The following is a 72,089-nucleotide window of genomic DNA, read 5'->3' on the forward strand; positions in this document are numbered from 1 at the left end:
TCCAGCTGATAGAGATCAGTTCACCTGGAGAAAATGGCCGCCTTTGGCAACTGGACTCTATGGCATTGGAGTCTCTCCCCTCCCCAAACCCTACCCTCCTCAGGCTCCACTCCAAAAACCTCCCGCCGGTTGTGAAGAAAGACATGGCAACCCTATATCAGATACAAGGCCAGCGTCAGCATACTGCAATGTAGGGCAGCTGATGGGGCCCAGAGCTTCTGGTGGATCCCACTGACCTCACCTGAGCCCCCCTGCCACCCACCCAAATAAGAAGCCATTTTCTCCAGGTAGGAATGCCAGGTCCCTCCTTGCTAGGGTTGCCAACCTCCAGGTGGTGGCTGGAGATCTCCCACTATTACAAATGATCTCCAGGCGACAGAGATCAGTTCCCCTAAAGAAAATGGCCGCTTTGGCCATTGGACTCTATGCCATTGAAGTCCCTCTGCTCCCCAAACCCCGCCCTCCTCCGACTCAGCCCCCCAAATCCCCAGGTATTTCCCAACCCGGAGCTAGCAACCCTAGGCAAGACTGATCTTGATTCAGGGTCTGATTCAGTAGAAGGCAACTTCATTTAAGAATGACTTTTATTAGGGTCAGTTAAGTATGGTAATAGGGACAGTATTCTTGAACAGCTACCCTGTGCCAAGGAGAACATTGGCTAGGTTTTGTTGAAGCTAAGGTTACCAACTTCCAGGTGGGGCCTGGAGATCTGGAATTACGTCCGATCTCCAGAGGACAGAGATCATTCCCCCGGAGAAAATGGCTGTTTTGCAGGGTGGGTTCCATGGCTGAGAGGTCCCTCGCCTGCTGAGAGGTCCCTCCCCTCCCCAAGCCACACCCTCCCCAGGCTCCATCCCTAGGGTTGCCGACCTCCAGGTGGTGGCTCGAGATCTCCTGCTATTACAACTGATCTCCAGCCGATAGAGATCAGTTCCCCTGGAGAAAATGGCTGCTTTGGCAACTGGACTCTATGGCATTGAAGTCCCTCCCCTCCCCAAAACCCGCCCTCCTCAGGCTCCGACCCTAAAACCTCCCACCGGTGGCGAAGAGGGACCTGGCAACCCTATCCACTCCCCAAACCTCCAGGAATTTCCCAATCCAGAGCTGGCAACCCAAATTGTAGCTAGTTGAAAAGCGGTATGCAGCGGACCTTCCAAATGAACCAAAATGTTTACGATAATATTTTTCTCCTCCGGAGCTTTGCAACTGAGTGGAATTTTTGACCGCGTGCCAATGAGATACTGAGACGGCTGGTAAAAAGCTGCCTATTAAAACACACACAGAGAGATCCACTACCAGGCTATTTCTAGCTCCTCGGTTGATTTACAGTTGCCGCAGGCCTTGGGCTCCCGTCCAAGTCCAAATAAACAAAACGAGGGGGAAAAAAATTCATTTTCCTCCAAGACGTCCCATTGGGAATGTTGCCACTGAGTTAACAGGTTTGGGGTCCAGAGGGTTTGTTCGCCCGCTGGTTATTTCTAAGTGTGATTTCACAAATCCGTCTGTTATCTATCAAACACCCGCAAGACGGGCATCTGTCAGTTCAATTAGGGCACTTTGGACCATTGCTATTAGCTGCCGGGGGGCAAGAGGAAAGGGTATTTTGACAAACTCCAGAATGGCTCTCTCTGTTATTAATCATCCATTGTAGCAGTGAGAGATAACGGGAACAGAAAGATCTTTCTTTATTCCCAAACTTTTCCGTTTGGCGAGGTCATAATAACTAGACCGGGGAAGTGTCAAAAGACGTGCACCCTGACAAAATTTGCAAATAGTTTATTCCATGTATCCGGTAGTTCTCATGTTAATTGGATTTATGGTGTCAGGTACCACCTTCAACTTCCTCAGAAACTTTGCTGTTATTTTTTTTTTTAAATCTTAGATACTAGTCCATTTGGTAGTATGGAGGAAATTGTGGAACTCCCTGCCCCAGGATGTAGCGATAGCTGCTAACTTGGAAGGCTTTAAGAGGGGAGTGGGCATGTTCATGGAGGAGAGGGCTATCCATGGCTACTAGTCAAAATGAATACTAGTCATGATGCATGCATGCCTATTCTCTCCAGGATCAGAGGAGAATACCTATTATATTAGGTGCTTTGGAACACGGGCAGGATGGTGCTGCTGCAGCCATCCTGCTTGTGGGCTTCCTGGAGGCACCTAGTTGGCCACAGTGGGAACAGTTTGCTGGACTTGATGGGCCTCGGTCTGATCCAGCAGGGCTTTTCTTATGTTCTTAAATACTGTGTTTGTGGAAACAGGCCTGGTAAAAGTAGCCTCAGGGGTGGCTGAAGAAAATATCCAGGGCTCACAGAGATTTAGTCCCCTGAACAGCTTGAGGCCCATTCAAACAAGACTAACAAACTGTGCCAAAGATGAAAACATAATACCAAATTTGCCTCATTGATATATATCTCAAATAGGGTTGAGATTTTTTTAAGGAGAAGTCTCAGGAGAGCGAAATTTGGGGAGGGGAAGGACCTCGGTAGGGTATAATGCCATACAATCCACCCTCCAAGGAAGCCTTTTTCTCCAGTAGTATCTGGAGATCGGTAGTCATTCCGGGAGATCTCCAGGCCCCACCTGGAAGCTGGCAACCCCAGTTCAGCTTTTCTTGGCCCTCATCTTTGCTCTCTTGAGAGGACGCGCAGAGGACACACAGCTCTGTCCTTGTGCACTTTCTGTCTTTTTGGCTTCCAGTCCTGTCCCGTTCCTGCTTGTCATGCTGGCCCCTGAGGCGGAGCAAGGGGAACGAGGAGATCACTTGGAGCTCCAGTCTGACATTTTTGTAATTCCCATCGACAAAGCAAGAAAAAACTAGGAAAGTGGCTTATCTCTTCAGCAGCAAATGAGCCAAGTGACGTTCTTGTTGTGCACGTGGTTTTCTCCTTAGGGTTGCTAGGAAGTGCCAGGGAACTGGTGTGATGGTTTGGGCAAGGGGCAGTGTCCCAGGAGAAGAACTACGAAGAAAAATAAAGTCTCATCAGGGGAACCGATCTCTGTCATCTGGAGATCTAGGCTTGCCAGGTGCGTGCTGGGGATGGGGGTAGGGTTGCCAGGCCCCTCTTTGCCACCGGCGGGAGGTTTTTGGGGTGGAGCCTGAGGAGGGTGGGGTTTGGGAAGGCGAGGGACTTCAGTGCCATACAGTCCAGTTGCCAAAGTGGCCATTTTCTCCAGGGGAACTGGAGTTGTAATAGCAGGAGATCTCCAGCTAGCACCTGGAGGTTGGCAACCCTAGCTGGAGATCAGTTGTAGTAGCAGGAGATCTCCAGCTATTACCTGGAGGTTGGCAACCCTAGGTAGGGGATACCCTGCTTTGGGGCCCTTCCGCTCGGCCCCCTCCCCTTGGCCTGGTCGCCATCAACACAACAATGTCACTTCTGGAAGTGATGTCATCACATGGCCAACGTCGTGGGAGACACTCTGGTACTGGGGCAAAATTCTATGGTAAAACAGCTTCTACGCAGAGTTTTCACCCAAATAACAGAGCACCTCCCACGATCTCCTGGAGGTTGGCAACCCCGTGATGGCACCCACCAGGGCAACATGTGAAATCATTGAATTAGGCCCTCCACCCCAAATAATCCTTGGTAGCATCTGTAGCATCTTTATCTGAAACCAAGAGTCCAGGGATGGGGTGGAGATGGAATCACGGAATTACTCATTGTTCTGACCTGAGATTGGAGGTTTGGAGAAAGTATTAAAAATAGCAGATTCTTGATTTTATTTTACTGTCTCTGCACAAGGCAAGCAGGTGGATTTTCTGTTTCAGGCACCAACACGTTTGGGGAAAACCAATCTTGAATCACTGGAGTGAAATATCAATTCAAACGTTTTCCTGAACGTTTGAAACCGTCAAATGCAGGCTTAAGAATCTGAACCCTGATATCTAAACATGAAGGTTTTAGAACATAAAATGTGAACTTTAAAGATATATCTTGAATCCAGAGAGTTTAATCTTTAGCCAGAGAATAGTTCTGAAGCCTGTTTTCTACACCAGGGTCCCAGGTCTGGAACTTCATATTAAAAAGGGGACCTGCCTCTGAGCATGTGCAGAATCCTTTCCTCCACCCCATCACTTAGTAAATATAACCAACCAATATGCATCTGAGAAGAGGGGATAGCATAGGATTTCTAGGTGGGTGAAGATGAGCCCACACACATGCAATGCACAGTCATGTATAAAGCATCAATAGTCACTAAAGCAAAGTGACTTTTACCACATTCCTGTAACCAACCAGAAATATAAAGTTGCTTAGAAATTATACGTTAAGAAAATGTAGAGTGGTGGAGCACATGGGGAAACTAGGGTTGGGGGGGTGGGTTTTAGGTTGTCACCTCCAGTTTCGGACACTTCTGGAGATTTGGGGGGTGGAGCCTGGGGAGGGCAGGGTTTGGGGAAGAGAGGGACCTCAGTGGGGTATAAAGCCATAGAGCCCCACCCTCCAAAGCATCAGTTTTCTCCAGGGGAACTGGTCTTTGTAGTCTGGAGATGAGCTGAAATTCTGGAAGATCCCCAGGCCCCATTTGGAGGCTGGCATCTTTAGGTGAACTCCCACCCCTCATGTGAACATGTGCTACCGTTCACTGTCTCCCCCAGGGGTGATGTGTCCCTCGGAGCATTTGAAGGACACTTGCATCCTCTAGATGCCTGTGCGATTGGGCCTGCCTTTGTGTCTTCTGCTGTTTCAGGATTTGAAAAACTGCTCTCGGCCGCAGAATCTGAATTCTTAAGACTCGTGGACCTTGCATTTTAAAAGCAAGTTTCTAGACCTCATTGTTTCGGCAAATTTTGTTTGAAAGTGGGAACCAGTAAAAAAAAGAGAGATACTGCCTCTTTCCTGGTTGTTTCCCTGTAATGCGTCAAAAGAGATCATTTAGGCCAATCTCTTTTTCTTGTCAACCCACACACAGATAGCAGCTCGATCAGGGGTGTGGTGGATCTTCTGTGCTCTGATTTGCTACCTGTTCCTGTCTCTTTCATCCCGTTCCTCTCTAATCACACTCATAAACCATTTGTTCCTTCCTTCTGTTCTTGCATATTCTCCAAATTCAGCATTCTGCCATGAACAGAATAAAACGTACCTGTTGGGCAAGTTTAAGCAAGATCCCTGTTCATTTGCATAATTTATTCCTGAACCTCAACATATGATTGGGGATCTCATGGTAACATGTGTGAAAGGGTTTGGGCGCATATTATGAGGAATGTTGCCTTTCACGTTAAGGTATCATCTCGACCTACCAGGAGAAACAGATATTGCTCACTGCCTTCACACCAATCAAATTCTGTACCCTGTCTCAAAGTCTGTATGGATTGATTGTCCACATGGCTAGTGGTATTTCCTCTCCGCTAGGTGCTCATCCATGTTCATGATGCTGTGATTGTACAATCCCATACACATTCTTCAGTCTTCCACTCCGGATCTGGCATCCAGCTATGTCAGCTAACCGCACGCAAGACAGAGACCAAGCAAAGTGGAACCCCAAAAGTTTATCCCTGTAGGCATTAAATATCTGTTTCACTGAGACCGTGGGACTCTGAGTCTGTTAGTTCGTCATACAATGGATAGTCAATTGACTCCATGAATTCGTTGGGAATCCCTATGGAGACAGATTCCACCTCCGTTCTGTACGAGGCCGTCATGCCCCCTTTGACGGAGCCACCCCGTATCTTGTTCGAGAGGCTGTTCATTTTTTCTTTCAGTTGCGTCGTCGGTTTTTGGAAAGGGGAGAACATCCTCCACCTCTTGAAGTTCAGAGTTCTCCTCTTACCGGATCGCTCCAGGCTGCCAGAGTTCAATATGAAGGAGCCGTTGAGGGTAGAGATCCTGGACCTCGATTCCCCATCCGAATCCTGTCCGGCGCCGTTCACAGAGGCTCCTCGCCAATGGTTGCCATACACCCTCCAGATGGGCCTTCTTCTCCGGCGGCACTGGCATTTCAGAAGCCGAATGAAAGCTCTCTTGAACTCTTTGCTCGAGCACGGGTAGATTATGGGATTCACGCAGCTGTTGAAGTAGCCCAGCCAGAAGATGATCTTGAAAACGATCTCTGAGGGCTTCAGAGAAGGGAAATAGGCACCTGAAAAGAAGATGCAGACAGACTTAAAGCACGTTAGAATGGCTTTGTTGGATCAGATCATGATTTATCTAGACTCACATTCAATATGAGTGCCTTGGCTCCATAGTGGCATTCTAGGGTTTTACTCTAGCCTCTATGGTCTTTACCACAGAGATCAAGGGAAAGTGGCTGTGGCTCAGTAGTGGAGCATGCAGGCGGCCCTGGGTTCAATTCCTCCAGCTAAAAGGTTTAGGTGGAAGCTGATGTGAAAGACCTCTGCCTTCAATGCTGGAAAGCTGCTGCCCGTCTGAGTGGACAATACTGACCTTGATGGACCGAGGGTCTAATTCAGAGCTTTTTTTTGTACATTAAAAGGTGTCAGTACTCATATATAAGGTTGCTCCAATTCCCACCAATTCCCACCAGAGTACTTGGGAGAACTCTGAAAAGAGGCGCCAGTGTCGATGAGTACTATCACAGGAAAAGCTCTAAGGCATCTTCATGTGTGTTCATGTTTTCAGGATGCTTTTCCAAGGACACCAAAGTGAGTTTCAAGGTTGAGAGGGGATTTGGATTCCCAGGGTCATTTATGCATGGGTACTTTCACTCACATTCGCCCCTGGTCTGTCTCGGTTGTTCCTTGGAGTTATGCATGAGTTTTCCCTCCATTAGAGATGACCTCGCTGCCAGCCCTCACAAACCCTGGGTCTTCCTGTTCCTCTGTTAACCTGACTTTTCCCTCTCCCCTGAGCTCAGCCTGAGTGAAATCCCCGTGCATAAGGCAAAGTGCGGGGCATGCAAGCCTGGTTTCTCTCACAGCCAATTTCAAAGCAGTGTGTAAAGAAGCGGGGATTCAAATACTTCCTGCTTCCTTGGAGCTCTTTCTGGGCAGAAGAATGGACTTTTAAAATGAGGCTTGGGTCCCCCACCCATTCCTTTTAGGGTGCTCCATTTTATTTTTGTCTTTTAAAATGCATTTTGGCTAGGCACTTGCATTTCCGTGGGTGGGGGGACTTCTCTCTCAAAGAAAGAACTACAGCCAATCACAAAGCGGCATTTCAAGGGGCGGGCTTCCTGTTTTGAGCTTGGAGACTGCTAGTGCATAGCTTCTAAAGAAGAAAGTGTGGGTCCAGCGAGCAATAAACCTCAGGTGAAACTCCCAGGCATAAATGACCTAGGTCTCCCTAGCCTCCCACTGGCACTCTGATCCACACAGAGGTGCAGCCTATAGTTTCTTCTGCTGGGAAATGCCATTGAAATTAGAGCAGATGGGGAACAGTGCTTTGGGGAGCCCCCTTCTGGTAGGTATATTCTAGGATGGAGCTCAGAACATCAGGACCATGTCTGAAATTGATCTGGAAGTCATCTTTGAAGTCACTGGATTGTGGTGTGATGGGGACACCATAAACAGCCACAGCCAGCGTGGTGTAGTGGTTAAGAGCGGTGGTTTGGAGAGGTGGACTGTGATCTGGAGAACCGGGGTTGATTCCCCACTCCTCCACACGAGAGGCGGAGGCTAATCTGGGGAACTGGGTTGGTTTCCCCACTCCTCCACACGAAGCCAGCTGGGTGACCTTGGGCTAGTCACAGCTCCCTTAGAGCTCTCTCAGTCCCACCTACCTCACAGGGTGTCTGTTGTGGGGAGGGGAAGGGAAAGTAGCTGTAAGCAGGTTTGATTCTTCCTTAAGTGGTAGAGAAAGTTGGCATATAAAAACCAACTCTTCTTCTTCTTCCTCTTCAGTAAGGAACTGTACAGCATTTCCATTCATTTCTTATTAGTAATCCAAAGTCAGGAAGATCCTGTGTGCTGGTATGAAGGCCAAAACAGGGATTCAGGTATCCTGACTAGGGTTGCCAGCCAACAGTCAATGGTTGGCAATGGGTGGGAGCCTGCGGAGGTAGGGACATAGGGGGCGCTCTTGGTGGACAGAGCCACTCCCAGGGAAAACCTGGAAGTGACACCACTCCGCTCTAGGAATTGCTGGAAACTCTATGGTGAAAATCATAGTTTTTAGCAATTCCTAGAACAAAGTGATGTCACTGCCAGGTTTTCGCAGAAACAACCTAAAGCCTTTACACTGGCAGCAAAATTATATTCTTTTTCTCCCACCAACTTCAGGAGGTGCTGTGGGAAAGGAGACCTGGGGGAGGGACCTCTCCCATCCCCAGTGGGTGTACGGCATCCCTAATTCTGATGGATGCCAATGATGTAATCATTGTATGTCAAGGCCTTGGGGTATGTCCTTAGGCTTCCCAATGGGCAGGAATTCCCTGCCCCCAGTCCCAGTCTCTTGCTGTCAACAAACTGAGGAGTGAGAGAAAAGAAATTGCCTCCAGAGCGACACTCTAGGATTTTACTCTAGCCTCTAGACCACTGGTTCCCAACCAGGGGTCCGTGGACCCCCAGGGGTCTGCGAGAACTAAATTAAGGTCCGCGAAACAAAGTTATAAACCCATAATAAATTAATATTTTCAATTAAAAGTTCTCTATTATAAATATATATATTCAAATATTATTCTAAGCTTAATGTTTAACTAACATTAAGCTTAGAAAGCTCATACCCTACCAGAAAATATTTTTGTTAGTCTTTAAGGTGCTACTGGACTCTTGCCCTTTTTGACTACTGCAAACAGACTAACAGGGCTACCCACTGTGTTTAACTAACAGTTATGATTAAAGTTTATTTTCAAATTCTCAGAATTTTTATTTTGAACCGTGGGGTCCCTGCACTGAACAAAAAAGTCCTAGTGGTCCCTGGTCATAAAAAGGTTGGGAACCACTGCTCTAGAGTGATCAGAAGTACAGTGTCCAGATCACGCAAAGTGATGGTATCACTTTACTCTGCTCTGGTTAGACCTCACCTAGAGTACTGTGTTCAGTTTTGGACACTGCTTTTTAAGAAAGAAGTAGACAAGCTGGGACGTGTCCAGAGGAGGGCAGCGAAGATAGTGAGTCCTATGAGGAAAGGCTGAAGGAGCTGGGTATGTTTAGCCTGAAGAAGAGAAGACTGAGAGGTGATATGATAACCATCTTCAAGTACTGTCATATAGAGGATGGTACTTGAAGGGCTGTCATATAGAGGATGAGTTGTTTTCTGTTGCCCCAGAAGGTCGGACCAGAACCAACGGGTTGAAATTAAAAGAGTTTCCATCTAGACATTAGGAAGAATTTACTAACAGGGCGGTTCCTCAGTGGAACAGGCTTCCTTGGGAGGTGGTGAGCTCTCCTTCCATGGAGGTTTTTAAGCAGAGGTTAGATGGCCGTCTGTCAGCAATGCTGATTCTATGACCTTAAGCAGATGATGAGAGGGAGGGCATCTTGGGCATCTTCTGGGCATGGAGTAGGGGTCACTGGGTGTGTGTGTGTGTGGGAGGTAGTTATGAATTTCCTGCATTGTGCAGGGGGTTGGACTAGATGACCCTGGTGGCCCCTTCCAACTCTATGACTCTATGGTATTGACCACAGTGATTAGGGGAAATTCCTCGTGCATTGCCCAGAAGTGACATCAAATCCTTCCCAAACTCTACTCTCTCCAGGCTCTGCCCCCCAAACGTGGTGGCAATTTCCCAAAGAAGTGTTCGGAAACCTATGTGACTTGGACATGATTTGGCACCTGGAAAATTAAGTCACTCGTTCGTTGCAGATTATTTCTGGAAGCAAACGGTATGTGCGAGAGTCTGTGTGACCCGCCGTCATCAAGAGAAAACTCACAGGGAGATCGCTCTGCAAAAATGCTTACGTAAACTAACTCTTAACACTATAATCCTTCCAGAGCCATCTCTTTGGTTAAAAAAGAAAATGAAAAATGTGAGTAGAACACAAGGCTGATCTTTTGGCTGAGGCATAATATTTATGGGTACGCGATAATGAGTTTCTTTGCAGATATGATAATCTGTTATTCTGGGAGCTCGTCTAGGTCCAGAATGCAACAAAACCCCCACGGTGGCCAGCAGGTGGCCCCAGCGCGTCCCTTTACATCCTCCATGGCTCTCGCCCAGGGAAAGCTAAGAATAACTTTCTGACTCAGTCTGGGTGTCTTTTAATTTTAGATGAATCATGACGCTGCGTGACTGTGGTGTTAATTTGTATTATGGGTAAATAACATTAGCTTCCAAGGTATTGGCGCTAAACTCTGGTGTCAAAACAGCTCGGAGGGAAGCATTTGCCACCGATACATTCGATGCCTGAAAAGAGGGGTAAAAAAAGAAAGCAACTGCTCAATAAACAGCAAGTTTCCGAAACCTGTTAAGAGTATCATTGCTCGGGGGATCCCAGACCACCAGCGGTTGTAATTCTGTGCTTCATTCTGCCCCCAAAAATCATTGTTCAACCTTATACCGAGTCACATCCTTGCTTTATCATGGTTAGGGTTGCTAGGTCCCTCTTCGCCACCAGCAGGAGGTTTTTGGGGTGGAACCTGAGGAGGGTGGGGTTTGGGGAGGGGAAAGACTTCAATGCCATAGAGTCCAATTGCCAAGGCGGCTATTTTCTCAGGGGAACTGATCTCTATTGGCTGGAGATAAGTTGTAATATCTGGAGATCTCCAGCTAGTACCGGTACCTGGAGGTTGGCAACTCTAATCATGGTCAGCGTTCTTAATTTCTGACTGGCGGTGGCTCTCCAGGGTCTCAAACCAAGGGTTTTCACATCACAGTCCTTTTAACTGGAGATGCCGGGAATTGAACCTGGGAGCTTCAGCATGCAAAGTAGATTCTCTGCCACTGAGCCACAGGCCCTCCTTGCAAACATCTGGTGTCAGGGCTGGGCCCAGTTGTCAGGCTAGTGTGTCCTTAGCATTGCCAGCTCCAGGTTGGGAAACACCTGCAGATTTTGGGGGTGGAGCTTGAAGAAGGCGGGGTTTGGGGAGGGGTGGGACTTCAATGCCATAGAGTCCAATTGCCAAAGCAGCCATTTTCTCCAGGGGAACTGATTTCTATCACCTGGAGATCAGTTGCAATAGTGGGAGATCTCCAGCTATAGGATTGCCAGCTCTGGGTTGGGAAATACCTGGATATTTTTGGAGTGGAGCCTGAGGAGGTGTGGGGAGGGACTTCAGTGCCACAGAGTCCAATTGCCAAAGCTGCCACTTTCTCCAGGTGAACTGATCTCTGTTGAGTGGAGATCAGTTTTAATAGCAGGAGATCTCCAGTTACTACCTGAAGACTTGCTCATGAACCCCTCAAAATCTGGGAGATTGTCACTGCGGCTTCCCATGCTTTAAAAGGGTCCCTTTCCAATTGGGTGCTCTCAAAGAGGCTGGCTATTACATCTCTGTATGAGTCACTGGAACGGCCTCCTTCCAATCAACAGTCCTAACCACTGCATCTAGGCCATGGGCTCTACTGAAAATGGGCAATTTGTATGCCTTTAAATTAAACCTTTCCAGGTATAAAAAATGAACGATGCCTCTGAATTTAATTCAGGGGAAAAATGAGTCAGCTATCAGAAGTTTAGGAAACACACTTTGCAATGCCTTAGGGACTTGTCAGGATCATGTCCCTAATAATAATGAAAGAGAGATGCCCTCACCCAAAATCTTCGGACTTTAATTTTGGAATCTGATGCAGGGACGCAGACAGAATCTTTGAGCATCTTCTGCTGCTGCATTTGGCATGAAGCAAATCCTTTTGGAAGGGCACTCTGGATCGGCTGTCCTGAATTCCAGATTGGCCAGGAGCTCTCTCTCTCAGCATAATCAATCTCTTGACCATGTTCCATCAAACTCCATCGCAAAATCCACTTTTTCTGCAAAGAGCAGAATCTCGCACGCCGGGGCCGGTGTTACCAGATTTTGGCCCACCTTCCCAAGTGACGCTAAGTTCTTGTGATGGAAATGAATGCCAATTCTTGCCCTGGTTTCTGCCCCTCTCCCTATTGCCTTCCCTGATCAAATTTGGGATTGTAAACTGCCCTGGGTAGGATCTGTATTTTTATTTGGTAAAGAGCATGCACCTCGCTTGTTTCCACACCGATTATTTACAAGGTCAATCCACACATTACAAAGTTTTCTTGGTTCCTGTGGGTTACATGTGTACTGGGAATTTAGGGTTGCCAACCTCCAGGGCCTTCTCTGCCCTGGCCCCTTGCCTGGTGGAATAGCCTCTCCAGTGACACCAGGGCCCTGCAGGACCTTAGAGAGGCTTATGGTTGAGGCCAGCTACGGTTCCTTTCTTTGGAAATGCTGGCCTCCTTAACCCTCCACTACTGATTCCCCCTTTTACCACCTATGAGGGTCTATCCATCTGTTCACCCCACCGTAGCTCTACGTTACAATGTGTGGGGTGCCGTTGGATATTTTTAATGCTATTTTGGATTTTATAGGGCTGTTTTAATTGTGTTTCAAATGTTTTATGCTATTTTAATATATGTTGGAATGTTATGTGAGCTGCTCTGAGCCCAGCCTTTGGCTGGGGAGGGCGGGATATAAATTAAATAAATAAATGAAGAAGAAGAATAGTTAGTTTTTATATGCTGACTTTCTCTACCACTTAAGGAAGAATCAAACCGGCTTACAATCACCTTCCCTTCCCCTCCCCACAACAGACATCCTGCGAGGTAGGTGGGGCTGAGAGAGTGTGACTAGCCCAAGGTCACCCAGTTGGCTTCATGTGGAGGAGTGGGGAAACAAATCCAGTTCACCATATTAGCCTCCGCCGCTCATGTGGAGGAGTGGGGAATCAAACCCGGTTCTCCAGATCAGACTCCACCGCTCCAAACCACCGCTCTTAACCACTACGCCTAATGTCTCCTGCTGGGCTTATATTATTTGAACTGGGATTTCTGGATTTCCACAGGAACATGCATGAAGCTGCCTTATATTGAATCAGACCATCAGTCCACCAAGCTCAGTATTGCCAACTCAGACCAGCAGTGGCTGTCCAGGTTCTCAGGTGGAGGTCTTCCATATCATCTACTGCCTGGTCTTTTTAACTGGAGATGCCAGGGATTGAACCTGGGACCTTCTGTGTGCAAAGCAGAGCCTGCGTCACCGAGCCAGGGCCTCTCTCCCAGAACTAAACTAGCTCTCCCTTATGCTGCCTCCTGCCAGCTTTGTCTTCTTGCCAGAACTGTAGGACATATGGATCACTTCACACAACAGCAGAGAGCAAAGATCAACTCTGGACACGCTTTCCGCAGGAGTATAACAGCTGGCATTCCCCAGGCCTTTGACAATGGCCATTTGGTTTGCCTGCCCAAAATTTCCCATCTCCCATAGCTGGAAACAGGCCAGGAGAGAGAGAGTCACGCTCACACACGTATGTAAGACCAGAAGGGGACCATCATCTTTTAATTATATTTTGGATTTTTATACCACCAATCCACATATTCAAGGCAAGACCTAAAATGCAGAATACCATCATTTTTTTTAAAAAAGCCATAAAAGTGTCACATTAAAAAGAAAAAAAAAACATCACAACCAGAATACAATTAACCAAAAGTAGATGTATCCATCACTGACTACTCAAAGCCAGGCTGAACAAAACGAAGGGGCGTATAAGGTCAAGCATTTCGTGGCTAAGGAGTAGAAAAGAGCAAGAGTCCAGTAGCACCTTAAGGACTAACAAAATTTCCAGCAGGATTATGAGCTTTTGTGAGCCATAGCTCACTTCTTCAGATACAGCTAGAATGTGAGTCCATCTATCCTTAAGTAGAGAAGAGTGAATTGAGACACACAATGGCAATGTAAATGTCAAAAGCAAGGCATGACTGGATTAGGTGTGATATGCAGAGGGGTAGTAAGCGTGGAGAAATTAGCATTGGTGATGAGACAGGAATCCCATGTCTTTATTAAATCCAGGAGAATGCAGTGTCTTGATCTTCATTACTAGTTGTAAGTCAGTGGTTTAGGAGGTCTCACTGAAAATGGCCCCGCCTATGAGCTCCAGTAATATGGTTCTTCCGGGGAATTTTAAATCGGAAAATTTTCTGATCCAAACAAATAATCTAAATAATATGGTCCAGCTGTTCCGGCAGGGCCTGCAGGGTCCACGCAGCTTGGGCCAGCCCGTAGCAATGGGGGTGGGCTGGAGATTTCATGGGATTACAGCTGATCTCCAGGTGACAGAGATCAGTTCCCCTGGGAAAAATGGCCGCTTTGGAAGATGGCCTCTATGGAATTATACCCAACTGAAGTCCCTCCTCTCCCCAAACCCTGCCCACTCCACGCTCCACCCCCAAAATCTTCAGGCATTCCCCACCCCAGAGCTGGCAACCCTACCATAGCAATGTTGACGGGTGGAGGATTGTCCAATGGCCAGCCAGTACCCAATGCCAGGGTTGCCAATAGGTTGCCAATCCAAAATTGGGAAATTCCTGGAGATATGGAGGTGGACCCTGAGGAGGGCAGGGAGTCCACCCCCCAAAGCAGCTGTTTTCTCCAGGGGAACTGATCTCTGTAGTCTGGAGATCAGTTGTAATTCTGGATGCTCTCCAGGCTCCACCTAAAGCACTGGTTCCCAACCAGGGGTCCGTGGACCCCCAGGGGTCCGTGAGAACTAAATTAAGGTTTGCGAAACAAAGTTATAAACCCATAATAAATTAATATTTTCAATTAAAAGTTCTCTATTATAAAAACATATATTCAAATATTATTCTAAGTTTAATGTTTAACAGTTATGATTAAAGTTTATTTTCAAATTCCTGGAATTTTTATTTTGAACCTTGGGGTCCCTGCATCGAACAAAAAAGTCCTAGTGGTCCCTGGTCAAAAAAAGGTTGGGAACCACTGACCTAAAGGCTGACAGCTTTACTACGCATTCCTGAGCCGCGCTGGCGGCCAGGACAAAAGTCTTCAGGAGGCCGGCAAAGGCCTCCACCGGCGCAAGGGCCCACAGCACCAGTGTCCAGGTGGTGCACCCCGGCGTTTGTGGCCCCAGTGCCGGTATGCAGGGCCGGCCGCCGGAAAAAGCTGCATCGTTGTCCCAGGAGGTGTTCCTGCGGCGTCCTGGCATCCTGGGAGGCGTTCCCGGGGCGTCACGGTGCTGGCCGGGAGGTGGGGCCGCCGTTATAGCTTGGGAATGCCCCCTTTTATTTTTGCAGAGATACGCCACCTTTGAGGTGGCATATCTTCTGTGCAACCCTATGCGGGTTGCATGGATTTTTAGCGCCGGGCGGAGGTTTCGGCCAGGCCAAAACCTCCTTAGGAGGCAGCGCCGCTGCATTGCCTCCTAAGCCCGGCGCAGGCATTCTGCTCAGGAATGCACTGTTAGTTGCCAACCTTCAGGGTTAGGAAATTCCTAGAGATCTGGGGGGATGGAGCCTGGGAAAGATGGCGTTTGAGGGGAGGAGGGACCTCAGTGGGCTATAATATCATCAAGTACACCCTCTGAATCAACCATTTTCTCCCACGGGAACTGATCTCTGTCGTCCGGAGATCAGTTGTAATTCTTGGAGATCTCCCGGCCCCACCTGGAGGTTGGCAGCCCTACATTGACTAATGAATCCCAGTTCAGCAGTCGGCTGGAATAATCAAGAAGAAGACTGGTTGGCCGCTGTGTGAGACAGGATGTTGAACTGGATGGTCTGATCCAGCAGGGCTCTTCTTATATTTTTATGGGTCCCTTATAGGGTTGCTAGACAACTGGCAAGAGGGCTGAGGGCAGGGATACTGGCAGGGGGGGGCATGACACTGTCTGCTGTGTAACGTCACTTCCAGTAAGAAAAACTGAAAGTGACACATGTAGCTCTAGGAATCACCAAACACTTCATTGTTTTATCATAGAGTTTCCAGTCATTCCTAGAGCTAGCCTATGTCACTTTCGTTTTTTTTTACTAGAAGTGACATGATGCCACTGCAAGGTAGAAGGGAGGGCATTTTTCTCCTGTCATTGCTCTGAGCCCTAGTCCCTTGTGAGGGCGATTGACCCTTTAGGCACCAAGCGGGACTTCTATGATCTTGCCGTTACTCGGCTGATTTAATGGATGACGAATATCACAGGGTCCATTTCGCTGCTTGAAGTTTCAATCTGTGGCTGTGTGGTGTAGTGGTTAAGAGTGGTGGTTTGGAGCGGTGCACTCCGATCTGGAGAACCGGGTTTGATTCCCCACTCCTCCACGTGAGCGACGGACTCTAATCTGGTGAATCGGATTTGTTATCCCACTCCTACACACCAAGCCATCTGGGTGACCCTGGGCTAGTCACGGTTCTCTTAAAGCTCTCTCAACCCCACCTACCTCACAAGGTGTCTGTTGTGGGGTGGGAAAGGGAAGGAGATTGGAAGCTGGTTTGATTTTTCCTTAAGTGGTAGAGAAAGTCGGCATATAAAAACCAACTCTTCTTCTTCTTCTCCTCCTCCTCCTCCTCCTCCTCCTCCTCCACCACTCTCAGGCCCATGTGGGACAAGGGCTGTGGCTCAGTGGCAGAGCCTCTGCTTGGGATGCAGAAGGTCCCAGGTTCAGTCCCCGGCATCTCCAGTTAAAGAGACCAGGCGAGAAGGTAATGTAAAAGACCCCTGCCTGAGACCCTGGAGAGCCGCTGCCTGTCTGAGTAGACAAGTCTGACTTTGGTGGACCAAGGGTCTAATTCAGTATAAGGCAGCTTCATGAGTTCAAGGGCCAAAGCTCTCCTCTGGTGCAAATCCATTTACAGAAAAGGGCTGCTTTCAGGACAAATGCGGCCCCGGGGGAAGAAGAGGGTGCCGAGAATAGCAGCTCTGGTGTGCCGCTGGTGAGGTTCGATCGTTGCCTTCCGAAATGCGCAAGCCGTTCATCAGCCAGTGGTTTGATTCACAAGCGACACACGCAAGTGCCAGCACCGTCTTTCCTCTCCGGCGCCGGGAGGCCAGGTCACAATAAATCTCACTTTGGTTGTGTAACAGGACGTTTAGTGGCAGGCTGAGAGGTAGCCTCGTACATTTTTCCAGCAGCTCAACGCAAAGGCACAAGGGAAGGACACCCTGTCTTGAATGCAGCGGCTTCTTAACAAATACGGTTGGGCCACCCGCTTTGCACAAATGAGCAGAATTCGGACGCCCCGGGCATTCTGATTGGGATTAATCAATTTATGCTGATTTGATGTCTTTTCGAGGGCAGCGTCGGGGGTGGTACGGACACACCTTCCATGACAGCAGTTCATTAATTAATTAATTATTATTAATATTTATTTATTAATTATATCTGTCTTATAACCCACTCTAGCCCAGCAAGCCTGGTAAAATATACAGTAAAAGCCATAAAATCACATACAACGGTGAATTAAGACTGCCCTAATCAATTAAAATCATACTTTTTGATGGCGCGTAATATTGCAATACAAGGCCACAGCATGGTTGCCAAACTCCAGGTGGGGCCTGGAGATCTCCTGGGATTACAACTGATCTCCAGCCAACAGAGATCAGTTCCCCTAAAGAAAAATGGCTGCTTTGAAAGATGGACTCTGTGCCAATATACTCAGCTGAGGTCACTCCAATCCCCACTCTCCCCAGGCTCTACTTCCTAGAAGTTGGCAACCCTAGTTGTTTCCCATCCTTTTAGGCATGGCTGTTTCCCACGTGGTCACCCCTCCAAGGACTTCGGGTCTTTTTTTGATTACGCATGCCCGTTTCCGACTATCAGAGGTCACCTCGCTCTCCCCGCTTGTTTCTGCACATTTTGCCTGCGTTTTCAGGAACCTGTTTTATCACGAATTTGAAGTAAATAAATAAAATGTGGAAGGGGAGCTTAAACCTGCCTTCCCAACTTGTAACAGCCCAAGGGAGCCACTGTTTGCCCCATTTGGGAACTTATATTTAGCTCATTGGTAGATGGATGTCCCCCAGTGGGGAAAACAGCATCTTCCCAAGGTTGTTTCTGGTTGGAAAGTGGGAACTGAGGGAGAAAAAGCTTAATTCCCCCTCTCCCTGTGCACTATAGACCCAAGTCGGCCTATGTGCACCTGGGAATTCAGTTCATAGAATGATAGAGTTGGAAGGGGCCATACAGGCCATCTAGTCCAACCCCCAGCTCAATGCAGGATCAGCCTAGAGCATCCCTGTAGTTCTGTCTCTTGGGACTTTTTTTTTAATTTACTGCTCAATGAAGTCGGGAACTGCTTAATATCAAAATTGCTTTGACCACCACTTTGGTTTCAATGCGTCACCCTCCTTCTCCTCCCTTCTCCCCCCAAACGTCACCGACTCCTTGTCCAAACTTAAAGGCCTGCCAGATGAAACTTCACTTGGAATAGGAGTATTTTCTTTGAAACGGAGAGAAAACACTGGGAAACGCTTCCTGTGAAGGACGAAAATGTGACCTGGGAAATCATTAGGGTTGCCAACCTCCAGGTACCAGCTGGAGATCTCCTGTTATTATAACTGATCTCCAGCCGATAAAGATCAGTTCACCTGGAGAAAATGGCCGCTTTGGCAATTGGACTCTATGGCATTGAAGTCTCTCCCTGCCCCAAACCCCACCCTCCTCAGGCTCCGCCCCCAAAACCACCCACCAGTGGCAAAGAGGAACCGGGCAACCCTAAAAATCATGGAAGTGGAGGGCGGAGGGGTCCATGCAAATAAACCTACAAGCCAAGGGGACAGATGCTCCAACTCTTGCAGGGAGACTTAGAGAAAACACAGTGGTTGTGGAGTGTCTCCAAAGACTGTTATTTGTGTTTGTTTTTCCAGCTTTGGAAGCTCTGCTCTCCCTTGGTTTTCCAAGAATGTGAACTTGGAAATGAACCCCTAGCTGTGTTGAAATTCTCATGCATATGTAGATAGGACCGAGCCATGAACCTTCTGGAAAGACGATTTGGCTTGGAACTGAAACTTCATGGGTCAGCTTAAGTTTCAGAAGAGGTCGGTTTCAGATGAACAGTAGGAGAAATGTCCTGATGGGGAGAGCTGTTCAACCATGGAAGTAAATGTGGTAGTGAGGTAGAGTCTGTCTTGCTGGAGGTCTTCAGGTAGAGGCTGGATAGCCATCTGTTGGAGATGCTCCAGTTTTGAATATCACACACTAAGAAAGTGATTGGACGAAAGGGCCTCTTCCTACTCTCAGGATCTATGACTATGTGTGTTTCTGTTAGGGTTGCTAGGCCTTTACCCTCAATCCTTGAGAGCTTATGGCGGTAGGACATGGGGAGGGAAAGAGTTGCTTGATGTCAGGATGTCACTTCCGGGTTTTACCTGAAGTGACATCATGATGGTCGAGGAATTCCCCAAAACTCTGTGGTAAAACTTAGAACTCCTAGAGGGCCATGATATCACTTCCAGGATAAAACGCGGAAGTGACATCACATTGTTGATCAACATTGCTTCCCCTTGCCGTTCTATTAAGTGAGTTCAAGGGACACGGGTGCATCTGTGGGAGGTCTCCCACCACAAGAGGGTAAGTGGCAAATCTACTTTCTATGATTGATATGGAGTGTCTGTTCACTTCGGAGGAGTTTCATGCATTCAAAAGGGATAGGTAGCCAGGGCTTTCTTCTTCACTGGAGTGGATGGGGAGGCATCTGTGGGCAAGGGCAAGGGCTCCATTAAAGTGTCTGGAGTTGCCTTCGTGAGCAAGCAAGATTCCTCCATGGAAACAAATGGAGGAGTCCTTGGGAGGAGGACTGCCTCCACTGAAGTGGATGAAGCAAACTTTAAGGGCAGTGGGAGGTCCTCTGTTGATATGACTGGAGCAGCCTTTGGGGCAGGGGAAGTTCCTCCATGGAAATGAATGGAGAAGCCCTTATGGGTGGGGTAGCCTTTCCACAGAAATGAATGTAGCAGTCATTGTGGGATGGGGAGTGCTCATTTTAGGGCTGTCAAGCTTCCAGCAGCATTGCGTGCTGTGCTGGGTCACTTCCATAAAAGCTTGGAGGTGACACAGGGTAGCTCTAGGTATCATTGGAAACTCTATGGTTTACCATAGAGTTTCTATGGTTTACCATAGAGTTTCCAGCAATTTCTAGAGCTACCTTGTGTCACTTCTGGGTTTTTAGTGGAAGTGATATAGCACTGCAGCTGGCATCATTATCCATTTTTTTCTTGAGGGATCCCCAATAAACAAAATGCTGGATTTCTTTTTACTCTCGTATTAATCAGATTATTAGTTTCTCTTATTACTTTTTTCCAATTTTTTTAAATTTTTTTACATATCCACCATGCATGCATAAAAGTTCCTCTTTCTTTTCCACATTTCCAACATAAATCCATATCTCCTTTTTTCATTTTGCTTATCATCACGGGAGTTATATACCATCTATAAAACATTGTATATAAGTTCTCTCTAATTTCATTAGTTATTGTGAATTTGAATTTTCTCTTCCACAAGTTTTCCCATATTTCCAAATCAATATTATATCCTAACTCCTTCAACAACATCACTGAGGCAGAAGCTCTTATGAGCCACAACTCATGCATCTGACACTTTGCGCTTTGGCTCATGAATGCTTAGAAGAAAGGGGTCTCACCAAGGCAAAAGAGAGGCCACGGCAACAAATGGAGCAGAGGAAAACTCACAGTGCATTCCTAAGGAGAGTTACTCCAGTCTAAGCCCGCTTAGTGGGTTAAGATTGGAGTAACTCTCCTTAGGAACAAGCTGTAATTCTTGAATAATGTTTACAACCCCCTACGCCTTTTGCGTGCAGCTTTGTCAGTGGGAATCTTTCAGATTCTTTTTAGTAATGCCCCGAGAAGCGGAAAGATTCCCCCCTGACGAAGCTGCATGTAAAATGCGTAGGGGTTGTAAACATTATTCAATAATTTGTTTTCCTCTGTACCATTTGTTTCCTTGCCTTCATCACGAATGCGTAAGCCGTGATAAATTGGTCACTCTTTAAAGTTGCGCCAGCTTTGCTAATCGGACTGAAAATATGAACAGCAACACCTGAGACCTGGGCAACGGTCTTTTGTATAACAGAAGTCTGGATTTGATTTCACATTTGCCGAGTTCGTCACATTTGAAATTTTGATAGCGTTTTATTTTGGCTCCAACTACACGTTCGCACCACACATCCATCACCTGATGACAGTATGCTCCAGCAGTGATTTGCATGTGTGGAGAAAGCCATTGGTAAGCAAAGTCACCTTGGAGCATCTCAAAGGCCCCATACATAACCATCTTCAAGTACTTGGAGGGCTGTCATATAGAGGATGGTGCGGAGTTATTTTCTGTTGCCCCAGAAGGTCGGACCAGAACCAAATTTAATCAAACGAGTTTCCGGCTAAACATTAGGAAGAATTTTCTGACAGGTAGAGCTATTCCTCAGTGGAACAGGCTTCCTCGGGAGGTGGCGGGCTCTCCTTCCTTGGAGGTTTTTAAGCAAAGGCTAGATGGCCATCTATCAGCAATGCTGATTCTATGACCTTAGGCAGATCGTGAAAGGGAGGACAGGAAGGGTTGTGTCAGTGGTTGGCTTTCATGGCCCTTTCTTGCATGCCCAGGGAAAAATCAATTGCCACTATGGGGTCAGGAAGCAATTTTCCTCCAGGCCAGATTGGCCAGGGACCCTGGAGGGTTTTTTTTTTTTTTGCCATCTTCTGGGTGTGGAGTATTGGGGGGGGGGGAAGGTAGTTGTGAATTTCCGGCTCTCCTATAAATACAGGCCTCCCTAACCCCCTACTGATTCCTCGCTTTTCTGCTTATACCACCTTTAGGGATTATCCATCTGTTCACCCGGCTGCAGCTGGATGCTCTTTTGGTGCCATTGGAGAGAGAGCCAGCGTGGTGTAGTGGTTAAAAGCGGTGGTTTGGAGCAATGGAGACTGATCTGGAGAACCGGGTTTGATTCCCCACTCCTCCACGTGAGTGGCGGAAGCTAATCTGGTGAACCGGGTTGGTTAGCCCACTCCTACCCATGAAGCCAGTGGGTGACCTTGGGCAAATTACAGTTCTATTAAGAGCACTCTCAGCCCCACCTACCTCACAGGGTGTCTGTTGTGGGGGGGGGGGGAAGGGAAGGTGATTGTAAGCCGGCTTGAGTCTCCCTTAAATGGCAGAGAAAGTCAGCATATAAAACCCAACTCTTCTTCTTCTTCTTTTGTCCTTATTTATTGGAATTTACTGGGCTATTTTAATGTTTTTTAATGTTTTCATTCTGTTTTTATTATTTGTGATTATTTCTGTGAGCCACCCTGAGCCTGGCCTTTGGCTGGGGAGGGCAGGGTAGAAGTGTAATAAAATAAATAAAAATAAATCAATTAAATTGTGCAGATGGTTGGACTAAATGACCCTGGTAATCCCTTCCAACTCTATGATTCTATATGTTATTTGCAAATGGGGGGAAAGGGTCCAGATCTGGGGAGCAGCTCATGTGAAGCTCGGTGAGACCAAATTTTAGGGCCAAACTCTATCCTTTCCCATCTGAAACACAATCTCCTCATTGTTTTATTCTGGTCAGTTCAATCTTTGTTTTACCAATAACACGTATTTAAAGACTACCATATTTACAGCATATTAGCGGTATAGGTTTTCATGGGCAACCCCACTTCATCAGACGGCGGACGTTTTATTTTCAGATTGTGTTTACATGTGATGGAACTAGGGCTGCTGTATCACTAGGGATGCCAGCCTCCAGGTGGGACCTGAGGATGCCCCGGAATTACAGCACATCTCCAGACGACAGAGATCAGATCCCCTGGAGAAAATGGATGCTTTGGAGGGTGGAGTCTTTAGCACTGTACCTCGCTGAGGCCCCTTTCCTCCCCAGGCTCCATCCCCAAATTTCCAAGAATTCCCAGCTTGGAGTTGGCAACCCTATGCCCTATAACCCGCCGGTGGCCTGGGAGGACCTGGCAACCCTATGCTAGGGTTGCCAGGTCCCTCTTTGTCACTGGCGAGAGGTTTTTGGGGTGGAGCCTGAGGAGGGCGGGGTTTGGGGGAAGGGAGGGACTTCCATGCCATAGAGTCCAATTGCCAAAGCAGCCATTTTCTCCAGGGGAACTGATCTCTATGGCCTGGAGATCAGTTGTAATAGCAGGAGATCTCCAGCTAGTACCTGGAGGTTGGCAACCCTACCCTGCACCCAGATTGGTGGGAGAGTTCTTGCCAGTTGCCCTCTTTCCTCACTGCCACTCAGTCACCTGGCGTGCAGAAAATGTGGGGAAATCACCACTGCGGGAATCACCACTGCTGGTGACTCAGAGAACAATCCTAGGCAGAGTTACTCCAGTCTAAGCCCATTGGAATGCCATAGAGTCCACCCTCCCAACCAACAGCACCTTCGAGACCAACAAGATTTTCAGGGTATAAGCTTTTGAGCATCAATGCTTCCTTTGTCAGATCCGTCAGAGAACACTGATCCTCAAAAACGTATACTTCAAAAATCTTGTCAGTCTCTAATACTCAACTGGGCTCAAATTGAGAGGTTCTACGGCAGACCAACACGGCTACTCTCTGAAACTATTTTCTCCAGGGGAACTGTTGTCTGGAAAGCAGTAGTAAGACCAGGAGATCTCCAGGCCCCGCCTGGTTGTTGGTAACCCTAGGTGGGGTTGCCAGGTCCCTCTTCACCACTGGTGGGAAGTTTTTGGGGTGGAGCCTGAGGAGGGTGGGGTTTGGGGAGGGGAGGGACTTCAATGCCATAGAGTCCAATGGCCCAAGCGGCCATTTTCTCCAGGTGAACTGAGCTCTGTCAGCTGGAGATCAGTTGTAATAGTGGGAGATCTCCAGCTAGTACCTGGAGGCTGGCAACCCTAACCCTAGGTAAGCCTTGGAAGCTCTCTCAAGAGAGAGCCATGCATACAAGGGAGGGCACACTCCCCTATGTTTCCAAAAGCTGCCGACTAAGTGCTCTCCAAAACAGGTTTTCAGCCTTTCCCAAATGGTTGGGAAAACCAAATGGGTTTTCAAGCTCTGCAGCGGCCCTTGGCTAAAAGGAACGCAACTGACTTGCCAAGTCCCAGCCCTCAGCCCAAGTGATTCCGTGTGAAAAAATGCACATAATTTCCCATAATTTTTGACAGCCGCGGGAGACCTCCCCTCCTTCCCCTCCCCTCCCCCCGTCCCTGTTCGGTCTCCCTTTCCATCCAGGGAACCTTAAATCACAAGATTTCTTGAGCCTTTTCACACACCAGCTCTGCCCCTGCCAGCTTCTGGCAAAGCTGGGAAAGTGGCAGCTTCCGAAAGGATGCTTCGTTTCAGGGAAAAGGGGGAAAAGACAATTTGGGAGGGCAAGAAGGGGGCGGGTGAAACCAGGACAGCGTGAATGGGCCTGCATTGCTATGCGGTCTGCTTTCTGCCTCCTGCCAAAAGGGAAGACAGGGTGGGCTTTGTTTCCGCGACCTGGATGAGCGGAGCTGGGCTTCCGCACACAATGAGCAACTTCCGCTGGGCCTCTTCAAGACGTGTCCCCCACCAGCTCTCTTTTGCTTCTTGTCAGTAGTGGCTTGATCATTTTGGGCCATTCGTGTGCTGCTCTTTGTGTGCTTTATAACCTCAACACATCCTAACACCAACCCCGGCAAGCATCAGCTGAGTCCCAGGGAAGAGGGAGGGCACGTGCCTTGCATGCGGAAGGCCCCAGGTTCGATCCCCTATTCCTCCAGGACTCGGCAGAGCTAGTAAAGATGTTTCTCGTTCTGTCGACTGCATTGCGATAGATGGAGTATTGGTAGGGTTGCCAGCCCCGGGTTGGGAAATACCTGGAGATTTTGGGGGTGGAGCCTCAGGAAGACGGGGTTTGGAGAGGGGAGGGACTTCAGTGCCATAGAGTCCAATGGCCAAAGCAGCCATTTTCTCCAGGGGAACTGATCTCTGTGGCCTGGAGATCAGTTTTAATTAGGGTTGCCAACCTCCAGGTACTAGCTGGAGATCTCCTATTACAACTGACCTCCAGCTGATAGAGATCAGTTCACCTGGAGAAAATGGCAAGTGGACTCTATGGCATTGAAGTCCCTCTCCACTCCAGAGCCCACCCTCTTCACGCTCTGCCCCAAAAATCTCCAGGTATTTCTCAACTCTGAGCTGGCAACCCTAGTTGTGATAGCAGGAGATCTCCAGCCACCCTCTGGAGGTTGGCAACCCTAAGTACTGGTCTGATGTGGCCAGCCTGCTGGATTGCCAACCTCTAGCTGGTACCTAGAGCTCTCCTAGAATTAGAACTGCTCTCCAGGAGACAGAGATCAATTTCTAGGGTTGCCAGGTCCCTCTTCGCCACAGGCGGGAAGTTTTTGGGAGCAGGGATGGGATGATCGCTCTCACGCACAGCTCCACACAATGCAATCATGTAACTTCTGGGTTTACCTTTGGAAGCGCCATTTTAGCACTCAACCCGCCCGCCCCCAATGGCGTTTTGGAGGATTGGTTGCTAAAGCGGCCGCAGCTATGAAGTGCTTCCAGGGGTAAACCCGGAAGTGACATGATCATGTCATGCGCAGCCGTGCATACGTGGAATTGAAGCTCTGGAGCAGCCAGGTTGATTGGTGGCCAATTGCCTGCCAAAACCACCCACCAGGCAACCCCAGGGCAACCACAGAAGTGGTAAAAGGCAGCTCCATATGCCCGGCCATGAGCTGTCCAGTGGAAGAAAGTTGGGGGCTCTTAATAGTGTTTTCCAAAGAGGTTGTCACTGACGGAGCTGTGCTTGCTCAGATCTACGGCATCTGGGCTGAGCTCCAGTGGGAAACACTTTGTTCCATGCCCCAGCCAAGGAAAGCTCCATATCTCTCTTGAGATACCCTTCGTGTTGCTGCTGCCTGCCACCACCAGCCCTTTCTCTTTCTCAGCTGGCTCTCCAGCATGCATGAAAACGGGAAAAGACCCAAAAGACACAGGTTTTAGCCGTGGCCATGCCCAAATGAGGGAGATCGGTCTCAGGACGGGCCGCTGGCAATCACACGGGCTCATTCCTCATCGGGACAGAGATCTTAACAGTCTGGCCAAACCTACCATGGTGGAGACAGTGGTCTTTTATGCATAGCTGTTTCACTCACCGTTACCTCTCTGATGACTTTGGGTCTTTGTGTTAGTTATGCACGCTGTTTCCGACTGTCAGAGGTTGCCTCGCTGTCCCCCTGCCTTTCCCCGCGTTTTGCCCGAGTTTTCAAATTCAAGATAAAACAGGTCTCTGAAAACACAGGCAAAACGTGGGGAAGGGCGCGGGTAGAGCAAGGCGACCTCTGACTGTCGGAAATGGCGTGCGTAATCAACACAAAGACCCGAAGTCGTCGGTGGGGTTACAGCGAGTGAAACAGCCATGCATAAAAGACCAGTCATTTTAAAGATCAATCAGCTTTCTGCCACTTTTCCTCAGCCTTGACACTAAGGTTGGTGGGACAGATGCACCGACCATTAAGGCAAACCTGGAGAGAGCTGAGCTTGCTGGATCAAAGGAAAAACCCCATTGTGATCTATCACTGAGCTTGCACAAGAAAACTTTGAGAAATATGAGTTACTGCATCGAAACGGAGCCATGCCTCTGCTGTTTGGCGATCAAACTAAAATCGATGTGGTGGAACCTGACCTATTGAATAAAGACAGACCTTCTGGAAGACTTGAGCTCCTTGGCCAGCAAGCTAAGTGAGATGTACCAGAGGTCAACTGCAAATCAATAAGGATTAGAATTTGCAAACCATTAAACCCCCCTCCCACTACTCAGCTGTAATGCACCATGTTGGGGACCCATGACTTAGCTAGCAACACTACATCACATCTTGTCATTCCATCGCAGCGTCTCCTGAGGTTCATCTGTTTTGACCCACCCAGGTAGGGGATTGTGGCTTTTTGGAGCGGAACCTTTAATTCTTTGGGTGCCTCTGGGCTGGGATCCATCAATCTCTCCCTACTCTCAGTTTCCATTACACGCTCACCCAGATCAATATTATTGAAATGCATGGGAGGGGCTGCGGCTCAGTGGAAGAGCCTCTGCTTTGCATGCAGAAGGTTCCAGGTTAAGAACATAAGAAAAGCCATGCTGGATCAGACCAAGGCCCATCAAGTCCAGCAGCCTGTTCACACAGGGGCCAACCAGGTGCCTCTAGGAAGCCCACAAACAAGACGACTGCAGCAGCATCCTGCCTGTGTTCCACAGCACCTAATATAATGGGCATGCTCCTCTGATCCTGGAGAGAATAGGTATGCATCATGACTAGTAGCCTCTCCTCCATGAACATGTTCACTCCCCTTAAAGCCCTCCAAGCTGGCAGCCATCACCACATCCTGGGGCAGGGAGTTCCACAATTTAACTATGCGTTGTGTGAAGAAATACTTCCTTTTATCTGTTTTGAATCTCTCCCCCTCCAACTTCAGCAGATGACCCTGCATCCTAGTATTATGAGAGAGGGAAAAAAGATTCTCCCTGTCCACTCTCTCCATACCATGCTTAATTTTATAGACCTCTATCATGTGTCCCCTTAACCACCTTCTTTCCTAGCTAAACAGCCCTAAGTATTTTAACCGTTCCTCCTAGGGCAGTTTCTCTACCCCCCCTGATCATTTTGGTTGCTCTTTTCTGCACCTTCTCAAGCTCTGCGATATCCTTTTTTTAAGCTGTGGTGACCCGAACTGTACACAGTATTCAATCCAACACAACACAAAATGTTCATTGGTTTGCTGATGCTATGAATGGGTGAATTTCGATTGCATCTTGCTTTTTTAAAGAGAGCCTTTTCTCTCCCACCAGCCATTTTGAGAGGCTGGGTTACAGGTTAAAGGGCCAGGCCATTGCTGCATTTTAAATAAATGAGTTCATCTCAGTTACATTTCCATCTCATTCCAGAGACCACGAAAAAGATTTGCTGACTCTCGGATGATGCATCCTCCAAACGTCTACATCTCTGGATTGTTCCGAGAAGCAGATGCCACACTAGCGACCAGTCCTCCTAATGTTTCGAATTCTCTTGTTGGGTTAGATTCGAATCCAGTAGCCTCTTTGTGACCAACAAGAGTTTCAGGGTATAAGCTTTTGAGTTAAAGCTCCCTTCATCAGATACTGGAACACACCAGTAGGAAGTTGAGTTAATTAACAAGTTTAAAACCAAGGACCACCCAGGGTTGAATAGGAACATAGGATTCTTGGCTCCCTGCAGATGCTAATTTTCTGCCCCCCAAGCATTTCTCAACTGCTCTAATCAAACTGATTACAGTTTTTATTGTACCTTTACATCCTTCACAAGCATTCTTCCCAACACCCCCTTGCACCTTCTGACTGTGATAAAAAGACTCAGAGATCTCCATTCCCACTTGTGTCTGATGAAGGGAGCTTTGACTCTTGACAACTTAAACCCTGAAACTCTTGTTGGTCAAGAAGAAGAAGAAGATGAAGAGGAGGAAGAAGGAGAACTGGTTTTTATACCCCATTTTCTTTACCTTTAAGGAATCTCAAACTAGCTTACATTCACCTTCCCTTCCTCTCCCCACAACAGACACCTTGTGAGGTAGGTGGGGCTGAGAGAATTCAGAGAGAACTGTGACTAGCCCAAGGTCACCCAGCAGGCTTCATGTGGAGGAGTGGGGAATCGAACCCGGTTCTTGAGATTAGAGTCCACCGCTCATGTGGAGGAGTGGAGAATCAAACCCAGTTCTCCAGATTAGAGTCCACCACTCTTAACCACTGCACCATATTGGCTCTGGACTCAAATCTAGCAGTTCTACTGCAGATGAACATGGCTACCCTCTGAAGCGATCTTATAGGGTTCACCACCTCAGCAAGGCTTGTTCACTGTAGACTGCAGAGCACACAGAGAATTTCCCAACCTGGAGCTGGCAACCCTAGGAGTTCAATATGGATAATATTAAAAAAATGTGTTTTTAAAGGTATTTTTGTTTCGTTTAACAAATATATAGAAATAGAGAATAAATATGTCACATTTTAGAATGTTAGAGGTTAAATTTGGGATAAAAGACATATTCCCACCCAGTATAAATGCTTTTTCTTCTATATAATTAAACAGTAGATGTAATATTTTGAGGCATTATTGTAATCCCCTATTTCCCCCCTACCCTTTTTCTTTTATGTTCACTCCTTTATTCTTTTGAAAATTAAAAAATGGGGGAAAAAATGTACAGGGGATTTGACATTTTTACTCCCTGGGAAGTTTTCATTTGTGGATTTTACTGTCGATTTCTGACCATAACCTCTTGCTGCAGTTTATTAACGTTAACATTTTTATTGCTTTTTTGTTTTTGCTGCCTTGCTGTTCAGATGCTTTAATCGGCTCCTGGTTGCTATTTTAAATTGTTAAGTTTTTGTTTCAGCTCATAATAATTAGCTCTATGCTCTTTTAATGTCCACGGTAAACCTTTGAACGACAGCAGGATGGGATGTAAAGCTTCTCACCAAAATGAATGAGCAAATAGAACCAATCAGATCTTCCTTCCAAATGATCAATTATCTGATTACATTTAAGAACACTTCGGATTATCTAATATCGGTCCTTGCTGAATGAACGTATCACATCCCAGCCACAGTGAACTATCTTTAAATTTAATTGTTTCCATGGGGAGAGGATTACGTTCCTCTTCTGCCCTTAAAATCAGAGCAACTTAATAATACTTACCTTGGCGTGAGCACTTCTTTATAATTTAACTGCTGAGGGCTACAACATAGAAGGAAAGGCAATAAAATATTTTCCATTTCATTTCCCATTAGGGTTGCCAGACCCCTGCCAGGGATGGGGGATCCTCCCATTGCCCCCCCGCCACCAATCAGCCCACCAGTGTGTGTGTGTGGGGTTTCTTACCAGTAGGGTTGCCATTGAAGTCCCTCCCCTCCCCAAACCCCGCCCTCCTCAGACTCCACCCAAAAAACCTCCCACCAGTGTAGGGTGGCCAGGTCCCTCTTCGCCACCGGCAGGAGGTTTTTGGGGCGGCGCCTGAGGTGGGAGGGGAGGGACTTCAACGCCGTAGAGTCCAATTGCCAAAGCAGCCATTTTCTCCAGGTGAACTAATCTCTATCTCCTGGGGATCAGTTATAATAGCAGGAGATCTCCATCTACTACCTGGAGGTTGGTACCCCTACACCGGTGGCAAAGAGGAGCCTGGCGACCTTACTTACTAGCCACAAAATCAGGCCTCAGCCTCATTGCTGTTGGTGCATTGACATAACGTCTGGAAGGGACATCATCATGTCACTGACTACATGATAGATACTCTGGTATTTGGGCGAAACTCTATCGTAAAAACAGCTTCTACCATAGAGTTTTGCCCAGATGCCAGAGTGCCCAAATGCACATCGTCACTGATTCAATGCGCCAACACCAACGCCGCCGTGACCTAAGCCTAAATTTGCGGCTGGTTAGACCCCCCCCTCTCCCCTGTCGGTTGCAAGGGAGTACCTGGCAACCCTATTGTCCACTATGGTGAAATCCCCAAACCAAAATACCCTTATCCAATATGCATATGGTTGCCAGCTCCGGGTTGGGAAATACCTGGAGATTTTGGGGATGGATCCTGAGGAGGGCGGGGTTTGGGGAGGGGAGGGACTTCAATATCATAGAGCCCAATGGCCAAAGCAGCCATTTTCTCCAGGGGAACTGAACTCTATCGGCTGGGGATCAGTTGTAATAGCAGGAGATCTCCAGCTGATACCTGGAGGATGGCAACCCTAAATATGCAGGAATGGTCTCAAACTGCATTCCCACCAAATAAAAATTTTGTGCACCTATTAACTCAAAGGTTAGCTGGAATTGATGTCATCCCTTTCTAGGAATTGTTGACGCTCTATGGTTTTACCGGGAAATGACAACCCACTGTTGCTAATGGCTCCCCCAACTCCCATGCCTGGCCCTGGGTGCTGCTGGTAGTTGTCTAAAAAACCTTACGAAACCCCTGCGGGATTACTCTTCAAGCCTTTTATGTCTTATTAATGCAACGTTTGCAAGCCGTTGTCTTAACCGAAATGCGCTAATGCTAATTGGATGGCACTGAAGTGCATTATGCCATCATTGCTTGCATTTTTGGCAGACAGCTCTATGACATCACTTAAGGAATACTTTGGAAGAGCTCTGACTTGTGGGTTTACTTGGCAGGAGAGAACTGGTTCCCTGACTGCTGGATTCCCCCTTGCCCTGGTGACATCTGAATAATGGAATTACTTAAACATCATCACTCAGACAGGGGACCCTTCTGGATGCCCTCCCTCCCCCCCACTTGACAGGCTGGCGGGAGGAAATGGTGGAGTTTCTTCAGCATCACCCTGATGATGCACAATATAACTTTGGTGCAAGAGCAAAAGGGGTGTTATCGCACTGGCATGGTGCTCCAGGATGTAACCAGAACTCTGTGGTCCAACCACAAAGTTTGAGGTGAATCCTAGAGCATCACCCTGACGTGATGACATCATTTACACTTTTGGGCTAGAATGGATGTTACACATTGGTGTGCTGCTGGAGAAACTGTCCCCACCCCCACCCCTTCTTTAGTAAAACTGTGGAACTCCCTGCCCCAGGATGTGGTGATGGCTGCTATCTTGGAGGGCTTTAAGAGGGGAGTGGACATGTTCATGGAGGAGAGGGCTATCCATGGCTACTAGTCAAAATGGATACTAGTCATGATGCATACCTGTTCTCCCCAGGATCAGAGGATCATGCCTATTGTATTATGTGCATTGGAACACAGGCAGGACAATGCTGCTGAAGTCGTCTTGCTTGTGGGCTTCCTGGAGGCCTCTGGTTGACCACTGTGTAAACAGACTACTGGACTTGATGGGATTTGATCAGATCCAGCAGGGCTTTTCTTATGTCCTTATGGGCTCTGTAGTATTAAACCCTGCTGAGGTCCCTCCCCTCCCCAAACACCACCCTTCCTGGGCGCCATTCCTAAATGTCCAGGAATTCCCAAGCGAGAGTTGGCAATCCTATAGCCTTGGGAACAGGAAGGGCTCTCTACCTGACCATCAAATCCATGCAAACGGAGCAAATTGGATACCCATTCTCTTATCTGACCTGGCGTGCCCGGCTTGATTAAGCCGCGAGTCTCTAATTATGTCTCCGCCGCGGCATCTGTAATTAAGACAGAGCGCAATATTGCAAACACTGACTAATTCCCAAAGCTCCGATGCTTCTCAGCTCTTCTGCATGGCCCCCAAGGTCACCTGCTTGATGCAACATACATTTTCTCCACAAAAACCAAACCTGCAATTATCATTTCTTTCTGGGAGGCGGAACGAGTTCACAGATGAAATGAATGAGTAACCTGAATGTGAACAGACGTGGCAGCCAAGAGATTAGAACAAGAGCGGTATGTTTTTTTAAAAAAATCTCTTTCAGAAGCAGGACAAATTAAACAAAAGGTTTCTGTGTCTGGCATTTTCAGGTTAACCTCAGTGGGGTACAATGCCATGGAGTCCATCCTCCAAAGCTAGGGTTGCCAATCTCCAGGTGGTGGCTGGAGATCTCCCACTATTACAACTCATCTCCAGGTGAGAGAGATCAGTTCCCCTGGAGAAAATTGCTGCTTTGGCAATTGGACTCTATGGCATTGAAGTCACATATGAACACATGAACACATGAAGCTGCCTTATACTGAATGGTCCATCAAAGTCAGTATTGTCTGCTGACTTATACCCTTGGTCCATCAAAGTCAGTATTGTCTACTGACTTATACCCTCGGTCCATCAAAGTCAGTATTGTCTACTCAGACTGGCAGCGGCTCTCCGGGGTCTCAGGCAGAGGTCTTTCACATCACCTTTTTGCCTAGTCCCTTTAACTGGAGATGCCAGGGATTGAAACTGGGGCCTTCTGCACGCCAAGCAGATGCTCTCCCACTGAGCTATGGTCCTTCCCTCCTCAGACTCTATCCCCAAAATCTCCAGGTATTTTCCACCTCAGAGCTGGCAACCCTAATTATACCCCATTGAAGTCCCTCCCCTCTCCAACCCCTGCCCTCCTCAGGCTCCACCCCCAAATCTCCAGGTATTTTCCACCTCAGAGCTGGCAACCCTATTAGTTGACTGGCGAGCACTAAAAGGATTTGCCAGGGACTTACAGATCCCAGTTACTATTCTCTCCCTGCACCCCCTTTGGATTTTCTTCTACATTAAAGTTCCTGTTCTGTACAGTTAAGTGTCAGCGCAGTTGCTGGAACCCACCAGGGTTGGGAAGACGTTGCCAGCCCTAAAGTGCCTTCAGCACTTGCCTCAAGTCTGCGTTTGCACGGGCACGCTATTGACTTGTACCACTGCTTGCACACACACCCCCAGTTCATGTTTTCAAGCTATTTGACCCAGTCGCCATGGCAACAGTGCCCACCGGGATGGAGAGGAGGGGATGGCAACAGTGCCCACCATGGCAACAGTGCCCACCAGGATGGAGAGGAGGGGATGACTCACCACCCCTAATGGCTTCTTGAAGCCACTTTGCCAAAATGGAAAACATCTTAAAATGTCCTGCCCCTACCAACGAGCAGGAGTTGGGAGACTTGGGAGATGGAGGGAGGCAGCTTTAAAAGGCTTCTCTGGCTGGATTTTTTGAATTTTTCTTTAATTGACTGGCAGGGCTATTTTAACATTACTGACCTCACAAGAGATCACCGGCCAGAGAAGGGTTAGGGCCTATTAAGGGAGTCGACTCAAAGGAATGAACCACTGACACAGAGTTACAGTTGGGCTCTCGAGGCGAGCAATAGGGTTGCCAGCCCCTGAGTGGGAAACATTAAGAGGTTGGAGATTTGGAAGTGGAGCCCAGGGATGATAAGGTTTGGGAAGGAGGAGAAGAAGACTTGGTTTTTATATGCCGAGTCGACTTTCTCTACCACTTAAGGCCTACCATCACCTTCCCTTCCCCTCCCCACAACAGACATCCTGTGAGGTAGGTGGGGCTGAGAGAGCTCTAAGAGAGCTGTGACTAGCCCAAGGTCACCCAGCTGGCTTTGTGTGTAGGAGCGGGGAAACAAATCCAGTTCACCAGATTAGCCTCTGCCGCTCACGTGGAGGAGTGGGGAATCAAACCCAGTTCTCCAGATCAGACTCCACCACTCCAAACCACTGTTCTTAACCTCTACACCACAAAGGACCTCAGCAGGGTACAATGCCACAGAGTCCACCCTCCAAAGCAGCCATTTTCTCCAGGGGAACTGATCTCTGTAGTTTGGAGATGAGCTGTAATTTCGGAGGATCCTCCGGTACCATCTGGAGGCTGACATCCCTAGAGGTAGGCAATGACAAACCACCTTTGTACATGTCCACCCTGACCTGGATGGCCCAGGCTAGCCCAATCTTGTCAGATCTTGGAAGCTAAGCAGGGTCGACCCTTGGATAAGCGAGTAGCAAGTAAGTCCATGGTTGCTTCGCAGAGGCAGGAAAGGGCAAACTATCTCTGAACGGCTCTTGCCTTGAAAACCCTGCGGGGTTGCAATAGGTTGGCTGCAACTTGATGGCACTTTCCTCCACACCACATGGCAGTCACGGAAGCATGTATTTAAATCTGAATTTGCGCAATGCAAATGTGTGTTGGAGGACTCTAAAGCCCTGAACATATATAACAATGAATCCTCTTACATCCTGCATATACATGCATACACCTGTTCATAAAAGCCAACATATGTTCACCTTACAAATGAAACCTATGTCTGATAAGACAGGCCAAGCTGGATAAGACCAAGGTCCATCAAGACCACCAGCCTGTTTACACAGTGGTCAACCAGATGCCTCTAGGAAGCCCACAAACAAGACGACTCCAGCAGCATTGTCCTGCCTGTGTTCCACAGCACCTAATATAATAGGCATGCTCCTCTGATCCTGGAGAGAATAGGTATGACTAGTATCTATTTTGACTAGTAGCCATGAATAGCCCTCTGCTCCATGAACACATCCACTCCCCTCTTAAAGCCTTCCAAGTTGGCAGCCATCACCCCATCCTGGGGCAGGGAGTTCCACAATTTAACTATGTGTTGAGTGAAGAAATACTTTTTTTGTCTGTTTTGAGTCTCTCACCCTCCAGCTTCAGCACATGACCCCGCGTTCTAGTATTATGAGAGAGGGAGAAAAGCTTCTCCCTGTCCACTCTCTCCATACCATGCCTAATTTTATAGACCTCTATCATGTCTCCCCTTAACCACTTTCTTTCCAAGCTAAACAGCCCTAAGCATTTTAACCATTCCTCATAGGGCAATATACATGGATAAATATGTGGTTTAGATAACTTATTCAGCTGTACGTTCATTGAACATAACATGAGAAGTATTCAGTGTGCATATAAACAAAAATGAAGTGTACACTGTATGTGCGTTCCCTGCTTCAGTTTAGAGCCAATGGGGCATGCATCTGCGGGGTGCTAAGCCACCCCCCCTTCAACTGCGACTTACTTATTTATGAAAAATATTTCTCCCCTGCTGCTGCCTCCGGAGGAGGTTTCCAACAATGAAAAATTAAAGCAATAAAAATTCAACATTATCCAATCAAATCCCAATATAGGAAAAGTTAATGGACCTGCAATGCAAGAACTAAATTAATAGCAACAGAAGAGTACGAAAACCAAAGAAAGGAAGAAAGCAATCAGAACAAACTGATAAAGCAAGAGTAAACCATCCAAAGGCAGGACACACACACACACAAATCCAAAATCAAGCACAATTGACACACACACACACACACGCACACACCTGGGGGAAAACACCAGGTCAAAGAAACTCAGAGTAAAACCAGATGTGATACTTTGTTGGCTGCCCATCAGTTACCAGGCTCAGTTCAAAGTATTGGCAAACACATAAAAAACCCATGGTCCTTCATGTCTGTACACAGGAACACATGAAGCTGCCTTATGCTTAACCAGACCCTCGGTCCATCAAAGTCAGCATTGTCTACTCAGACCGGCAGTGGCTCTCCAGGGACTCAGGCTGAGGTCTTTCACATCACCTACTTGCCTAGTCCCTTTAACTGGAGATGCCGGGGATTGAACCTGGGACCTTCTGCACGCCAAGCAGATGCTCTACCACCGAGCCACAGCCCCTCCGCATCTTATCCCCTATGTAGGACCACCTTATCACCTAGGCATTGGTAAAGGGATTATACTACTATGTATAGTATGTACAATCTATTGCTGTAAGTGTGATCCTGTGGTGGAATTTCTGCATCGTTAAATATGTCGTGTTAATGCTCATGCTTTGTTTTCAGTTCTGTTTCAGATTTCTTCTTGGTTTCAGATTTGTGCACCCCAAAGCCGATTTTGCATTGTTTATTGGATGTCCCCTACGCTAATCTGCCTTGAGTGTCAGAGAGAAAGGCAGACTACAAATAAATAAGCGGCACACATCTTGGGACAGCCTCACTTTGTCTTGGGGCTGTGCGAGGCAGGGAAGGGGGATTTAACCCTTCCACCTCTGCTTGGTATCACTATTGAGTGGGCTCCATGCTCGGTTATTAGCATTCTAAAGGAATGAAAGATGTGTTTCTAAAGGACTGGACTTTCCCCCCTCAAAATGCTAATGGAAGAGTTATTTGCTTTCTGTTAGCAAACCTGAGCAGAAGTTGAAGGTTTACACCCCCTAAGTCCCTCCTTCCCCACATGTCTCTGCTGCTAAGTGCTGCTGATTCAGCATTTTGCACACCAATGGACTAGATCTATATGCCGTTTATCATGTCTGGTTCTACCCTGAGCTTCTTTGATCTGGTGACGATTTTCTTTTCCTGTGGATCAGCCTGCATTTTGCTTTTTAGATATGGGTAGTGATGTGTGATCTTCACCAAGTGACCCAATGTGGGGAGGGATCTCCCAGGTAATATGCTTAGCCACTCGCTTACACCAGGCCAGGTGCCTTCATATCCAGGATGGCTAGAGTTCCCATCTCCAGGTTGGGAAATTCCTGGAGATTTGAAGGTGGAGCCTGGGGAGGGCAGGGTTTGGGGAGGACAGGGACCTCAGTGGGGTATAATGCCGTACAGTCTATCCTCCAAAGTAGCTGTTTCCTCCAGGAGAACTGATCTCTGTCATCTGGTGAGCAGATGTTTACTTTACTTACTTTAATGATACTGCTCATACAGCCAATTCGGCTCTGCGCAGTGTCACACTAAGACTAAGACTAAAAGAAAGGAATGAACACACACACACACACACACACACACACATGCATAAACAATACAGAATTAGTAATTTTTAATCTTAATCAACTGGGAGGAGAGCAGATGTAATTCTGGGAGATCTCCAGGCCTCACCTGGAGGTTGGCAACCCTAAGCTTGGCTCTGTCAGTAGACCACATGGCGGCTTGAGTGAAATCCTCTCAGCAGTCTAAGCTGGCAAAAAGCTTCACTCTACGACCGCCTTGTGCCAATCAGTTATCTGGAGATAAGCGCCTCTTACCATGAAGACTTTCTTCTCTTTGGAGCCTGAAAAAATGCAAAGTGCGAAAGAGACTCTGGAGCAGTTTCCAAATCCCAAGCTGGGCTTTTGACCTTGATCTTTGTTCTTGACATCTGAATTTTGGGAAACAGAAGTGCATTGGAACTGGAAGGCAGCTGTGCCCAGATGAGGATTATCGCAAGTTCCCAAATCCATTTTGTGCATGTGTAATCTTCAAATGTCAGCATCTGTCTCAATTTGCTTTCACAGGATTATCAAATATTGAATATCGCCATCCCGTTTTGGAGCCCGCAAGCAGAGATCATGAGTGTGTGTGTCTGTTCAATGCCATAGAGTCCAATTGCCAAAGCAGCCATTTTCTCCAAGGGAACCGATCTCTGCCACCTGGAGATCAGTTGTAATAGCAGGAGATCTCCAGCCACCACCTGGCTTAGCTTTTGCGATCTGATGAAATCAGCCCAGCCTGAGCCATCCAGGTGAGGGCGAAAATGAGAGCAGGAGATCATAAGAGCCAGTGTGGTGTAGTGGTTAAGAGTGGTGGTTTGGAGCAGTGGAGTCTGATCTGGAGAACCGGGTTTGATTCCCCCTCCTCCACATGAGCGGCGGAGGTTAATCTGGTGAACTGGATTTGTTTCCCCACTCCTACAAGCGAAGCCAGCTGGGTGACCTTGGGCTAGTCACAGCTCTCTTCGAGCTCTCTCAGCCCCACCTACCTCACACGGTGTCTGTTGTGGGGAGGGGAGGGGAGGGGAGGGGAAGGGAATGTGATGGTAAGCCAGTTTGAGTCTTCCTTAAATGGTGGAGAAAGTTGGCATATCAAAACCTCCTCCTCCTCCTCCTCCTCCTCCTCCTTCTTCTTCTCAAAGGTTCCTTTGGCTGTGCTGGGAAAGCTTAGGGGAAGAAAGGGCCCAATGCATTCCTTGATCTATTCAGTTCTCTTTCTAATTTCCTTTCCTTTTATTATTAAGCTTGCATGATCAAAGGTCTTGAGCATAAAGCCAATACATCACAGGAAATCAAACAGACAAACCAATATAACATGACAGAACAAAACCCAAAAAACCCCAACAACAAGAAGATACCAAATCTACATATATCTCATAAAATCTACATTAAAAAGTAAGATTTAACAATGAGCCTATACATATTCTCATTTCCTAACAGAAGGCTGGTTGAAGACATGGATCATTACACTTTGAATCCAGTTGTTAATTCCCACATTGGCTGCTGGCTTCCCTGCTGGCACCGATTCGGTTAAAACATCTGTCATCAGTAACATGTAAAGACTCCCGTGCTTACATGGCAACTTCATGTGAAATTGCAAGGAGCGCACTCAAGTGCTCGAAAAATAAAAGTCTGCTTTCGAGCACACTCTCCAAAGTGTATTGCAAATTATTCCAGACTACAGAGATCAGCTCTCTAAGAGGAAAAGGCAACTTTGAAGGGAAGACTTTAAGGGACACCACAGTGTCTATGGGAAACAGAAGTCCTAGAGTGACATCGCATCCCCATTGAGCATCCTTGTTTTACCAACACCATCTTCCTCCGGCATCACCCCAAACTTCCAGGAATTTCCCAGACCAGAGTTGGCAACCCTAGAAACATTTGTTTGATTTTTTTTGCACCCCCCCCCCCCAATATTTTTGTAAGGTTGTAATCATAGAACCAGCAATGTGCATTTGGAAATATCTCCTGCATAGTTTGGGTCAAACAACCCCCATTCACATTAACTTTCAAAAATGAAATCTGTCTCTTTTCCTTCCCCTGATTCAAAACAGCCTGAGCTGACGTGGTGTGGTTCTCCTTATCCCGGCTGAACTGACCCTCATTCTCCTCCGCCCCGAGTGTGACCAAAGTCTACACACACACACACACAAACACACACAAACACACCCTGCCCCGGGCATAGGGTTGCCAGGTCCCTCTTCGCCTCTTCTGGATCCACTGTTGCTTGTCAGAAGCACTCTGTGTGTGTTTGTGTGAAGGGATTGTTGGTCTAACTTGATAATGTTTATAGTTATTCCTCCAACCTATTTATCGACTTCATTTATACCCCACCTTTCTTCCCAATAGGGACACAAATTGACTCAACATCACTCTTCCCTTCCCCATTTATTCGACCTGTATCCTAACTTTCCTGCAAGAGTGGTATAAATGGGGTTATCTCATTTTATTCTGGAAATAACGTTATCCTCTTAGCAACCTTGTGAAGTAGGCCAGCCAATCGTGACCCGACCACGGTCAGCCAGGACGCTTCGTGGAAGAATTAACATTTGAACTCAGATCTTCCAAGCCCAAAGATCTGCCCCTGACTTTACAGCGCATTGTCCTAGCCATGCACACTTCTGTGAATTACTGTATGTCAATTGTGGGATGGGGCACATGCAGTTGTGGTCCTCAGATGAACATTTCTCACCCTTAACTTTAACCCACTTGCTGAAAAACGCATGTCATTCTGGCCATTTTACAGATGGAGAAAACTGAGGCTCAGAGAACTGCCTTCTTCCCCATTTGCGGGGTGGGAAAATACAGGATACTTAGTCATCACGGTCCTGTTCTCATGCCCTTTAGACCTCCCAGTTGCCACATCCTTATTAGTATGGTTACATAAGATGCTTTGCAAGCCCGTGAGATCTCTGCTCTCAAAGGGCATTGCTGGGAAACGGAACGGGTTCTCTTTTGCCTACCTGTCAGTGGGATTTTTTATGTCAGCGTGTTACTATTGGAGACTGCAGTTTTTCTGGCTTCCAACCAACTGCATTAGCGAACAGCCATATCAACAGAGCCCTATCCATTAGGACGAGAATTAAAGAGCTGTTTCCTCCGGTAAAGTCATGCCTGCCTTTGACTGTGCCAATAAATTATGGGGCATTATGAAATGCAGCTTTCCATTTTTGGCACGGCAGGCTTCGTCTCAGAGGAGCAGTAATCCAGCCAGTGGTTGGATGGGATAGTGTTTTGTAGGAAGCTGGGGTGGCGTGGAGGGGGAGACTGAGAGACAGTGTTGTGTAATGGCTAGTGCTGGGAGAGAGGGGTTCAGATCCCCACTTAGCTATGGGTAGACTTTGGTCAGCTACACCAGTGTGGTGTAGTGGTTATGAGTGTTGGACTAGTATCTGGGAGACCAAGGTTCGAATCCCCACTCGTGCTCTGGAAGCTTGCTGGGTGACTTTGGGCCAGACACATACTCTCAGCCTAACCTACCTTGCAGGGCTGTTGTTAGGATAAAATGGAGGAGAGGAGAACGATGGAAGCCCTTTTGGGTCCACATTGGGGAGAGAGGCAGGGTATGAACGGATTAAATAAATAAATAAATAAATAAATAAATAAATATCTCTGCCTGACCAACCTCACAGGACTGTTGTGAGGGTCAAAAGAGGTAGGGAGAATGTATATGCCACCTTGAGCTCCTTGGAAGAAAGGAAGAATAAAAATATAATCAATAAAAGGAGGATATCCACTTGGGATCCAATCTTCCAGGTGGTGCCTGGAGATCTCCCAGAATTACCACTGATCTCCAGACTACAGAGATCAGATCCCCTGGAGAAAATGGCTTCTTTGGAGGGTGGACTCTATGACATCATAACCCACTGAAGTCCCTCCCCAAACTCTACCCTCCTCAGGCCCCACCACTAAAGTCTCCAGGTATTTCACAACCCAGAACTGGCAATCCTAGGAATAAAGCCAGTTTGCTCTGCCAAAATGATGGGGTGGTTTTCGGTGTCCGGATAGGGTTGCCAGCCCCAGGTAGAGAAATACCTGGAGATTTTGAGGAGTGGAGCCTGAGGAGGGTGGGGTTTGGGGAGGAGTTTCAATGAGGCAAAATGTCGTAGAGTCCACCCTCCAATGCAGCCATTTTCTCCAGGGGAACTGATCTCTGTCACCTGGAGATCAGTTGTAATAGGGGGAGATCTCCAGGCTTCATCTGGAGGTTTGCAACCCTATATCCTGAGCAGAATGCCTTCTGCAGTCCACACCAGTCATGCGCAGAGAGGCTCATGTGCAGAAAGACCTGCACAGCTGGGCTTCCCTGTGCAGGCTCTGCGCATGCTACAAAGAAGAAGAAGAAGAAGAAGAAAAGTTGGTTTTTATATGCCGACTTTCTCTACCACTTAAGGGAGACTCAAACCGGCTTACAATCACCTTCCCTTCCCCTCCCCACAACAGACACTCTGTGAGGTGAGTGAGGCTGAGAGAGTGTGACTTGCCCAAGTCACCCAGCTGGTTTCGTGTGTAGGAGTAGGGAAACAAATCCAGTTCACCAGATTAGCCTCCACCGCTCATGTGGAGGAGTGGGGAATCAAACCCAGTTCTCCAGATCAGACTCCACTGCTCCAAACCACTGCTCTTAATCACTACAGCACGCTGGCTCTCTAAAGGAATGGTGACCTCCCTGACCTGTGGCTATGTTGGAGCATATGCAAAGGATGCCCCAAAGGCCTACAAGCAGGGTTGCCAGGTCTGCCACCAGCAGGAGGTTTTTGGGGTGGAGCCTGAGGAGGGCAGGGTTTCGAGAGTGGAGGGATTTCCATGCCATAGAGTCCAATTGCCAAAGCGACCATTTTCTCCAGGCGAACTGATCTCTATCGGCTGGAGATCAGTTGTAACAGCAGGAGATCTCCAGCTTGTGCCTGGAGGTTGGCAACCCTAGTGTGCTGCTATCAGCAACGTTACACACAGAGCAACCTAGCACTGCTAATGATCCTGAGTGGGAGGGCAGGAAGGGTTGCGTCAGTGCTCGGTGCTCATGGCCTTTTCTTATATGCCCAGGGTAATGGTGATCGCCACTTTGGGGTCAGGAAGGAATTTTCCTCCTGGCCAGATTGGCTAGGGATCCTGGAGGGTCCCTTCATCATCTGGGCATGGAGTAGGGGGCACTGGGGGTATGGGAGATGGTAGTTGTGAATTTCCTGTGTTGTGCAGGGAGCTGGACTGGATGACCCTTGATGTACCTTCCAGGTCTATGTTTCTGTGTTCATCTCTTGCCCTGAATACCCCATGGACCTGGGGTTGCCATGAGTTGGCTGCCACTTGACAGCACCCTATTATTATTTATTTTTAATATACCACACAAAGTTCCTCCATTTAATTGACTTACTCTCTTCGAGAATGGATGGCTCCACGTTAAAGCATTTTAAAGGGGGACATTCTGTTTCAGGACAATAAATGTCTTTTGACGACAAGCCCTATTCTGAGGAGCACAATACCCTTTGCCAGTAAAACCCTGCTTGGCTGGCAGGCAATAAATTCAGGCTGTTTCGCCACCTCGACTCCATCTATTTCGGTAACAACACCGGCGTAGGAGAGAGAAAACGTTCACAATTGAGGACGGCAACACAATTAAAACTCTGCGAGCACCCTTCTTTTATGAACTTGGAGGCTTTCTTTGCAAGCGTAATCAAGAAGGGGAGGGACTATATTAGTGTTTTGGATGATTCTATTTGTTCCTGCTGACTCTGTTTGTTTCTGTTTTTAAATGCAAAAGGCGTACCTTGCAGGTAAGTAGCAGAGGTTAGAAGGTGGAGATCCAGCCGCATCTAGCTGCTAAAAGAGCATGCAGGCTGAAGCGGGTTCTGATAAATTAGATTGCTGGGTTCAATCAACAGATACTCATCCAGGAGAGCCAGCATGGTGTAGTGGTTAAGAGCGATGGTTTGGAGCAGTGGACTCTGATCTGGAGAACCAGGTTTGATTCCCCACTCTTCCACATGAGCGGGTGACTCTAATCTGGTGAACTGGGTTGGTTTCCCCACTCCTACATATGAAGCCAGCTGGATGACTTTGGGCTACTCACAGCTCTCTTAGAGCTCTCTCAGCCCCACCTACCTCACAGGGTGTCTGTTGTGGGGAAGGGAATGGAAGTTGATTGTGAGCTGGTTCGATTCTTCCTTAAGTGGTAGAGAAAGTTGGCATATAAAAACCAACTCCTCCTCCTTCTTGCCAAATAGAGCAGAAACAGACCTCTTAATTTAATTGATTTATTTTATTTAAGATTTTTACCCCGCCCTCAATCCCCAGCCAGAATCTTCCAGCTGCTGAAAGGTAGACGGCTCAGTTGTAATTCTGGGAGGTCTCCAGGCCCTCCTGGAGGCTGGCAACCCTATGTGAACAAAGCTTGTTTAGATTAGAATGAGGAGCACGTGAAGACACGAGGTTGCCTAAAACTGAATCAGACCCTACTACCTGAAATGGAGATTCCAGGGATTGAACCTGGGACCTTCTGCACGCCAAGCAGATGCTCTAGCGCTGAGCCACCGCCTGTCCCATGCCAGAACTGGCAGTCATACATGACCAGGTGGAACCAAAGTGGCATCTGATGTCTTCTAATCCCTGCTCTGTGGACAGAGGCCACCAGGGAGCTGGGGAGATCTCCTCTTTTGCACTGCACAATAGAGATGAAAAAAGAAAAATGTTTGCCATCCATTTGAGACCCTTGATGCCTTACTAGGGTTGCCAGCCTCCAGGTGGTGGCTGGAGATCTCCTGAGATTACGACTGATCTCCAGATGACCAAGATCAGTTCTCCTTGAGAAAATGGTCGCTTTGGAAGGTATACTCTATGGCATTATACCCCCATTGAAGCCCCTCTCCTCCCCAAACCACACCCTCCTCAGGCTCCCCCCTCCCCACAATCTCCAGCTATTTCCCAACCCGCAGCTGGCAACCCTAGTCTTATAGCACCCTGTAGCAGTGAAGGTAACAATGGGATCTTCCAGACAGTGTCTGATGGAATCTTCCATTGATGGGATCTTCCAGTGTCTGACAAAGGGAGCTTTAACTCTCGAAAGCTCATGCCCCCCACCCAAATCTTTTTTGGTCTCTACAGTCTCTAAGAATCGAGCTGTTCCAGTTCTCTGTTTGACTTTCTTTTTTAGTTACTCGTAGAAGTCTCATTTTCCCAACCTGGATCCCTAAATCTTCATCTGAGATAGGCAAACGCTGAGTCATGCACTCTGAGTCGGTCAGTATAGAAATAGCCAAGTCACATTTATCTCTCTCCTCCCCCCCCCCCCATCAGACAAATTGTCTGTGTGGAATAAATCCCACGGCAATCTAAATGAAGCAATCAGATTCTGCACACCCTTCCTCTCCCGTTTTTTTTGAATTAAGGCTTACGTAGCTTGAAGTCACCAGATGTTCGGCCTCCCGTGTTTGTTCCAGTAATGCCTAAATAAGATATTCTGTGCACGGTTTGGAGGAAGGAGCAGAGATCTCTCTGCTTCCTTGGAGATTTACAAGGGTTTAATGAAACCCAGTGTATGAAGAGGGAGGGGGAAAAATGGAACGGAGTCACGTCAAACTGGGCCAATTTATCCAGCGGTCCATTCATAATCTGTAGGCATATAACTGTTGGGTAAACAGGTATGCCAACCTCCAGGGGGGACCTGTAGATCCCCCAGAATTACAGTTGATCTTCAGACTACAGAGAAAAGTTCCCCTGGAGAAAATGGCTGCTTTGAAGGGTGGACTCTATGGTATTATATCCTGCAGAGATCCTTCCCCTCCCTAAACCCTCCCCTCCCCACGCTCCACCCCCAGAATCCTCAGGTATTTCCCAACCTGGTGTTGGCAACCCTGTGTGTAAACCAGTGTGCTAGAAAAGTTGGATTAGGTATTCATACTTTGAAATCGCTGTTAAGTGAGTTAGTCATCATTACCAAGGATAATGAAAAGCATCAATGAACTTGTTCTAACACAGGTTTGGTATCCCTTTTCTGAAATGCCTGGGACCAGAAGTGTTTTGTATTTCAGATTATAGAATATTTGTTTATACATAATGAGATATCTCAGGGATGGGACCCAAGTCTAAACATGAAATTCATTTATGTTTTATATACAACTTAAACACATAGCCTGAAGGTAGTTTTATACAATATTTTATACAATATTTTTCATAATTTTGTATATGAAACAAAGTTTGTGTACACTGAACCATTAGAAAGCAAAGGTGACTCTATCTCACCAGAAGTTTCAGATTTTGGATATCGGATTTTCAGATAAGGGATACTCAATGGCTATCAGGCATGGCATAATTTCAAAAAGTGTCCAAATATTCATATGATGTAAATTCATAAGGTCGCCATGAGTCGGAAGCGACTTGACGGCACTTAACATACACAACTGCATGTACTTCCATATTGCTCGGGCAGGGACAAGCCCAGCACAGCCTCTTTCCATCTTTTCCCTTTCCCCCTCCTCTTCTACAATGTTCTGGATGAATATCAGGAAAATGATTCCCCCCCCCCTTCCATTGCATCTGATGACGTGAGCTCTGAGTCACCAAAGCCCATGTTGGAATGAACGTTGTTATTCTTGAAAGTTTAAAAAACAATAATTGGTGCACAGGAATTATATTTTTAAAAATTCTGTAGCCTCTAAGCATTTTGCACGAGCTTGTTCAGGGGGATCTTTCTCCGCTTCAGAGTCCCGTGCAAGCAATCAAGCCATTGTGACACGTAGGGGTTACAGAATTTATTAAAATATAATTCCCTTGCACCAATTATTGTTTTTTGGTCTTTGTTTTGTTTTGGTGTGCCCCCCCTCTTTTTCTTACTCTTGAAAGTGCCTCTGGACTTTTGTTTGGTTGTGCTACGATAGACTAACATGGGTATCTCGCTGGGATTTCCCATTGAAACCAATGAAAAATTGGGGGGGGGGGTTTATAAAACAGAAATGAATTGCTTTCAGACCAAATTTCACAAAGGTGATCAAGTCTGTTTTAAAAAAGAAAATTATTTTTTGTTTGTTTGTGCCCATCTGTAATCAATATTATCTACCATAGTTTTATATCCCTTTTCGGCAAAAAGCTCCCTGGCATGTACATTTCTAACTCTTCAGGAAGAAGACTATGCTTTCTCCCTGAACCTCAAGTTTACTACATGAAAGCAGATTTTTGCATGAGGGAGCATGCAATTTTTTTTATTTTATCTATTTATTTATTTAGAAGAACAAGAAAAAGAGTTGATTTTTAATATCCTGATGTTTTCTACTTTTTAAGGAGTCTCAAAGTGGCTTACAATCGCCTTTCTTCCCCCCCCCAACAGACACCTTGTGTGGTAGGTGGGGCTGAGAGAGCTCAGAGAGAGCTGTGACTGGCCCAGGGTCACCCAGCAGGCTTCATGTGTAGGAGTGGGGAATCAAATCCAGTTCACCAGATTAGAATCTGCTGCTCATGTGGAGGAGTGGGGAATCAAACCCAGGTCTCCAGATTAGAGTCCACTGCTCTTAACCACCTCACCACGCCTTTTTTATACTTCCTTTCCACCTTATTACCATTCTCCCTGGTTTCCTAGTTTACATCATGCAGGGATCAGTACACAACAACCAGTCACCTTCAATATGATTTATATGAAGAAGCATGAGCTCTAATTAGGATTGCCAGCTATGGGTTGGGAAATACCTGGAGATTTTTGGGGCGGAGCCTGAAGTGTTTGGGGAGGGGAGGGACTTCAATGCCATAGAGTCCAATTGCCAAAGTGGCCATTTTCTCCAGGGGAACTGATCTTTATCGGCTGGAGATCAGTTGTGATAGCAGGAGATCTCCAGCTAATACCTGGTGGCTGGCAACCCTAGCTCTAATGCTACTACCATCTCAATCTACCACCTCGGTGTCAGTCAGGTGTCGACTACTTTTTCCAGGCTGTGGATATGCCACATGTGATTTCCGTTGGTTTCAATGAGCGGTTGGGCTAGTTAAGACTTCTGTAGGCCAGTAGGTTTTCAGGATATATTTGCAAGGCAGGTAGAAGGAGCTTGCAAGCTAAACTGAGGTATAAGATTGATGGTAGCAAGCATTAGACAGCCCAGGTGACAAGCTCATTATGGGATGCAACTCAAGGTCAACCAAAGGAAGGTTTTGCATTTCCCTTTCCACAGGTGCTCGAAGCACCCTTCCCCCCCCCCCACTGGGGATTTTCACGCTGGGTGCCGAGACGGAGAGAGAAGGAAAGAAAGGGCTCTTCAGCTCCTCAGAACTTCCTCCCCTTGTTGAACAAACAGCTTTTTGTAAATTGCCTCATTAGCCACGCAAACCTGTCCTGATTAATTGCCGTGATAATTGTCAATGACTGAGTCATGACGCTCGGGAACTGGGGAACTTGGAGAGCTATAAAGGACATGGTTGCGGAGAATCGAGTCCCTTGATCTAAAGCAGGGTGCTCTGCAAGTTGGAATTGTACCCCTGAGGGTCTGTTTCAAGTAGGGATGCCAGCCTCCGGGTGGGGCATGGAGATCTTGCATTACAATGGATCTCCAGACTACAGAGTTTACCCTGGAGGAAAGGGCTTCTTTGGAGGGTGGACTCTATGGCATTGCACTTGAAGGCACACAAGTCCACTATAGGTGGACTTGATGGAACACAATTATTGTGCCCTGACCTGGATGGGTCAGGCTAGCCCAATCTCATCAGATAGGGTTGCCAGCCTCAAGGTACTAGCTGGAGGTCTCCTGATGTTACAACTGATCTCCAGCCGACAGAGATCAGTTCACCGGGAGAAAATGGCCACTTTGGCAATTGGACTCTATGGCATTGAAGTCCCTCCCCTCCCCAAACCCCACCCACCCCAGGCTCCATCCCAAAAGCCTCCCACCGGTGGCAAAGAGGGACCTGGCAACCCTATCGTCAGTTCTGCGAATCTAAGCAGGGTCAGCCCTAGTTAATATTCGGAATGGGAGACCACCAAAGAAGACCAGGGCTGCTATACAGAGGAAGGCAATGGCAAACCCCCTCTGAACCTCTCTTGCCATGAAAATCCCATGGTCCTGGTGTTACTATGAGTTGATTGCAACTCAATGGCATATTCTGTTTTTCTTGGTGGTGTCTCTCTATCCCATATGCCCAGTGTCACTCCGTGTTTCTTAACAGCTGCTGAGCTGTCTGGCTCAGATAAAGTCACACCAACATATTCTGATGGGAAATGTACTTTCTTCTCTGCACCACACACGTACCCCTGCAAAAATCTTGTTTTGCAGATTTTTAGATTAATAAAGAGATGTCTTCTGGGGCTTTTGGTCCAGTGGGATAGCTAGTACACAACAGCTGCATGGAAAAACTAAAATGACAGGCAATCAAGCTGTCCTGATCAGGATACATTTGCTCATGACTGTTCTCCCAGGCCACGGACCTACAGGAGGTCATTGAAATGATACCATTAACTGTGTAGGTGCTAAGATAGAGGAAGATGTCAATGATTCTGGAGGAGAAGAAGAAGGAGAGTTGGTTTTTATATGCTGACTTTCTCTACCTTTTTAAGGAGAATCAAACTGGCTTAAGAACATAAGAAAGGTCATGTTGGTAGCCATGTTAGCTTGATTTAAGTCAAGTAGCACCCTTGTAGACCAACAAAATTGGGGGGGGGTATAAACTTTCTAGAGTCAAAGCTCCCTTTGTCAAATACCTGCCATACCCAAAGGGAGCTTCGACTCTCAAGTTACACCCCCAAAAATCTTGTTGGTCTCTAAGGTGCTACTGGACTCGAATCTAGTATTTAACATTGGTTTAAATTTGCAGTGTGGATGAGCATGAACTTGATTGACAAAGCGGTGATCTCCTCTCTGCCCACTAACTATAAAAATAACATGTTCATTAGTGTGGAAGTGCATAAGCTTTCTAACACACACACACACACACACACACACACACACACAGAGAGAGAGAGAGAGAGAAACCTGCTTCATTACCTCCTACACTGGACTGATCCCAATTGTACAAGCAGCCCACATATCCATTTGGGAATGGGTCAGAACTTGGTTTGGGTGGCCAAGAAGATGCTGGGGGACAACATGTGGATTAGCATGCAGTTTCATGCCCTAGAATCCTTTCAGCTATGCCAAAGGGATCTTGGGACATACTCTTAGAACATAAGAACATAAGAAAAGCCCTGCTGGATCAGACCAAGTCCCATCAAGTCCAGCCGTCTGTTCACAAAGTGGCCGACGACTGCAGCAGCAACATCCTGCCTGTGTTTCACAGAAATGATTGCGAATATGGTCTATACTGCTGTGTATCGCCTATTGTTAAGTAGGATCCTATTATGTAATTTCTGTACCGCTTAATATAGAATCATAGTGTTAGAAGGGACCACCAGGGCCATCAAGTCCAACCCCCTGCACAATGCAGGAAATTCACAACTACCTCCCCCCTCCACACCCCTAGTGACCAGAAGATGGCCAAGATGCCCTCCCTCTCATCATCTGCCTATGGTCACAGAATCAGCATTGCTGACAGATGGCCATCTAACCTGTCATGTTAATACTTATGCCATGCTCCAGTTCTTTTTGGTGGTTCCAGACTTGCACAATCCTAATGCATTGGTTACTGAATTTCCCATTCCTCCCCCCCCCCCCGTGATTGTCTTGTATGTGTAATCTGCCTTGAGTCCCTGTGAGAACAGTGGACTATAAATAACGCAAATAGATAAATAAATGAATGAATGAATAAAATCTCAGAAGCTAAGCAAGGTCAGTACTTGGAAGAGAGACCTCCAAGGAAGACTCTGCAGAGAAAGGCACTGGCAAACCACCTCTGCTTCTCACTTGCCTTGAAATCCCTTTGCTGGGGATGCCATGAGTTGGTTGTAACTTGATGGCACTTTACATACACATACAAGAGGAAGGGAATGGAGGGAAGGCTGCATGGTATAGCCCAATCTCATTTTGGAAGCTAGGCTGGGTCGGTACTTGGATAGGAGACCACCAGGGAAGACTCTGCAGAGGAAGGGAATGGCAAACCACAACCACCCCTGCTTAATCACTTGCCTTGAAAGCCCCTTGCTGGGGTCGCCATAAATTGGCTGTGACCTGACAGCACTTTACACACACACCTGTTATGGGCAGATAGAAATATAGGTACACATAACTTGATAGGTGATAGAATTAGTTGATGGGGATGCCAATCACACACACACACACACACACACACACACACACACACACAGATTATCAAAGCCAGTATTGTCTACTCAGATTGGCAGGGTCTCAAGTGGAGGTCTTTCACATCACCTACTACCTGGTCCTTCTTGGGGATTGAACCTGGGACCTTCTGCAAGTCAAGCAGATGTTCTACCACTGAGCCACGCCCCCTTCCTAGAGGGCTTCCAGCAAAATACTGTGGCAGTTCCAAACTTGGAAGAAAAAAAGGAGGGGTTTACTAGGTTGATACCTGCACACAGAGTACAGGAGAGACTTATACGAACCAGTATTACAACAAGAACCTATTATACCAGATGTTTGAGTAATTGGGAATAGAATTTACAACATATACACATGCCTGGTTGGGTTTGAACTGTTTGTATTTGTATTCATTAATGTATTTCTGTAAATGTGTGCAGGCTTAAGAAAGGGTTTTAATTAACCACTGATGAAGGCCCCATAGGTCAAAACGCATTTGGTATGTGGTTACAGTTATCAACCTCACAATCTGCCATTGTGCTATTTTAATACTTTTAAATAATTTTAAATTTTACATAGCGCTTCTAATAAATTATACTTTCAGTATTTATACATGGACTTATATATATTTTCTTTTCACCCAACCTTGGGTACCCAGCAGTTCTAATCTTACTAGCGGCCTCAGAACATTTGATAGGCATGTTTGTGTCTGCAGCGGGATGGACACTTCCTTTTTCCAATGGAATGTGGTCATTTGAGGAGTGACCCCTACAAGGTAAGCAGCAATTGCTTCACAGAACTGTGGGTGTTGAGCATCTCTTGCCTATCTGCTCTATGATCCAGTCGTACAATCGGTGTCTTTCTGGGGAGAACTGCAAGTTAGCTGGATATTACTCTATCCTTTTCTTAGCTCCATAAGATCTCTTTATCAGAACAATTATGTGACGTGCAATCTCAACAACCCGTTGAGGTAGATCTTCCCATGACAGGTGAGTCAGGGAGGCTGGTTGGACGCTATATGGTCAAATCCCAGTTGAATTCAGATTCAAGGCCTGATCTCTACGGCTTGATCCAAAGAACACCCATCTTGGCTGAAAACAATTCCACTACCAACAAGTTGAAACATGTGTGAATTGGACTTCTGACAACACTGACAAAAAGTAATCAAAGCAAGGTTGCAATGCTGCCCTACATAATCACCTTGATGAAAAACTCAGATTGAAGAAGAAGAGTTCGTTTTTATTTGCTGACTTTCTCTACCTTTTAAGGAGAAGTAAACTGGTTTACAATTTCCTTCTTTTTTTCTCCCCACAACGGGCAACTTGTGAGGTAGGTGAGGCTGAGAGAGCTTTAAGAGAACTGTGACTAGCCCAAGGTCACCCAGCTGGCTTCATGTGGAGGAGTGGAGAATCAAACCCGGTTCTCCAGATGAGAGTGCACCGCTCTTAACCACTACACCACGCTGGCTCAGAGTGAACTAGGGATGATTCTGAATTTCTTGCCCTGCTGTCTCGACCCTCCAATCAAATCAAAATCCTTTTTCAGGCATCTGTAACTCCCAGATCATTAGTTCAACTCTGCTTGTCTGAACCAAACATGTGATCCTTTGCATGCAATTTTCTGTTTCCCTCACGTGAGGCTTTCCCCGTAAAATGTAAGCCTTTTAAAATGTTATTTGTGCATAATCCATCAATCAGCTCTGGACTTTAGATTCATGTGGCAGGTATCCATGAGGCACTCTGTGTGTATAAATGAAGAACGAATTGCACAGGAACACAAGAAAAACCCGGTTGGATCAGACCAAGGCCCATCAAGTCCAGCAGTCTGTTCACACAGTGGCCAACCTGGTGCCTCTAGGAAGCCCACAAGCAAGATGACTGCATTAGCAGTATCCTGCCTGTGTTCCACAGCACCTAAGATAATAGGCATGCTCTTCTGATACTGGAGAGAACATAAGAAAAGCCATTCTGGATCAGACTAAGGCCCATCAAGTCCAGCAGTTCACACATGGCCAACCAGGTGCCTCTAAGAAGTCCACAGACAAGATGACTGAAGCAGCATTATCCTGCCTGTGTTCCACAGCACCTAATAGAATAGGCATGCTCCTCTGATCCTGGAAAGAATAGGTATGCATCATGACTAGTATTCATTTTGAATAGTAACCATGGATAGCCCTATCCTCCATGAACATGTCCATTCTCCTCTTAAAGCCTTCCATGCTGGTGGCCATCACCACATCCTGGGGCAGGGAGTTCTAAAGTTTATGGAAAACCCATGAAAGATGCACACACAATTAAAAAACAAACCCAGATCTACAAACCATACGGCACAAAGTGGAAACCAGAAGCTAGCGACAAACACGAAAGCAAATAGTTTTTTTTTAAAAGGTCCCAGAAAGAATTCCCTCCTCCCCACTGGAGACATCATACCGCCAGGCCCAGACTCCCACTTACCGAAAGGTAGTACGAAAAAGAAAGGCAGCCAGCAGAGAACGAAAACCCCAACGACAATGGCAAGAGTTTTAGCAGCTTTCTTCTCCCTGGAGAACTTCAGGAGGCGCACGGAGAGGGAGCTCCGGAACGTATGCCCTTTGCCCTTGGCGCTGGCGAGGGAGTCCTCCAGCACGCTACGGCAGTGGATCCGAAGGACCACCTCCATGGACTTGCTCCTCTCTTTCTTGACTCCAGCCTCCAAGCTCTTGGTGGTCCTTCTGGCCACCACATAGATGTTGAAGTACATCACCAGGATGACCGTGAGGGGCAAGTAAAAGGAGAAGAGGGAGGAGAAGATGGCATAGCCGGGTTCTTCGGTGATGGTGCAGACGTTGGGTTCTTGGGGTCGTGGCTCCTTCCAGCCCAAGAGGGGTCCAATGGAGATGACCATGGACAAGAGCCAGACTACCACCAGGATGATCACGGCCTTCTTCTCGGTCATGATGGTCGGGTACTTGAGGGAGTATTTGACCCCGATGTACCTATCCACTGAGATGATGCACAGGCTCATGATGGACGCGGTGCAGCAGAGGACGTCCACCGCTGCCCAGATGTCACAGAAGATGCGGCCGAAGGCCCAGAAGCCCAACACGTCCAAGGTGGCCGAGAAGGGCAGAACAGTGGTGCTGAGGAGCAGGTCGGCGATGGCTAGGTTGATGATGAAGTAGTTGGTCACTGTCTGCAAGTGGCGGTTGCAGGCCACCGAGAGGATCACCAAGATGTTGCCTACGATGGCCGAGAGGATGAAGAGGGCCAGGAAGACCCCGACGCCCACCGACTGGAGGTCCAGGCTCAGCGCCAAGGAGGTGTCATTGGAGCCCGCATCCTCCCCTGCCCATGACCCGTTGGCACCCTCGGCCTCTCCCGTGTAGTTCCCCTTCAAGCTGGCATTAATCTGCTCAGGGAAAGTCATTCTTTTTCAAAAGGGTCTGGTCTCCATGGGGGGTGGGTTAGGTGTGAAACGGATGCCCGGGAGAGGGGCGGCGAGCATGCTTCCCACCCACCCCCGGCCCACCCCGGTTCTCTCAGCTCCTAGCAGGAATCTGATCCTCTTTCCCTTCTCTGGATTCTCAGAGTATCTGGTCTTCGCTGGTCTCCCTTCATGGGAAGAGTTGGCACTCACCTGCCTCTCCTCCGCAACAGATCTGCTCAACAGATGTCTGGAAAAGGTGGGGCTCTCTCCCTACACCTCCCCCACACCTCACTGGACACCATGCAGAATTCTTTGGGGCAAACCCTCCGGGGGACCACCCCTTCGCCTCCACCCACAACACAAAAGGCTTGGGGGAAGATGCGCTCTGGGGCCTCTGGACCCTTCTCACCTGGCCCATCAGATTACCTTTCAAGGTGGCCCCTCTTCAGCCAACTCTTCCACCACCCCCCAATAAAAAAAAAAGTATTCTGCAAGCAAATTCTCGCTCTTTTCTGCACCCTCTCAATTTTTTTTTAACCGGGGGAAGAAATCCCTTGCAAAAACGGACTGAATCATCATTTCAAAAAGTAAACGACAGACTGGACGGGGCGGGGGAGAAGAAGAGGAAATAAATAATCCCGTTTTTCTTGCTGGAGCTTCCTTCCCGCGGGCAGGAGGGCGAGCTGCGGACGTTTTCGGAAAGAGTCGCTGGGTCAGTTTCCGAAGGGGGCTGGTCACTTTCACACCCCCTCCTGCCCGATCGTCCGTCCGGGGATGCGCCGGAGAGGGGTGGGCTTGTTGGGTTCAGTTTCCAAAACCCCCCTCTGCCTTTGCAGCTCGATCCAAGACCTCCAACAGCCCCCCACCCAAAAAAAAGAGAGCGAGCGAGAAAAGGGCAAAAACTCCCAGCAGCCGTTCAGGTGCGCAAAACTTTGTATTCAGTTGATGCTCCCGAAGCAGCGGCCAGCTTTTTTTTTGGGGTGTCCGCTCCAGTTTTTCCTTCCCCGGACGGCTCTAGCCCGATCGGCGGCGGCTGCCCCGGCCCCGCGGCTCCCCAAATCCCTCCTGGAGGGTCTGCTGTTGCATCCAGCCGGCGGAGGGGGTCGCCGCAAGTTTGGCGGGGAGGGGGGAGGCTGGGGCGGGCGGCGCCGCAGCCTTGTGCGCAAGAGGGGCTGGAGGGAGGAGGATCGCGGAGAGGAGATCCTCTGGCTTTGGGGAGGAGGGAAAGAAGGGGGAGAAAAAAAATAGAAACCAGCGCCGGGGAGAGCAGAGATACGCTCCGGGTCGTCGGGGAGGCAGGCTTAAAAAAAACCCCAGAAAATTACCCAAAATAGATTCATTGAAGGATTTCCAAGCGGCGGGGCGAGGCCTGGGAGAGACGCTAGAGGGCAGCAAAGGGCCGGGATTCTTCCTTTAGGATTGCTGCCGCAGAGCCAAAGGGTTTTTTGGGGGGGGGGATTTTTTTTGGGGGGGGGCAGTTTCTGCTCCATCGCTATCCCCGGTTTGTATATTACCGGAGCAGTTGTCCCGGGACGGGAACACCCCTCCTCCGGACTTTTTGGATGGGGCGCGCATCTAGGGTCGCTTTTGCGCGTCGGACTCGATAGATCCCGAGTCCCCCCCCCCCCACTCTTGGACAGTCCTGCGCCCTAGATGAGTGTGGATGCACCCTGTTATTCTGGGAGAGGCCGGGAGTCCTTTGCTTGCAGCTTGGGCTTGCAGCTTAAGCGCGCGACCGGGGCCACGTAGAGGTCCCCAGAAAGCTGTTTTTAAAAAATTAATTAATTAACTATTTTTTGCTATTTACGATCTGGACGTCAGTCCCACTGGGAATCGGCGGGCCTGGTTAAGCGTGCGTGCACGCTAGAGAGGGGAGGGGTCGATCCCTACTCTCTGTAGAAGTCCCCCGACTGCATAACTTCTGAATTTCAGATTTGCTGAAAAGGGGGGGGGAGAAGGAGAGAAATGCATATTAATGGCATCATCTCCTCCCCTTGATTGTTACATGAACGAATTCGCTTTTATTGCGGGGGCTAGAAAGACAGCACCTTAAACACAGTGGGTAGCCGTGTTAAGTCTGTTTGCAGTAGTCAAAAAGGGCAAGAGTCCAGTAGCACCTTAAAGACTAACACAAATATTTTCTGGTAGGGTATGAGCTTTCGGGAGCCACAGCTCACTTCTTCAGATACAGCTTGAATGTGAATCCATCGGTCTTTAAGTAGAGGAACTACTTAAAGACCGATGGATTCACATTCAAGCTGTATCTGAAGAAGTGAGCTGTGGTTCAGGAAAGCTCAAACCCTACCAGAAAATATTTTTGTTAGTCTTTAAGGTGCTACTGGACTCTTGCCCTTTTTGACTAGCACCTTAAACAAATATCTTCATAAAAAAAATGTATGGTGGAATTACTAGACCACATGATAGAGTCCGTAGGGGACTGCGTTTTGGGATGGGAAGCAGGTTGCCAGTCTCCAGGTAGAGGCTGGAGACCTCCCAGAATTACAACTCATCTCCAGAGGACGGAGGTCAGTCCCCCTGGAGAAAATGGCTGCTCTGGAGGGTAGACCCCTTAGCTCCACTGAAGGTCCTCCCCTCCCTAAACCCTACCCTTAGGGTAGCCAACCTCCAGGTGGGGCCTGGAGATCTGGAATTACCACTGAGCTCTGGACTGCAGAGATCAGTTCCCCTGGAGAAAAGGGCATCTTTGGAGCTACATAGGATTGCCAACCCCCAGGTGGTGGCTGGAGATCTCCGGCTATTACAACTGATCTCCAGGAGACTGAAAAATGGAGTCACATGGAGAAAATGGCTGCTTTGGAAGGTGGAGTGTATGGCATTATACCTAATTCGCCTCTCCTCCATTATATCCTCACAACAACCTTGTGAGGTAGGCTGAGAGAGTGTGACTGGCCCAAAGTCACCCAGCAAGCTTCCGTGGTAGAGCAAGGATTCGAACCTGGGTCTCCCAGATCCTAGTCTGACACTCTAACCACTACACCATACAGGCTGTCAGGTTTCTCCAGTGCAAGCCGGGCACTCCACTGTGCTGAGTCCCAAATTAAAAAGCGGTTTTTAGAACAGGGGAATCAGACCTTTCTTGGGAAAGCTGGCCAGATACGCCACAGTCTGAATTTGCTTCATGGCTTATAAACCCTTTCAAAGTAGATTAATGATTTGTGTATTTTTTTAATCCAAAAGAAGGACAAATGCTGTAAAATTCTTGAGCCCGTTCCAGTCACTTTAAGCCCCGACAAAGAAACCCAGCGACTCAAAATGTCGAGGTTCTTTTGTCAACATGCCTTTCCTATATTAAAAGCACATTTGATACTGTTTTGCTATCAGCTTCGTTTTTTCCCCCTATTGGGCATTTTGCTTTGCTGTGGTTTTGGCTTGGTTACAGGAGTGTGACTTGAATGGCACAGTGCTTTGCTCTAGCTCATGCCTTGCATGCCAAAGGGCCCAGGCTCGGTCCCTGGCATCTCCCACTGAAAAGTTCTCCACTAGCAGGGCTAGAAAACACTGCTCAGGAGAGTCACGCTGGGCTAGAATAGCTCAAATGCAACTCCCATGTGTTCATAAAGAAAGCTCAGAGTGATGCTGAGAATGTTGCTGCCAACCTGACGGACAATTCTTAGTAACTCACATGAACACATGAAGCTGCCTTATACTGAATCAGACCTTTGGTCCATCAAAGTCAGTACTGTCTACTCAGACAAGCAGCGGCTCTCCAGGGTCTCAGGCAAGGGTCTTTCACTTCACCTGCCTGCCTAGTCGAGATGCCGGGGATTGAACCTGGGACCTTCTGAATGCCAAGCAGATGCTGTACCACTGAGCCACAGCCCCTCCCCAAACTCAACAAACTGTATCCTCCTTTATGCTCAGAACCGGATTAATTTTTTAAAAAATTACTTTATGCAAAGTTGAGCTCCTGCTTGGCATGCAGAAAGTCCCAGGTGCAATGTCCGGCATCTCCAGTGGAAAGGATCAGGTAGGAGGTGATGTGAAAGACCTCTGCCTGAGGCCTTGGAGAGCCGCTGCCAGTTTGAGTAGATGATACCCACCTTGATGGACCAAAGGTCTGATTCAGTGTAAAGCCCACCTCTATGGTTCCTCCTCTACAAGGTTTCCAGGAAAAATGTTTCCTCCTCTGACCTAAAGGACCACCTTTCCTTTCTTTGTGCATCTAGAGGATCTTTGACAAGTGGCTGCAAGAATTCATAACAACAGATTGGAATTGGTTAGGCATTCGTTGGAGCCTTGTTTACACAAACAGTTGCTTTCCCACAGATAGCATCAGAGCCGGCAAACAGTGATTTCTTTCTAATGAGCCAGCTTCTCTGCCTCGAGCTGCCGACCAGGCCCCTTGGGTCTGAGTTTCCCACCAAGGTTTCTTAACCCATTTAGAGGTATGTTAAGTGCTTGCACTAATGCTTCGAGCCAGAAGGGTTTCACACCATGAATCCTGCCTTGCTAAGTGCTGTTTGTGAACGAAGGAATCTTGACTTTAAATGAAATCAGGAATAATTATGCACATTGGCTCCTTTTGCATAAATTGGTTTTGTCTGCAATCTGATGCGGGAAGGGTTTTTTTTTTTTTGGCAGAACTGGGAGCGGTATGGAGAAATGAAAAGTAGTTGTGTTTTGTCTGTCAATGTGGTCTATCATACAGCCCAGAGGAAGGCTACTTCTGCAGCACAGCCCTGATACCACCATGAAAGTTTGCATATGGCAGATCCCTATTCTCACATCGATCCATCCACTGAGAAAAAACTCTGCACATTGCAGAAGATTCTGGGGTAGGTTTTGGGACACCCTCTCAATTTTCACGAGGAACCAGTAGTCCCATTGTGTCCATGGAGTGCTGAATAAACTCTTAGGGAGAACAAACCTGGATAGATAACAGGAAACTGGTAGCAAGTTGTGGTTGGTAGCAGGATTCCATGCAACAGGACAGAAAGTGGCTCTTCAGGACCAAGGAGAGCTCCTAGAAAGAGCAGACATTGTTCCAACAAAGGTCAGAGCTGAACTTGGTGGACAGGACAGGCTCTATAATGATGCAAAGCAAAGTGAGGTGGTTAACGTAAGTATAGGATTTCTTGGAGGGGACAGTAGCGGCTACCTCCTCCGCTGCTACTGCCTCACCCTTAGCTATGTTGTCTTTGGATCACACTCACCCTTGTCCCCACACTCACCCCTGCCTCTTCCCCTCCCCTTCTCTGCTGAGAAGCTGGAGCAGCTAATACAATTAGGAGAGTTTGGAAAGTCCTAGGAGCTTCCTTTGGTCCTGGAAAACCACAATCTGTGTCCTGAAGCAGGCAGATTGTGAGGGCTGGAGGCACAAAGCATAGTCCAGAAGGCAGTCCAAGTTCGAGCACGGTTCCATCAGAGTTTCATCACTGCTGTCAGAAAGTGCTCCACACTGGGCTTGCAACCTGGCACTCTGGTGTCTCTGTTGCATTTCTCATCGAACCCATCTCCTCCTCTGTCCTAGAGGCTTTGGCGAGCCCTCTGGGGACACTGCTTGTCGAGAGGGGTCAGGCCCAGCTGGAGTCCTTGAGCTGGAAGGCTGCAGACATGGTGAGCCATCTTCTGACTGTGGCTGTTCTGACTTCTGCCTGCAGCTGTTCCTCTGTTCTCAAGCTGACTCCTTCTATTTCCTCTTCGTCTGAAGAGGTCTCAGCAGACTGACCCATGACAATCTGCCCTATTGCCTGGAATCATGCTCCTGCATTATGCCAGGGCATACTTGGTTTACTGCCCTATGTTTCAAATGTGACAGCTATTGTGGTGTGGTGATGAAGAGTGTCCAACTAGTATCTGGGAGACCCGGGCTCAAATCTCCACTCCTGCCATGGAAGCTCGCTGGGTGACCTTGGGCCACCCACACTCTCTTAGCGTAACCTACTTCACAGGATTGTTGTGAGGACAAAGTGGAGGAGAGCAGAATGTTGTCAAGTGCTTTGGGTCCCTCTTAGATTGAAAAATGGGAGCCAGTATAGTGTAGTGGTTAAGAGCAGTGGACTCTGATCTGGAGAACCGGGTTTGATTCCCCACTCCTCTACATGAACGGCAGAGGCTAATCTGGTGAACTGGATTGGCTTCCCCACTCCTCCACATGAAGCCAGCTGGGTGACCTTGGGCTAATCACAGCTCTCTCAGCCCCACCTACCTCACAGGGTGTCTGCTGTGGAGAGGGGAAGGGAAGGTGATGGTAAGCCGGTTTGAGTCTCCCTTAAGTGGTAGAGAAAGTCGGCATATAAAAACCAACTTTTCTTCTTCTAAACAAGGTCGATCAAACTAAAAGAAAAAATGAAAAAGAATCCTGCTAGAAAAGACAAAGGGTTGTGAAGATAAAGCGGAGGAGAGGAGAACAATGTATGCCACTTTGGGTCCCCATTGGGGAGAAAGGAAGGATATAAATGAATTAAATAAAGAAAATACATTGGCTGAGGAATGAGGAGGAAAGGAATGTTAGTTGCCCCAGCTCCTGTGGGGGAGTAGAAAGGGGAGAGGGGGCAGGTGGTGGTAACTGAGTCATGGCATCAGTGGGGCGAACTTTGGCTAGACATCACATCACACCAGCCTACAGTGCCCTCTAGTTCAACACCCCCACACATTTCAGTGTATGATCAATAATGACCTACAAGCTATCTTTTGGATAGATGATCCTCTGCTAGAGATTTTCTGCTTCAGGACTCCAGGGGTTGTAAGGAGTACAATTTGAAAATTGCTTCTCAATACAGTCTCTCTTTCCTTCATTCTCTGAAAAATTTAACCACATCCATTTTGCAACCCCCAGATGCATTTTATAAACAGACTAGCACAATCTTGTCAGATTTCAGAAGCTAAGCAGGGATGATCCTGGTTAGTACTTGGATGGGGGACCACCAAGGAAGTCCAGGGTCATGATGCAGAGGCAGGCAATGGCAAACCACCTCTGGATGTCTCTTGCCTTGAAAACCCTACGGGGACAAAATAAGTTGGCTGAGACTTGATGGCACACAATTATTAAACTCTGACTTGGATGGCCCAGGCTAGCCTGATCTCGTCAGATCTCAGAAGCTAAGCAGGGTTGGCCCTGGTTAGTACTTGGATGGGAGTGGGAGACCACCAAGGAAGTCCAGGGTTGGTATGCAGAGGCAGGCAACAGCAAACCACCTCTGAATGTCTCTTGCCTTGGAAATCCTACAGGGTCGCCATAACTCAGCTGTGACTTGACAGCAAAAAAGAAAAGAATCTCAAACAAACATTTGGCCCAAATTCACTCCCGGTTGTGTTTGGAAAACTAATGTGCATCCTTATTTTCTACTGTGCCTTCATTGGAAGGAATTCTGGGAAGTTGCATTCATCTACTCTCTGAGATAGAAGGACACTAAGTGTACTGAAGCCGGTTGTAAATTTAGACTCAATCTGCAGCCCCTTTCCCAGCCCATTTGTTTACGTGTGTTTGCTTCTAATATGCATCCAATTAAATCGCTGCCATCTGAAGTTTCCATATGTTCTCATGAGGCGAAGGATGTAGAACTGCAGGATGTCGACACAAATTATGATTTTATGCCAGTTAGACTTTGTCATTAAATGTCATCAAGCATGACGTCAGCAAGCGAAGGGAGGAATACTGACACTCACCCTGAAACAAACACCACAGAGTGACAATAAAGTTGCTTTGATCCAAGCGTTTCCACTTTAGCTGAGTTGTAGACTTTAATCTTGAAACAATGACCTATGAATCAGCTGTACTAGCACTAAGTGGTTTTTTTTCTGTTTGTAGTGAGTTTGGGCATAGCTGTTTGGTTTGGGCCTGTCAGCTGAGCCTGCCATAGTTTGTTTTCCGGGTGGGGGGAAACACTTCATATGAGAGAAGAAGAAGAAGAGTTGGTTTTTCTATGCCGACTTTCTCTACCACTCAAGGGAGAATCAAACCAGCTTACAATCGCCTTCCCTTCCCCTCCCCACAACAGACACCCTGTGAGGTGGGTGGGGCTGAGAGAGCTCTAAGAGAGCTGTGATTAGCCCAAGGTCACCCAGCTGGCTTCATGCGTAGGAGTGGGGAAGCCAACCCAGTTTACCAGATTAGCCTCCACCACTCATGTGGAGGAGTGGGGAATCAAACCCGGTTCTCTAGATCAGAGTCCACCACTCCAAACCACCGCTCTTAACCTCTACACCACTAACACAACCAGAGCTGCCATTTGTTGGCTTAGGTTGCTGGGCTCGGATGGCAGGTGGGCACGCCAGCATTTGAACAGTACCCCAAGTCAAGCAAAATAAAGTCTGTCCCCACACACAGGAAAACTAGTTTATGAGGGAAAACTGGCTTATGTAGGGTTGGTTGCACAGAGGGGAAATAATCTCTGCCACAGCAACAGCGAGCTGGGTAGGAATGGGTGGTAATGGGGTCTGTACACACCTGCCCCACTTTGCCTGTTCCTTCCATTGCCCCGACCATCCCGACTCTTCCCCCCCTTTCCTGTCACACCTGCATGAAAACACAGACAGAACAGCAATTTCAGCACCCCTCGGTGACCCAGAACCAGGGGCGGATTGGTGGGGGGAGAAATGGCACTGGAAAAAGACCCTGCCCTCCAAATGAGGGAGGGAGCACCTGCCCAGACAGCCCTGAGAAGGAGGTTCCCAACCAAGATGGTTATCTGGGCAAAGTAAGGCTGGGCAGGCCTGTCCTGTCCCTCACCGCAGTGAAGGTGGGAGGGGCCCCAATCCCCATCCCTCCCCTCAGTGAAGTTGGGAGGGCCCCCTCACTGTGCTCAGGCTGGGCCAGGCAGAGGCTTCCTGTCCCATCGCTAAGGCAAGGTTGGGCCACATCGATCCCATCCCTCGCCATGGTGAGACGGTCTCCCAAATACTCCAGGGTCTTGCGGCTGCCCCTGCAGCAAACATTGCTTGTGCAGAAACAGACTTCATTTCCTTGGTGCAGCGAATCCTTTATGTGTGAGATCATGCAACAAAATGTGAGTGGCACATTCCAGCAACGGATACGTTGAGTGAATCTGCTTTGTCTCTGGGGTCCAGTTTCAATACGCTCGGCCAAAGAAGAATGCTTCTCTATGCACACCTTGAGACTGCAATTAGCTATACGCATCTTCGCATATTCCTCTCCTCATCACACTTACAAAGCTGCCTTATACTGAGCCGGACCCTTGATCTAACAAGGTCGATATTGTCTGCTCTGACTGACAGCAGCTCTCCGGGGTCTCAGGCAGAGGTTTTTCACATCACCTACTCATTCTTTTAACTGGAGACGCCAGGGATTGAACCGGGGGGCTTTCAGCATTCAAAGACGATGCCCTACTGAGGAGACAGGGCCCTTCCCGTTAACAAGCACAGGTACATACATGTTTCTCAATACTGAGAACAGTTTGACAATGAAACCAATGACCAAGAGGTGGGGGAATTTGCTCTCCCCTGCTGGAGGTCTTCAACAGAGGCCAGAGAGCCGTCTGTTGGGGATGCTCTAGCTTTGGATGGCCTAGAACATGGATCCCCAACCTTTTCAAGCCTGTGGGCACCTTTGAAATTCTGACACAGGGCGTTGGGCACAATCTCAAAATAGCTGCCACAAAATGTCAGGGAGCAAGGTTATATATAACTCTAATAGTATGTCTTTGACATTTCAGGCAGAATGTTCAACAGGAGGCCTTGTAATCTGCAAAACCAATCCAAAGATGTTGGCAGGAACCATGTTGGGGACCCTTGGCCCAGAAGGTCCCTTCTGAGTTTAGGACACATACACATAAATCTGGCCCAAGTTTTTTTTTTTTTTTTTAAATGAGATTGTCAGGGAGAAAAGTTGAGCCTACCCTTTTGCCTGACTAGTCCTTTGCCGATATTTTATACACATACATACACAGAGATATACATACACACACTCAAATGTACCATCACATAAAGTTTGAAGAAAACTACAGTCCTTGATTCTGCTGTCAGAGTAAAGTTGAACTCTGCTAATGAACAGGCGCCTTAGATAATTCAACAAGACCGTGAGGAAGGGAAGGTACACAGAGTGTGCGTGGGCCCACCAACTCCAAGGCCATCTTTGAAAGGTTCCCTGATTGCTTCCAGCAGGGCAGTATTGATGAAACAGAACGATGCCGCTGATGAGAACGATTAGCCACCTGAAGGGAATTAATGGGGGAAGCTGCCTGATGGTAAATGGCTGGATCACAAAGCAAAAGTGCTTCTCCCCCGCCTTTCAACCCCAACCCTCCTTGTTTGCCCAGCAGTCTGATGAAGGAATGGGAATACAGTCTCCTGCAGCTGCTGGTGACTTTGCCCATTTCAAAGGGTGACGATGCCGCCCTCGTCTGTGGCCTACACTACAGTGACTGCATCTAGCCAGGAGCTCTGTCAAACCCCTTGTGTAGGCATGTTTGGCTGAAAGAGAGCACCCCATTCTTGATAAACATATTGCCCAGTGGTGTTTTATTTGTCTATTTGTGCCTGCTCTGCCAAAAGCTACTTGGTTTTTTCCTTCTACCAATCTGCTTATAAAACAAGCATCTTTTCTCTAGTCATAGCAACCCAAATAGCCCACTGTAGCCTGAACTTGTCAGAGCTTGGAAGCTAAGCAGGGTTCGCCATGGTTAATTCTTGGATGGGCAACCACCAAGGAAGTCCAAGGTTGCTGAACCTTGGCATGTGGAATCCAATGGTCTGATCCCTAAACATTTCCGTCCTAAATGAATGGAACATGAAAAAAGTTACAGCTAGAGTGGATATACAGTGAGGGGGAAAAGTATTTGATCCCCTGCTAAATTTGCCCGTTTCCCCTCTGACGAAGAAATGACCCATCCATAATTTTAATGGTAGGTTTATTGTAGCTGGTGGAGACAGAATAACAACAGGAAAACCCCCAGAAACCCAGAAGACAAAAGTCAGAGATTGATGTGCATTATAATGAGTGAAATAAGTATTTGATCCCTTTGCAAAAGATGACGTAGTACTTGGTGGCAAAACCCTTGATGGCAATTACAGAGGTCAGACGTTTCTTGTAGGTGGCCACCAGGTTTGCACACATCTCAGGAGGTATTTTGTCCCCCTCCTCTTTGCAGATCCTCTCCAAGTCAGTACGATTTCGAGGCTGATGTGTAGCTACTCGAACCTTCAGCTCCCTCCACAGTTTTCCGATGGGATTAAGGTCTGGAGACTGGCTAGGCCACTCCAGGACCTTAATGTGCTTCTTCTTGAGCCACTCTTTTGTTGCCTTGGCCGTGTGTTTTGGGTCATTGTCATGCTGGAATACCCATCCTCGACCCATTTTCAATGCCCTGGCTGAGGGAAGGAGGTGCTCACCCAAGATCTGACAATACATGGTCCCGTCCATCGTCCCTTCGATGCGGTGAAGGTGTCTTGTCCCCTTAGCAGAAAAACACCCCAAAGCATAATATGTCCCCCTCCATGTTTGATGATGGGGATGGTGTTCTTGGGATCGTAGGCAGCATTCCTCCTCCTCCAAACACGGCGAGTTGAGTTGATGCCAAAGAGCTCGATTTTGGTCTCATCTGACCACAACACTTTCACCTCTGGGTCATTCAGATGTGCATTGGCAAACTGCAGACGGGCCTATACACGCGCTGTCTTGAGCAAGGGGACCTTGCGGGCTCTGCAAGATCTCAGTCCTTCACGGCGTAGTGTGTTACCAACTGTTTTCATGGTGACTATGGTCCCAGCTGCCCTGAGATCATTGACAAGTTCCCCCCGTGTAGTTCTGGGCTGCTTCATCACCGTTCTCATGATCATTGCAACTCCACGAGATGAGATCTTGCATGGAGCCCCAGACTGAGGGAGGTTGACAGTTAGGGTTAGGGTTGTCACCTTCTCACCAAGCTGCTTGGCAATAGTCTTGTAGCCCAGTCCAGCCTTGTGCAGGTCTACAATCTTGTCCCTGACATCCTTGGACAGCTCTTTGGTCTTGGTCATGGTGGCTAGTTTGGAATCTGATGAATTGATTGCTTCTGTCGACAGCAGAACCCTAAACCTAACCCTAACCCTAATCTGGCTGGTTGATAGGGGATAAAAAACTTATTTCACTCATTATAATGCACATCAATCTCTGACTTTTGTCTTCTGGGTTTCTGGGTTTTTTCCTGTTGTTATTCTGTCTCTCACAGCTACAATAAACCTACCATTAAAATTATGGACGGGTCATTTCTTCGTCAGAGGGCAAACGGGAAAATTTAGCAGGGGATCAAATACTTTTTTCCCTCACTGTATGTCTTTCATTAAATCCAAAGAAAACAAAATGTAAACAAATAAGAAAACAATAAATAAGGGTAATCATGCATGAAAATTAAAACAAACTTAAAATCATTTTTGCATACCCTCAACATATAGCGTAAAGATTGTCCATAAAATATGCCAGACTGCTATCAACATTGGTATATGTGTGTGTGTACACACACACACAAACACACACACACACACACACACATGTCACTGGCCACCAAGATTAAGCTAATTCATGCCCTTGTATTCCCTACTACTATGTATGGGTGTGAAAGCTGGACGTTGAAGAAAGCTGATAGGAAGAAAGTAGATTCCTTTGAACTGTGGTGTTGGAGGAGAGTGTTACTGATACTGTGGACTGCCAAACAAACAAACCAGTGGGTTATAGATCCAATCATGCCTGAACTGACCCTAGAAGCTAAAATGACTAAACTGAGACTATGGTATTTTGGTCACATTATGAGAAGACAAGAGCCACTGGAAAAGACAGTCACGTGAGGAAAACTTGAAGGCAGTAGGAAAAGAGGAAGACCCAACAAGGGATGGATTGGCTCTATAATGGAAGCCACAGCCCTCAATTTGCGAGATCTGAGCAAGGCTGTCAAAGACAGGACATTTTGAAGGACTTTGATTCATAGGGTCACCATGAGTCGGAAGCTACTTGACGGCACTAAACACGCACGCGCACAACATATAGCATGGAGGCTTTCAGTTAAGCAGTGGTCTCATGATCACATGAGGCTGCCTTCTACTGAATCAGACCCTTGGTACATCAAAGTCAGTATTGTCTACTCAGACTGGCAGTGGCTCTCCAGGGTCTCAGGCAGAGGTCTTTCACATCACCTACTTGCCTAGTCCTTTTAATTGGAGATGCCAGGGATTGAACCTGGGACCTTCTGCATGCCAAGCAGATGCTCTACCACTGAGCCATAGCCCCTCCCCTCAAATATGAAATTTGCTCAGCCGTTGGGTAGGAAGCTCCAGCAACCACACAAAATTGTAGACCACCAGCCGGCTATTGCTGCTGGACATATAATTCCTAGATGTTTTTACTGCATATGCAATGAGCTCAAAGTTGCACTGCATTGTGTGTTTTGTAGTTTCAACCCTGCGTAAAATGTCCCACGGATCAGCATTTCACATTCAATCTTGAAGACTGTTTGTCTTGGAAGTGTTATGATGTTGCGAGAACTGCAGATGGTTTGGCTCCATTACACATAAATTGTGTTCTCAAGAACGAAGACAGTTTGGCTTGGAAATATCACAGGGCTACAGATGGCTTGGCACACAAAGGTGAAACCATTACAGCCATGCGGAGATCGCAAGAGTGCATAATGCTTGGTTCATGTACGCGGGTTCGTAGAAAGCTAATTTAAATGTTCAGGTAGGATTCATATTTAAAAGCACTGTGGGTTTTGGCCTATTTTCTGATCATTTTAACAGTAAGTTTTATAGTATGTGTGTGCATTTCACCTGTCCCTGCTTGATATGAATCGTACTATTATCAAGGTAGAAGGTTAATAAAACCTAGGTATTTTCTATTCAAAGTGTTTCTAGTAGGTTCCCAACCAACCATTCCTTGAAACCATCCATAGAAGGAGAGTCTACAATTACTCTAGCTGTTAAGGGCTCTAAGAAAAGCCATGCTGGATCAGACCAAGGTCCATCAAGTCCAGCAGTCTGTTCACACAGTGGCCAACCAGGTGCCTCTAGGAAGCCCACAAACAAACATTGCCTGTGTTCCACAGCTCTTAATATAATAGGCATGCTCCTCTGACCCTAGAGTGAATAGGTATGCATCATGACTAGTAGCCATTTTGACTAGTAGCCATGGACAGCCCTCTCCTCCACAAATATGTCACACACCCCCTTAAACCCTTCCAAGTTGACAGCCATCATCACATCCTGGGTCAGGGAGTTCCACAGTTTAACTATGCGTTGTGTGAAGAAATACTTCCTTTGATCTGATTTGAATCTCTCATCCAGCTTCAGCAGATTGACCCCATGTCCTGGTATTATGAGAGATAAAATAAAATTATGGATGGTATGGGGAGAGTGGACAGGGAGAAGCTTTTCTCCCTATCCACTCTCTCCATACCATCCATAATTTTATAGACCTCTATCATGTCTTCCGTTAACCGCCTTCTTTCCAAGCTAAACAGCCCTAAGCGTCTTAACCACTCCCCATAGGACAGTTGCTCTAGCCCCCTGATCATTTTGGTTGCTTTTTTCTGCACCTTCTCAAGCTCTGCAATATCCTTTTTTAGGTGTGGTGACCAGAACTGTACACAGTATTCCAAGTGTGGTCTCACCACAGATTTGTACAAGGGCAGTATGATAGCAGCAGTTTTATCCTCTATTCCTCGTCTAATTATGGCCAGCATGGAATTTGCCTTTTTCAGATTCCAAATGATAGTTTCAGAGGGTAACCGTACTGGTCTCCAGTAGTACAGTTAGATCAGAGTCCAGTAGCACCCTAGAGGCCAACAAGAGTTTCCAGGGTGTGAGCTGCCTTTGTGAGTCTGAACTCTTCTTGGTCTCTCAGGTGCTACTGGACTCGAATCTGTCCCAGCTCACGAAGCACCCAAGATGGAGTCTGAGTGGTGTGTTAGAATCCAAAGCTGAAAGATATAGGGATGCCAGCCTCCAGGTGGAACCTGGAGATCTCTTGGAGACCCTGGAGAGCTGCTGCCTGTCTGAGTAGACAATACTGACTTTGAAGGACCAAGGACTTTTCAGTATAAGGCAGCTTCAGTATAAGAACACACATGTGTTCATGTGCACAGCTCATCTCCTGACTACAGAGATCATAGAGCCAGGCAGAAAATTGCCTTCAACAATATATAATAATAGTGGGACTGTGCAGGGAAGTTGTGTTTTTGCAAGCATCTCCCGGTTTTTATCTGTGGCATATCAGTGGGTATGCGCTATAGTTCAGTGACAGAGCATCTGCTTTGCATGCGGAAGGTCCCAGGTTCAATCCCTGCCATCTCCAGTTAAAGAAGACCAGGCAGTAGGTGATATGAAAGACCTCAGCCTGTGATTCTGGAGGGCCACTGCCAGTCAGAGTAGACGTGAGTGACCATGATGGGCTGATGATCTGGGAAAGGGTTGAACACACGAACAAATGAAGCTGCCTTACACTGAATCAGGCCCTTGGTCCATCAAAGTCAGTACTATCTACTCAGACTGGCTGCGGCTCTCCAGGGTCTCAAGCAGGGGTCTTTCACATCACCTACTTGCCTAGTTCCTTTAACTGGAGATGCCAGGGATTGAACCTGGGACCTACTGAATGCCAAGCAGATGCTCTACAACTGAGCCACAGCCCCTCCCCTGTACTGATTCAGTATAAGGCAGCTTCATGTGTAAGCTTCATGTATCAGAGGTGCATGCCTATTATCTTAGGTACTGTGGAACACAGGCAGGATAACACTGCTGCAGTCGTCTTGTTTGGGGGCTTCCTAGGGGCACCTGGTTGGCCCCTGTGTGAACAGACTGCTGGACTTGATGGGCCTGGGTCTTATGCTCTTATGTTTCTGTACAATTCTATGTGGTCTTTGACTGTAACAATAAAGATTGATTGATTGCATATGTTCTTATGTTATGTCATGTCTGAGAACAGTCACTTTTTGGTCCCATGGATTTTCTTTTGGATCCTTTTAAAAACTTGCATGTCTCCAAATCCATTCCAATGTATCCTTCTGGAATGTACTTACTGTACTTAGAACTAGTACTTACAAACTGTCGTAGTCGAACGGCGAAATCACTCCTAAATCACTTCTTTTGTAACTTGTTTCTAGAGTAAAATCCTCCCCCAGTTTGTCACTCGATAGGTACAAAAATGCCATTAAAAAAAAGCAGAGGAACATGGCCGTGACAGTCATCGCTCTGATGACAAACGAACACGTCAGTAGACTCCCTTGTGCGAAAGCTTGCGGCGGGGATTCACTTTGGCAAGGCCTGCCTGTGTTGTTTACTATCTGTCACCTGAGCTGACATGTTAAGTCATTAACAAGATCCACAAAAACCATTATCTGAATCAATCTTTCTAATCTCCCCCCGATAAAGATCCTGAAATCTAATGAGTCAATCCGACACAGCTTTACTCTACAAATGAGTCACAGGAATGGTTGCCCAGAAGACGATTAATAATACACAGTGCTGGGTGGAAAGAAAGGAGGAGGAAGAGGAAGAAGAAGAAGAAGAAGAAGAGTTGGTTTTTATATGCCGGCTTTCTCTACCACTTAAGGGAGAACCAAACCATTTTACAATCACCTTCCCTTCCCCTCCCCACAACAGACACCCTGTGAGGTAGGTGGGGCTGAGAGAGTGTGACTAGCCCAAGGTCACCCAGCTGGCTTCATGTGTAGGAGCGGGGAAACAAATCCAGTTCACCAGATTAGCGTCTTCTGCTCATGTGGAGGAGCAGGGAACCAAGGTTCTCCGGATCAGCCCATCACTGCAAACCACTGCTCTTAACCACTACACCATGCTGGAAGGTATGGGTTCAAATCTTTGTGAAACATCCTTCATGTCCCCCAAAATAAGAGGTTTAGAGATGAGATGGTATTGAACTAGATTAGCCTCTGCCGCTTATGTGGAGGAGTGGGGAATGAAACCCAGTTCTCCAGATCAGAGTCCACCGCTCCAAACTACCGTTCTTAACCACCACACCATGCTGAGCCAACCTTGAGCTGGTGACCTGAAACCGACTTACATTAGGCTCAAACTCAGGTCGTAAGAGCTTTCGACTGCAGTACCGCAGCTTACAGGCCTTCACCACGGGGCTCATGTTGTCTGGAGATCAGTTGTAATTCTGAGAGAACCCCTTTTAAAGTCATTTATCATCTTTCCCTCAGTGGCCTTTGTAGAACCACTTCAGAACACCACAATGGTGGATCCTGGTCTGAATCATACCCCTATCTGGCTGCTATTTTTTAAAAAAAGGTTTGTGTGTGTGTGTGTGTGTCGGGGAGAAGGCTTGGTAAACCTCAGCATTTCATCTGGTTGCCTTCTTCGCTACTCAGCTCTACCAACGTGCCTTTATTTTAAAGTGCGGTCAAGTCCAGAAGTCTTTAATCCTTTAAAAATATTCCCTTTCGGAGGAAAGAATTTGAGTCAATATTTTTGAGCCTTTCCCTCGCCGCTGGATTTAACCAATTAAAAAATTGTTTGGATAAGAAGCTAATCTGCATGTAAATATGCCAGATCGCTCTTATTTTAAACTGGTGTGAGCCAGCCAAGTACGTTGGCAGGGATGGGGGCGATGCCAAGGTTGTCTAGACAATGCTATGCAAGATTAAAAGGAATAATCGGGGAGCCAGAATGCTGGATCCTGCCTGCCTTCACCAGTGGCGTTGTCCAGTCTGGATCCCAGCTCACTGGCTTAACAGAGGAATCCCCAAAGGAGACTGTTGCTTCACATTTGAAGTATAGATTACTATTTTAAGGAGGGGATCCCATAAGTCCAAAGTAGGGTTTGCCACCTCTGGTTTGGGAAATTCCTGGGAGCTTGTGGGTAGAAGGAGAAGAAGAGTTGGTGTTTATATGCCAACTTTCCTTACCACTTAAGGAAGACTCAAACAGGCTTACAATCACCTTCCCTTCCCCTCCCCACAACAGACACCCTGGGGGCAGGTGGGGCTGAGAGAGCTCTAAGAGATCAGTTGGGTTGCCACTTCCAGGTACTTGCAGGAGATCTCCTTCTATTACAACTGATCTCCAGCTGATAAGAGACCAGTTCACCTGGAGAAAATGGCCCCTATGGCAATTGGACTCTATGGAATTGAAGTCCCTCCTCTCCCCAAACCCCACCCTCCTCAGGCTCCGCCCCAAAAAACTACCCGCCAGTGGCAAAGAGGGACCTGGCAACCCTAGCCAGGGCTGACCCTGCTTAGCTTCTGAGATCTGACGTGATCAGGCTGGCCTGGGGCTATCTAAGTCAGAGCAACACTTTATAGCCTAAAAGGGCAAGAGTCCAGTAGCACCTTAAAGACTAACACAATTATTTTCTGGTAGGGTATGAGCTTTCGTGAGCCACAGCTTTATAGCCTAGCGTAATGAGTCCAAGGTGCCACTGGACTCCTGTTTTAGTTTGCTGATAAATACTAAAAGACCCTCCAAAGTAGCTATTTTCTCCCGGGGAATTGATTTCTCATTTCTGGAGATCAGTTGTAATTCCAAGAGCTCCCCAGGTCCCACCTGGAGGTTGGCAAGAGTTCACGTGTGAATGTTTTTTCCCATGTAACGACTGACACAAAGAGAAAAAGTTGGGGATGAAGTGGTTGGGATGTTAAATCATCATCTGCTGAGATATGAAATTCCTGTATCCCAAGCTAGACTACTGGACAATCCATCCCTGAATC

General features: G+C 47.5%; 1 protein-coding gene across 1 annotated transcript; it reads right to left on the reverse strand.

Annotated features, from left to right (window-relative positions):
* Positions 1 to 5,498: 5,498 nt before the first annotated feature.
* Positions 5,499 to 53,536, reverse strand: ADRA1D (adrenoceptor alpha 1D). Its single transcript, XM_056855517.1, has 2 exons — positions 52,530 to 53,536; positions 5,499 to 6,078 (listed from the first exon to the last, which is right to left on the reverse strand). The coding sequence occupies exons 1-2, from the start codon at positions 53,479 to 53,481 to the stop codon at positions 5,504 to 5,506; spliced, it is 1,527 nt and encodes a 508-aa protein (XP_056711495.1). The 5' UTR covers positions 53,482 to 53,536; the 3' UTR covers positions 5,499 to 5,503.
* Positions 53,537 to 72,089: the final 18,553 nt, after the last annotated feature.

This window comes from Euleptes europaea, chromosome 9 (genome assembly GCF_029931775.1).
Source record: "Euleptes europaea isolate rEulEur1 chromosome 9, rEulEur1.hap1, whole genome shotgun sequence".
Classification (NCBI taxonomy): Eukaryota; Metazoa; Chordata; class Lepidosauria; order Squamata; family Sphaerodactylidae; genus Euleptes; species Euleptes europaea.

What these genes read in the sequence shown, in the direction of transcription:
- ADRA1D (XM_056855517.1), bottom strand. Translation starts at nt 53,481, where the DNA reads ATGACTTTCCCTGAGCAGATTAATGCCAGCTTGAAGGGGAACTACACG. An exon ending in CTTTTTCGTACTACCTTTCG is followed by an intron (nt 6,079 to 52,529) that starts GTAAGTGGGAGT and finishes TCTTCTTTTCAG; the next exon opens with GTGCCTATTTCCCTTCTCTG.